Consider the following 72,089-nt stretch of genomic DNA (forward strand, 5'->3'; position numbering starts at 1 on the left):
AATGATTATAAGTTCGTGATTTAATAATTAGTTTTAAGTTCATTTAATGTTAATCGTGGTAGCTTAAGCTCAGTTCAAGTTTGTTTAGTTTGTTTGAGTTGGTTAATTGAACAGAATTGGTTCAGTCAGCCTGATTAGTTAGTTTCTGATTGCTAGTTAATCAATTTTAGATAGTTTCAGACTAGGCTAGGGTATTGGGTATAACTGTTAGGGATAAGGGTAGGTTCAGTGATTCTAAAAGGCTTTCAGGGGTAATCTGGGTATGGAAAATGGCAGTTCTGATAGGAATAGTAATATCAAGGTATAGGGAAGGGCAGTATGGGTATTGTATGAGTATAGGAATACCTTAGGGCCTTCTAGAATAGGGTTCAAGTGTAAGTTTTAATAATTATACTGCAGTTACTTGTTTAGTAAGATAAAAATAGGGGGACCAAATTGAAAATAGAGAGGGACTAATTAGAAAATCAGAACCTAGTCCATTCTCTTTGGGGGTTGCCTATAAAAGGGCATAAGATGCCTTGGAAAAGGGGGGTCGGAAGCTCAATCTTCTGCCTTGAGCCCTAAGTTTTAATTTGAGCTTTCATTTTTATTCAGTTGGCATTTCAATTCTGAGGGTATTCAGAGAATAAAAACATCAAATATGAAGATCTGAAACAATTTCAGAGTCTCATTACTCGTTTTGGACTTCTACTGTGAGGGACAGGGGTGTGTTAAACTAATCTGTGGGAATGGGTTTATATTTCTTATTTTCGAAGTAATCTGTCTGTGTTTCTGTGGTGTAACATTGCTGGGTTTGTTGCTGTTGCTGTTCAAAGTACCTGACTCCTCACCTTTTCTCTATTTTACATTCCAATTTCCAGGTACATTTCCCTGAATCTCACTGATGTATGTTCGTTGAAGTTGAAATGAAATGTTCCAAGGCCTGTTATTCAACTGAAAGTAGCCTGTATCTTTAATGATAGTAATAGTGTGGTCTCCTGTTATGTAAATGGCAGAATGTGTATAGTTAAACTTGTTCAGTAGGGTAGATTACATGTTGAATGATGCGTAGTTTAGAACTGTTGAATTGGACATTTGAACAAGCTTTGAGCCTGGGCCTGGGCTGATCAGAAAATTCGTGTGAGTTCCATTAGTCATCAGAAGAAATTAGACCTGTGTACATGACATGAAAATTCATGAGCAAATTTGATGACATTTAGCTTAGTCATTGGTATCTTGTCATTATAGTGTAATAGAAGGTTTGCTTTTGTTTTACGATTCTGAAATCGTTTGGAAGATCATAATTATGGTAAGTAGATTGGTATAGAAATCAGTTGGAAATCATGAAGCAAACTCATTCATCATTGACTTAGTTCATTAAGAACAGCAGGTCATGATAGGTAATGTGTAGGATAGATCATTTAGGGATTCTGAGAATTCACGTTTTTTCCAGTATAAGGATTCATGGATATTTTATTAATTGTTACAATAGAAATAAATCTATCTTCGTTGGGCCGTTCGGATCACACTAAGGCCATGGGCAGGCCCAATTCTCCTTTAAATTTGGTCCTTATTTTATTTCATTGCAATCCATTTCCAAATTAACTAGTCTTTTAGAGGCATACAAATAAGTAGAAAATCGTAGCTATTTCGGAATTGCTACTAGCCTTGCCGGAATAAATCACATGCGCGGACTGTCAACAATGGGCTACTAACAATGATTAGAAATTGGAATGGCCATTTTGCAGATTCCATGGTCCTCTCTAAAACCATATTACATTAGAATCTTTGAGCTCGATTTAATTGAATAACCTTTTTAAACTCGGGTGCGCATTGATGCGACCCAAATCCAAATCTCGATGAAGCCGAAATGTGTCGATAACCGCGGGTGCATTGATTGCGACGTGGTTCGAAACACGTTTTCGCGACATCGTAATTCTTAAAAATAAATAATGATAGAAAAGAGTTTCACAAATTGAGACGAGCCTCAGTGCGCAAAAATAAATAAATGTGGGGCCCTTAGTAAATAATTATCAAAATAATTAGAATTTGGGATGGCCATTTAGCAAACTTCATGGCTTTTCCCAAAAAACAACACTACATTAGTATCTTTAGGTACGATTTAATTAAACAACCCTCTTAAAATTCGGGTGCGCATTGATGTGACCCAAATCCAAATATCGACGAAGTCAAAATGTATTGATAACTACGGGCGCATTGATTGCGACGTGGTTCGAAACGCGTTTTCATGACGTCGCAATTCTTTAAAAATAATTATAATAAAAGCAGTGTAAAATTTAATAAAAGGCACATGAGCTAGCATGTACTAAAATCAGATAAAATCAAATACAACAGTTAAGCGACCGTGCTAGAACCACGGAACCCGGGAATGCCTAACACCTTCTCCCGGGTTAACAGAATTCCTTACCTGGATTTCTGGTTCGCGGACTGTTAATAGAGTCATAAATTTCCTCGATTCGGGATTCAACCGGTTACTTGGGACACCATTAATCTCTCAAGTGGCGACTCTGAATAATTAATAATCAAATCCCGTTCCGATTGTCCTTTATTTGGAAAAACTCCTTTACGCCCTTTGCGGGGTGTAGGTGTAAAAAAGGAGGTGTGACAATCGGTTTGTGGCCTTGACCTTGAGGGTGATTGCTCCTTCACTTGCCATGATAACTTTGATTTCAACTTGGAAGATCTTGCTTGTTATTGACTAATCACTTTTCTGTCAACCCTTATCACGAAAAATCCCTCTGATTCACTCGAGCCCAATACCCTCTATATGTTTCATGTTTCTTATAAATTGACATTTACTGAACCTTTACATTTCACATGAATCTGAAAGCAGGTCAATCGTCGCCAACTCAGTGCGCATACTGGTCTTTTCTAACTTATACCACTTTGATGTGCTAGCCAGACTCCGCTTTGTATAGTTGGAAAGTTGATAGCAAATTTTGAAGTCATTTTTCACTTATTCTGACCAAACAAACTCAAAATGAGGACTTAAACAAAGCGAGAGGAACATAGTAAAGGGACAATAGAAATAGAGATATCTAATAAGAAAATTACAAATTAGAAACTTATCAGATGTGGATACCAACTCTAATAATCATGACACGCATTTTGGATTGAGCGACCTGATCTATCAAACAAGTCTAATCTTAAACTCATGTTATACCTTCAAGCTGTGAAAATAGCTTCAACATTCCAACTTTCCTATTAGATTCACGATCCTTATTTGACTTATGGTGCCACAAAGGTTTTCACCATTAAGCCTCTCTCTTTTTGTTCTTTATCTCAACTCACCGTCACCTTATGGTGCCCGTGAGGGTTTTCACCAATAAAACTCTCTCATTTTGTTCTTTTCTTCTTATTTCCTCTGATTCTGTATATGACATTAGTCATGGTAAAACTATCATATGCTCTTGGCATGTCTGACTCATCACTCTCAAAGACTATCTGGAAGGTCTTTTTTGGACTGTAATGTGGCTTTTAGACAAGGTAAAAAGAAAGGATATCATAAAGGCTCAAAATAACTAAGACAACAAGATTAATTTATTTACAACTTTTGGAATCCATTTTATAAACTTTTCCCTAATTTCTAAAATAAGGGAATTTGATTTCTTTTTTAGATGGAATTTCTAAGGAAATTGCCCAACTCTTGACTTCGTGGGATTATGAAAGATTTTATTTGGTGCGACCGAACCATAAGACTGCCTACGCATCTTGTGGTGACAAGAATCAGGTCAAACGTAGTTCAAAAGAATACTTTCTTTTTTGTTGCTATTTTTTCCCCTTTTTTAAATCTTTTTTTGAATTTTAGAAATTTTCTGTCGGAATGAACTTTCTAAAACAAACCTACGGGGACATGGACTTCTTTTCCTTTTTTTTACAACTCTAACTTGATTCCAAAAGAGGGGAGGTCAAAGAAATTAGCATAGGTTCAAAAGGGTACCGAAGGGTATAAAGTGTTTGAGTAGCTGAAAGAGGGCCTCCCAATCTCTGAAAATATCAAGTACAACACATGCAATTTGAGGAGGAATAATGAAGATCATGCACAATATTTCTTTTGCAGTATTGATATCGCAAATATTCCCTCCATCTTTTTTAGTGCCTTGTCAAGTACAGAACTCTCGTTGGGTGATTTCTTCTTCGCAATGGACACCCTCCGTCAGTTTGGGACAAACTCCCTTGGCTTTATATTGTAACTTGAGATGCACTTGAACTCAAATTTGCTCACTTCAAATTGTCTGCAACACACTCTCTTGTAATAAATTCTTGTCATCCTATTAACTTCCCAAACTATCTGCCCCAGTTTCACACAATTCGGGTTTTATATGATCTCAAAATGTTCAAATCTTTACTTATTTTCCTCAAATATTCATCTTCAAAACTTATTTCCTTGCTTCATGATTAGACTAACTTTCAAAACCAGGATGAGAATTATGCATGCATGTCATGTCACTAGAGTCAGCATGCAAAGAACTATAAAAGGAAAAGAGAACTAAGCAAAATGGACTAGAAATAACAAAAAATACAGATTACATTAAATTGGTGGTGAAAGGGCTTGAACAACAAAACAAGCAAAATAAACTTGGGTTACAACCCTGGACCAACCTAGATAACACTAGATGAGTTACTCAGACTAAACAAACTAGGCAAAATAAAAGGAAAAAGGATTTGAGCCACAAGACAATATCCAGATTACAACCCTGAAATAACCCGGACAACAAAAATGACGACAAAATAAACCACCAAAATTCATTCATGGCTAGCCAAGAAAGGAGTGTCTTTCCAATTATCAAGCTCGAGATCTTTGCCACTGAGTTGCACATCAAATTTACTGGGACCTTTGCCAATTTCAATAACATTGTCTTCACTAAATGGCTTATTGACTCTTTTGACCAACCCTTCCTCAGCACTAACTGCTGAATTAAAAACTAACCACCTAAGAGATCTTGTCGCAAATGACTCACCAAAGGACTTGAAAGAATCTGCACATTCATTCTCATTTCAAATCATCCCAACAATTTGTTTGTTGTTATGTACCTGTAGAGGATTCTGTATGACACTTGGGGTATTACTGCCTTGGACCACAATTATCCCTTCTTGAATTATTCTTTCTATTTCCCTTTTCAAAGCACGACAATCTTCAATGTTATGCCCTTGTACATTAGGGTGGTATATACATCGTACAGTAGGATCAAAACCTTTTGCATATGGGTCCAGAGTATAGCTGAGGAGCGGCTCAATCAGGCCAGAATGTTTTAACCTTTCAAACAAGTTGTGTAGGATTCTCCGTTTGGCATGAAACTATTTCTTTGCCTTTGTTCCCCTACATGCCCATGTTTTCTAGGGTTATTGGGTGCTCTAAAATGTTATAAAGGCGAAAGAGTATTATGAAGTGCTGGCGCTCGCCATAAGGAGTGACCCAGTGGTTGGACAGTTGATCGGACATTGTTCGGAGGATAATAATAGGGTGGATTATGTGGAGCTCAGGGATAAGTTTGGGGTTGGGGTTGAGTCTAAGTACATTGGTGGGGAGGACCTGTTGCGCCATGTCCTGATCCTGAGACAATCATGGCAACATCATCCTGTTCCTTCTAACCCAGCAAGCTTCATATGTCGTTCTAAATTGCTTGTGTTGTGGATTTAAGGCAGAATAGCTCATGATCTTGCTTAACTTCAGCACATCTTATACCATTTCTCCCATTTTTATCACATCATTAAAAGGCTTACCCATAGCCGAGATCAAATGCACAACGTAAGTAGGCTTTTGAGCTTAAAGAAAGTACTCGGCCATTTCGTCTTCTTCCATCGGGGGATTGACTCTAGCAGCTTGCTCTCTCCATCTGAGCCTGTATTCCCTAAAGCTTTCATTGGGCTTTTTTCTATCTTGATCAGGGATAGGTGATTCAGGACAATGTATATATTGTACTGAAAATGTCTGGAATAGGCCTGAGCCATATCGTCTCACATGTACCACCTGCTAGCATCTTGGCGGGTGTACCGCTCCAAAGCCGCCCCACTCAGACTCTGACTGAAATACGCCATCAATAATTCGTCCTTTCCACCGACACCTCTCATCTTACTGCAAAAACCTGTCAAATGGGCCACGGGATCTCCATGTCGATCGTATAGGTCAAACTTGGGAATTTTGAACCCGGTGGGTAGTTGGACGTTAGGGAACAAGCACAAATCCTTGTAAGCCTCACTTACTTGGCTTCTTATCCCTTGCATGTTCCTCAAAGATTACTCTAAACGCTTCACTTTTCTGAATATCTCATCTTGCTCCATGTTCTTGGATGGTTTCTCGGTTTCAAAACAGGAGGTTCAAAGTGAGGGGTGTAGGAATAAAGATCCGTGACTTTGAAAGTTGGTTCTGGAGCATAAAATAGGTATATGGAGCTTGGAACGCGGGTTCACTAGAAGATCGGTAAGTTACCTTATGGATGGTGTGAGCACGTGATTTTTGCCTCACAGGAACTACTCCAAAAGAAATCAAAAAATAAAATAGTTTTTCTTTGTACGCAATTTGGAGAATTTTTGTGGCACTTTGTTAATTATTCGTGTTGTCTGTGCATGTTCATCTTTGTTTTAATTAAAGAAAAATACAAAAATAGGTTGCATTGACATTTAGGATTTAATTCTGTAATTCGGAGTAGTTAAGTGTGCTCTACAAAAATGAAAAAATTCACAAAAAATAATGTACTTCGCGTTTTAATATTTAATGTCAAAATCGTGTGATTTTCTTTTATTCAATTTTTAAGTGATATTTTTAAGAGTTAATTAGCAATTTAAGTTAATTTTGGTTTTACAATTTAAATTAGGATTTTTAGGTTTTTAATTTTGAAGATTAGTTTAAAAAGAAAAAAAAACAAAAATGAAAGATAGAAGAGAAATCGGACTGGGCCATATTAATTTTGACCAAATCCAGCCCAAATTTTATGTCTAACCCGGTCCAATTGATCAACCCACTCAGATGTCCCAAACGACGTCGTTTATGTCACTTTCAATCAGTGTCGTTGGATTGAATTAATCCAACGACCGAGATTATCTATCCCTTACCCATTCCCCAACCAGACTTGTTTACCGGAGATGGATCCGGTCTCAGGAGTGCCTAAACGGCGCCATTCCACTTAAATGATCAATCCAGGCCGTTGATCTCATCAGATCAAATAGCCAGGATTTGTTTCCCCCTCTGGTATATAAATCTAATCCCTTACCCGTCCCCCCCCCCAAGCCAAACCCCTCCCCTTCGTCTCCAAGAACCAGAGACCAAAAGACCCTCCACCAAACCCTAGCCGCCCTCGTACCCCTTCGCTTGAAAGCCGGTGGTAACGATGCCGGTGACCACGAAACGCACACCCCTGAACCTTCTACCACCCTCAATACAAATCCCTACCCCTTTAACCTCGAATCATCCCGGTTTGTTTCGAATCTTCAATCGAAGATTCGAGCAAAACCCAAAACCTAACCAACCAGTCCCAAGTTCACACCCCAGCTCCACCTGACCTCCCTCGTTCCCAAACCACCGCTACTTTGGCTCGAATCTTGCTAGAACTGGTCGAATTTTAAATCTATTGAAGAACCCTAGAGAGCCAAAACCTGGAACCTGTCCGAGTAAAGGGAAAATTTGAGGTTCTTAATCGACCTTAGTCGAGTGTTTTCAGTCGAGAACACTCGATTGAGGTCCGTTTGAACCTCAAATGTTCGAATCGAAGTTTAAAATGGGAACTGTTTGGAGTTTAGCCTGTAATTTTGAGGTATTTTTCTTCTTTTTCTTTTCAATTTTTGTTGTTGTTTATCGGCTTAAGCTTTAGTGTATTTCATCATCTTTTCAACTTATTTCTCTCTTCTCTTTCGGACCTTTTTTCTGGTCCAGTTTTTCTTTTCTTTTTTTCTCATGTGGTTGATTGGTATATGTTGAATCGATTGAGTGTGTTTTTATTTTAGTTTGGTTGTAAAAGTCAGTGTCCGTAATGTTCTTGTACAAAAACTGTGTCTAGTCTTGTAATTGGCTACTAGTATTACTAGTTCAAATGGTCTCATTTTTTGTGATGTTTGGCTCCTTGTTTTTGTTGTTCATCATTTTACATATAAATTCAGTTTATTTTCGTCCAGTATGTTACAATATTTCATTCATTTTGTTTAGTTTAGAGTTGTGAATGTAGTTAGTCATTCCCACGTAATGTGTCAATCATGGTTGGACGTTTAACCTGGTTATGTTCAAATATGTTTTGTCCTGATTCGTTGGCCTTCATTTGGATACCATTTGATCTAATCTGAGTTCTAAGTTTGAACTGCTAAGTGAATTTGAATTAAATTGGTTATAGATGCTGTAGTTTGGTGATCAATTAGGAATCAGCTTAGTTATTTGATTAGAGAATGAGTTATAGCCGAAAGGTTTTGGGTGCAGATTGAAAGGGGATTGGACTAGGACAATAAATCATAGTAATTTCAGGGGTAATTTGGGGTTTAAAAATTAGGCAAATGGTCTTGCTAGTGGGCTGTTAGTAAAGTACTTAATTAACCATTAATCTAATAGTTAGATGGAAACAAAACGTAATGGTATGTGGAGGCCTAAAAGAAATCGATTAAAATATAGCATGGCTCATACACCTTTGAATTAAACAATGAAATTAGACACTTAGTAGTGGTTGTCAGGGAATATGATGGAAGAAACACATTTCTTAATGATTTAAGTGTTAAAACAGGTTGGAAAAGGGGTCTGTCTTAGGGTAAAAAAAACAGGGCAGACCTTAGAATGAGGGGGGATTTTTTTTTGGAGAGTATTATAAGGGGGATTCGGACAGACTGAGAGGGGAGAGATATAGAAGTTCAAAAGAAATAAGAGGAGAGTTTTTCAGACTTGGGGTAAAAACAGAAGTCTTAAAAACATGAAGGAGGGGGGGAGTGAGAGAGTTTTGAGAGTTCTTTGAAGATGCAGTCTCAGACAACATTTTAAAAGCTAAGGCATTCAGTTTTTTTTAGAGTTCTGGAGAGTTTAAGAACAGAAAACCAAAAAAAAATATATTGTTTCATTGTATTCATAGGTGTAAGTCGAATTCTGGACAGTGATTCTCATTGCTGAAGTGGTTCAGTAGTCTACTGATTAAGTTTTGGTTTAACTCTAACTCTATTGAGTCTGTTCGTTTTGATATTTGCTGTTGCTATTGGTTTTTGCAACTTGTTCTGGGCTGTGGTCGAGTTGATTATGGGTAAAAATTGGTCTTGAACTGTGATGGTTGCTGTTTGAATTCCTCGTTGCTACTGTTTGCTCTTCTGTTGTTAACTCCTCCTTCTACTTGATTATATTTCCAGGTACCTTGTTGTCTCTAATGCTTTGAAGTTTCATTCGATGTATCTGAACGATTATGAAATCAAATGATGAGGCACTGCTATCATATGAATTTGCTTCTGTGTTTCACTATTAGTATAGCTTGTAGTTATAAATTTCAAATACGCATTAGTAATTTCTGAAACTTGTCTTGTAATTAAACTAGAAAGACTATGGATTATTGATTATATGACCATGAATCTGTACTGGACTGTATGAGCTGCTCGGATTTGCTATAGTTAATTTAGTTAAATGTGACATTAATGTGAAGGTGAATCTGGATCATAATAGCCAATTACTATAGCTTCCATATTTAGGGTGTTGGGATCATAAACGGGTATAAAATTAGACATGACTTATTGTACGAATAACATGGTATAATATCTAATCACCTCAATAAGTTAAGCTTTTTCATGATTGTCCGTGTTAATTCCTATCATGAACAACTGCTTTAAATATGATACATACGTGAACTGGAGTTGGTAATTTTGGTTAGCATAAGGGCTGGGGTAAAGAATAAGAATAATTGTTCGTTTCGTTGAGCTAGTTCATTAAACTTGATGGTTTTAAAACTTTCAGTGAACACTTGTGCACATTGAACTGAAGCGTTGTTTAATTTAACGGCTGGGGCTCGACAGCCCCTTTGCATAAAGTGTAAGCTTCAGGGCCAAAATAAATGGCCCAGGCCTGGGTCTGACATGCATATCCGTCTGGGGCATGGACCCATGTCTACGATTGGTCCAGTTTGTGCTGGGCCTGGATTATGATTCCTTCGCGTAGACTGTTTGGAGTTTGCAGATCTAGATGTAGTATTTCTTAAAAGATAATAATTAGTTAGGTTTTATTTTTATTATTAGAGACAAGTAAAAAATAGGAAAATCACCATAGCTTTTAGGTTTGCCTTTTGAATAATAAAAATGAGATGAGCCTCGCTAAACAAACAAATAAACTACGGCACCCTCATTAAATGTATATAAAATACATAGATTTCGGGACGGGCCGTTTAACGAATTTCACGGTTTTTCCCCAAAGTAATAATGTGCTAGTCTCTGTAGGCGCTTATTTTAATAGTGTTACCTTCCTAAACTCGGGTGCGCATTTATGTGACCCAAATCCAAATCTTAACGATGTTAAAATATGTCAAAAACCACGGGTGCATTTATATGACGAGGTTCAAGACTTGCTTTAATGACGTTGCAATTTTCATTAAAAAATAGATAAAAGCGGTTGAAGTTAAAATTTGTACATAGGTTCAACATGTATTAAAATCAGATAGATAAGCCGAATATGACAGTTGAGCGACCGTGCTAGAACCACGGAACTCGGGAATGCCTGACACCTTCTCCCGGGTTAACAGAGTTCCTTATCCAGATTTCTGGTTCGCGGACTGTAATACAGAGTCAATCTTTTCCTCGATTCGGGATTCAACCGGTGACTTGGGACACCATAAATCTCTCAAGTGGCGACTCTGAACTAAATAAAAAAATCCCGTTTCGATTGTCCTTTAATTGGAAAAACTCCCTTTACGCCCCTTTACGGGGTGTAGGTGAAAAAGGAGGTGTGACAGCTCGGGCGACTCTACTGGGGATCAGAACCCAGAATCTCTGGTTCAAGGTTCAGAATTCGAGCTTAGATAAATTGTTGTATTTGGCTTTATCTGATTTTGTTACATGTTTGGGCCTAACGTGGTAAGTGATGATTTTACCGCTTTGATATTATCTGAAATGTATATAAACTGTTACGAAACACTTCTCTTCTCATCTTCGGGGATGTTCTCGCTGGTCGAGACTCCCTATTCTGTTAGTGTCATACCTTGAAATAAGAAAGAGGCTCGGACAAGTTACTAAGCCGGATGGCCTTTTGGTTCCCGGTACGTAGCCCCCTCCTCGACTCGAGTTGTCCGCTCGGGTACACAGTCTAGAACAAATACCCCAGGTTATGAACCTAGAATAACTCAACTTCATGTCGGATCCCTAGTAGGAACGTTTGTTTGCATTACGTGCATTTGACCGAGTTTTATTTTAAATAGAAAAGTGTCCATGTTATCCTTGAGTTAATTGAATCGTGATTTTTGCTTAACCACCCTAATAAATGTGCAGAATGAGCACAAGTCAGAATTTACACGTAACAATAGTGAACAAGATCCCTTTGGAGTTGCACATGTGGTGTGATGACTTGGGCGAATCAGGGCGCAACACGGTCAAGCTATACCTGGGAGGCCTCACTGGGTTGCTGAAGATTAATCCTAGGGGGATATCATAAAGGCTTCGGTTACATTTTAGGACTCGGCCCACAATGTATTTCACTTCTCAGATTTTGAACTCACCCCAACCTTAGAAGAGGTAGCAGGTTATACGGACATTACTGAGGGGCTAAGGCACAAATATCTGATTGCTCCAAGAGCCGTCAATGCGCACCAGTTGATGGATCTACTGAGAATAAGCAAGGGAGTCCCGTACTCTGAATTGGATAGTGGTTTTTCTACTCTGCAGTTCATGGGCATATATGAGGGTTTGACGATCCAAAAAGCGGGGTTTGCAGTAAAGGAATCGGACAAAATGGGATGAACATAGGCGGTTCGCCTTCATGGTAGCATTCTTGGGCATTGTGGTGTTTCCCCGGAAAGAGAGAAATATTGATTTAAAGGTGGCGGGAGTCGTCAAAACTCTCATTACCAGCAACAAAAGCACGCTTTCCCCTATGATAGTATCTGAGATGTACCGAGCTCTCACAGCTTGTAAAGCCGAGGCAAATTTCTTTGAGGGGTGCAGTTTGTTATTGCAGATATAGTTGATCGAGCACTTGTGTCATCATCCTCAGTACATGAGTTATAGATCTACAGACAAAAGTTGCAGTGAAGAATATAACAAGAGGGTTTTAGGGCTCAGATTGCCGGAAGGGTTTGAGGACCGGGTATCCTATCTCCGTGCCATCACCGTGGTACAAATAGATTGGACATTGGGTTGGCATCTTGTTGTGTATATGCCCGCCACTGGTCCTCACTTCCTCTTAATGGGACTCCAAGGTATTCAACCTTATGCGCCTTACCGGGTGAAGAGACAATTGGGAAGATGTTAGGTGGTAGACCTAGATGAAGATCTCAGTGTTTATGCAGTCGAGGTTGGCAACAACGGCCAATTTCATGAAAAGACCGTTTGTTATATATGGAGCAAATGCCAGTATTTGCCGGCAAATACTCGAGTGCGTGACCTATCCAGAGGCAAAGTCTCACTTGCTTATCTCGCCTGGTATAGAAAGAAGAGCATTGCAAGAGACGAACCAGAACGACCAACCAAAAGACCTCACCTCCAAGATTTTGCTGAGTCATCGCAAGAACAATAAGGTTGGCTTGCAAAAGAAGAAAATTACAGGGCAGAAATAGGCAAGCTGAAACAACAAATTAGGGACCTGGAGTTTGAAAACAGTGTGCAAGCTGCTGCCGACAAAGGGGAAAAGAACAAATTGGAACAAGAAATAGGGGCACTGAAGTCCCAAATCCGACAAATAAAAAAAGATGCTGACAACCAACAAAAGAGTCGGTCAGACGAAAGGTTGATAAATGGGCTAAAAAATCAAATCACTGAATGTCAAAAAGGTTTAGAAAGATCGGAAGCTATCAAGAACTCGAGCCAGATGGGCAAGGGGTACAGAAGCGCGAGCAAATAATATGCGGAAAATAAAGAGGGACTACGAAGGGAACATCGCTATATTGAGAGAAACAATATCCACTCTCAAAGAGCAGATCTTTAGACAAGCCCGAGATGCCAGAATAGATAGGAAGCGCTGCTATGATTTGATGGCCCGAATGGAGAAACAGATGAATGAGTTTCAGGATCAACTCTTTTACAACGCTCCGGTGCTGGGGATGCGGAATCAACAAATAGAGCGATTGCTTATGGAAAGGGACAGAATCAAGGGAAGAATCGACGATATCAGGCACTACATCACCGTAAAGGGCCTAGCTTGTGAGGATATGTCCCGTACCACCTTCTTTGCTTCAATAATAATTTATGTCCACCAGATCATGGAAGATTTGAAAGATCTGCAGAGGGGCCTTGCACCAAAAGCACGCGGCGAGGCTGAACGACGCCCCGCGGGCGCCAAAATTCAAAACTCTGAGACATTCACAGTTTGAAGTCTGTATGTTCCTTGTCTTCAGAGTTTGTTGTCCGTTGGAGTTTGTATTTCCCTTTTTGCATAAAGTCTATAGTCTGTATCAAGTCTTTCAGTTTCCTTTCAAAAATGTTTTGCCTTGTAATAGAACGTTTTGCTAATGAAGATTGAAAAATCCAAAAATGGTGTCTTTATTTTTCGCACTTGTGGTTAGAACTACGCACGGTCTGATTCATGCGAGGACATGATACGTAGGCAATCCACATAAGATTCGGCCACTATCAAAAAGAAAAAATATATACATATAGGAAAGAGAAAAAATGAGAAAACAAAGAAAATAAAGGAAGGAGGCGTTCAAAAGGAGCACAATTATAAGAAGCCGGAATGACGTACATAACTGAAGCAAATGCATAATAGAAAGGGTTAATTGCCTAGTTGCATTGCATCCTCAATGTGTGTTTTCCTATCTGTTGAAAACCCTAACGCTAACAGGTTGCTCCTATTTTGTTCTCTTTATATTTCCAGAAAGGTGGTTGGTTATGGTTCTAAAGTAAAGCTTCCCTGCAACACAAAGGCAAAAGACAATGGAAGAGAACAACAGAACTAAGTGGGTTGGTACCGATGCCCGAAAACAGCTAGTTGAACAGGGCTACGGGTTGGTAGAAGAGGTAAAAATGTTGAGACAGCATGTGGCAAACATGTATCGGGCATGGATGACTGGGAAAGCACCACCCCCGCCACCTCCATATCTTCCTGAACTCTATCCTTACCCAAACACCTAACACAATAACGGATGATCCTCCATACTCTCCATATCTACCCACTTATGACAGCTTTCCCAGCCACCCGAGTAGCTCCATCACTAGTCGTCCAACTATGTTTTTCCAATGCTACTCCCCTCCCCAACGCTACTTCTCTCCACGGGACTCCCAAAGACATGCTTCACTTTCCAAGTACCCAGCTCCCCAAAATGCCTATCCACCCCCACGAGCACACCAGAAACCCCCTGGATGAGGTTTTAGGCCAAATAAGGCATTTAGGAATGAGAGGTTGCTGAAACGAGAAAAGGCTCTCACCCCTATCGGAGAATCTTATGCAAGTCTGTTTGAAAGGCTAAAGCATGCTGGCGTGATTGAGCCGCTCCCCGGATATACTCTAGATCCACGTGCAAGAAGCTTTGATCCTACTACACGATGCGCATACCACTCCAATGTCCCAGGGCATAGCATTGAGACTTGTCATTCATTGACAAGGGAAATAGAAAGAATGATTCACGAAGGAGTGATTGCGATCGACAACAGTAATAAAGAGCATGTGAACACTCTTGGGATATTGACTAACGTTGAAGATGTTGAAGTGGATAGTGGTCTTAATGCGAAGCTCAGTGGCTAAGATGTCGTGCTTGGTAATTGAGAATGCGCTCCATTCCTTGGTCAGCCGGAGTAGGGCTTTTGGTGGTTTATTTTGTTGTCATTTATGTTATCCGGGTTATTTTAGGGTTGTGATACGGATATTGTCTTGTGTCAAACCCTCTTATTCTTCCATTTTGTCATAGCGGTTTGCTTAGTTTTGTCCAAGTTTGTTTCAGGTTTGTTCCAAGATTGTACTCTAGTTGCTTTACTTATCTTGTTGTGCGAACCGTTTCACCGATTGTCTAATGCAAATTCTGGTCTTTTGTTACCTCCAGTCATCTTATATGTTTAGTTCTTTTTTATCCTTTTGTGTTTTCTTTTGTTCAAACGTCGATTCTAGTGACATAACATGCGCGCACAGTTTAGGCCTAATCTTAAAAGTTAATTATAAAGCCATTGGGAGATGATCGGGACACTTAAGGGAAATAGGAACAACTTGAGGTCATTTGAAGCCTGATCCATGTAAAACTGGGTCAAGTAAAACATAAAGAAAACCATAAAAGCAAGTTAGCCATATTGGCAAGGGGTCGTTCATGGTAACGAAAGTGAGAGTGTTGCCCAACGGTGCTTTAAAAATGACAAATGAAAAGGCGAATGTATGGATATGGTTATCAAGTCTGGAACAATCAGAAGATGTGGTGAATGTTTAATTGTGTTGTTTGTGCTTGGCATGTTTTGAAGATTGGAATGACAAAGGCATTTTATTCTTCTATCTAAACACTTTATCCTTCGTTAACCCTTTGAGACTTATTGGTTTTCTTTCATACCCCTCGTTCGAAATCGGTAGCAAAGATTAGAAAACACAAGCATGGAAGATAAAGAAAAAGAAAAAGGAAAAGAAAACAACAGAAACAACAAAACAACAAAAGAGAAAGGAGAAAGGAGAAAAAAGAAACAAAAAGAAAAGAAAAGAAAATAATAAATAAGTGAAAAGGAAAACAAAAAAAGGAATTGGGAACTACGTCTGACCTGATTCCTCAAAGAGGATACATAGGCGCTTCACGGCTCGGTCATAGTGTAACAAAAAATCAAAAATCCCCAAGCAAGAAACTGGGGCAGAAGTTGTGTTTGATGTAAAGAAATCTAGTTCCGAAGGTTGTAAATTTTGAACCCAAATTGATTCGTTTTGAGCCGCTAATACCCTTTTTTTCTAGCCTTATCCAAAATCCCACGTTACGGTCCAAAGAAGGACCTTTTGACCAGTCTTCGAAAGATGCCAAGTCATGCAAATGGAAGTCGAGAATAACACTCTGATCCCCGGTAGAAAAGTAATAAAATGAGAGAGTCTTATCGGTGAAAACCTTCACGGGCACCTTGAGGTGGCTATAAGTTGAGAGAAAAAACAAATGAGAGAGGCTTGATAGTGAAAACCCTTCGGGCACTACAAGTCGAATAAAGATTGAGAATAAGATAGGAAAGCACCAGATGAAGATTGTGAAAGGCGATTAACGACGGAGGATAGGCCACGTGTGCATGTCATGGCCAATAGAGTTGGTATCCACATATGATAGGTTTTACTTTGTAGTTTTCTTGTTAGGAGTCATCTCTTTCTTTTGTCTTTTACTCCGTTCCTTTTACCTTTGTCATTTCCTCTTTTTGAGTCTCTTTGGTCAGAACAAGTGAGAAATGATTTCAAAATTTGCCATCGGCTTTCCAATTATGCAAGACGAGATCTGACTAGTACATCAAAGTGGTATAAGTCAGGAAAGAATAAGCGCAATGAGCTGGTAATAGTCAACATGCTTTGAGGTTCGCGCAAAATACCCAAGATTGGTCCATATCAATTCAGGGACAGTGCAACAAAAGGAGGGCCAGGGGGATTGAACCAAGGGTATATTCGATGATGAGGTTGACAAAAGGGTGGACCAGTATCAAGAAGGATATCCCTAGTAGAAATCGAAGGTTATAAGACCAAGGCCAGCGGAAAAATCAAGAAAGAACAACGCGGAAAGCGTTGGACATAATTTGGAAATTCATAGGAGACTTAAAGGTTGGGGAAATGCCAGTTCACGAACAGTACCACAAAAGAAGATATTGGGTCTGCACGGGAAAAAGGTATTTCAGTAACACAGACGATGGAGAAAGTGGTTAATCAATAAACATGCAAGATCTTCAAGTGAAGTCAGCTGTCATGAAAAATACATGGGGTCAGATAAGGAGACTGGGAATATGGTTGAGAGGTTTGTTAATAAGGAATCGTCAAGAAGGTCGGAAGGAATCAGCCAAGTTTCAAGATGGTCAGACAACGCATAGCATGAAAAAAAAAGGGAAAACCATCCCCAGCAGGAGTATCACAACCAACCACCACGTTTTAAACTGACCAAATTCTTTCTTTGATTTAAAATAGGGACAGGAAATGCTATTGATGACGGAAAGGTATGATATAAGGAAAGTTATCGAATTGGGGCAGAAAAATTTTCGTTCATTTTTGAAAATTTTCCTGAAGTCAAGTACCCACTTGAGGAAGAAGGAAGATAACATAAGTCTTAAGGGAAGTAGTCTTTGAAGGAGGAAGATAACATGTTTTGAAAAAAAAATATTATCCCAGCAGTTTGCGGAGGAATGAAACACCAGTTTTGAGGGATGTAGTTTTGAAGAAGGAAGACAATACAAGTTTTGAGGGAAGCAGTTCTGAAGAAAGATAATTCAAGTTAGAAGGAAAATGGTTCAGGAGGCAAGGGGGAACAATAACAATACGAATGCAGTTCGAAGTTGTTGTTGAAGCCAGGAGCCCGCCTGAAGAGAGGAATGACGTTTTATTTTCTAAGTTGTTGTTGAAGTCAGGAGCCTGCCTGAAGAGAGGAATGACGTTTTATTTTCGAAGTTATTGTTGAAGTCAGGAGCCCGCCTGAAGATAGGAATGGCATTTTATTTTTCAAGTTGTTGTTGAAGTCAGGATCCCGCCTGAAGAGAGGAATGACGTTTTATTTTTTAAGTTGTTGTTGAAGTCAGGAGCCCACCTGAAGAGAGGAATGACATTTTATTTTCGAAGTTGTTGTTGAAGTCAGGAACCCGCCTGAAGAGAGGAATGGCGTTTTATTTTCTAAGTTGTTGTTGAAGTCAGGAGCCCTCCTGAAGAGAGGAATGACGTTTTATTTTCTAAGTTGTTGTTGAAGTCAGGAGCCCGCCTGAAGAGAGGAATGGCGTTTTATTTTCGAAGTTGTTGTTGAAGTCAGGAGCCCGCCTGAAGAGAGGAATGGCGTTTTATTTTCGAAGTTGTTGTTGAAGTCAGGAGCCCGCCTGAAGAGAGGAATGGCGTTTTATTTTCGAAGTTGTTGTTGAAGTCAGGAGCCCGCCTGAAGAGGGGAATGACGTTTTATTTTCGAAGTTGTTGTTGAAGTCAGGAGCCTGCCTGAAGAGAGGAATGGCGTTTTATTTTTAAGTTGTTGTTGAAGTCAGGAGCCCGCCTGAAGAGAGGAGTGGCATTTTATTTTCAAGTCTTGAAGTTGGGAGCCCGCCCACATAACAGAGGAATACATTTCAGTCTTTACATTTCAAGTTTTGAAGTTGGGAGCCCGCACATATAACAGAGGAATACATTTCAGTCTTTACATTTCAAGTTTTGAAGTCGGGGGCACGCCCGTATATTAGAGGAATACATTGGAGTTTGAAGTCAGTAAAGAGGAGGGTTACAACAAAGATCCCCAGTATAAATTAAAGTTCAGAAGTCGGAAGGAAGGCAACACTAGTCGGAAGAAGGTAGTTCAAGCTTCGAAGGAAAAATAATTCGAAGCTCACAAGAAGGAAATAAGCAGTTCAAATTCGGCAATCAAGAGAGAATACAAATCAAGAAACATCAGAGGAAACACAAGGCAACAAGACAGCAAGGCAACAAGGCAACAACAGTCACATGACCAAGTTTGAGAATAAATCTTTGTAATTCATAGACCATAGCTTAGTATAACTTCTTTATTTTTTATCAAGGTGTAATAAGGAGTTCAGTAAGCAGTATCAGTAGCAGCAACAGTAACAGTGAAACCACAGTTCATGGTAGTCCCAGCTACCGAAACTTCCCGAACTACATTGACCTGATTCCCTTTTAGCCAGGGATATGTAGGAAAACCTTCGAAGCAGAGGTTCGGTCAAATCTTTCAAGAAAATGCTTCACACGGAGTGTTCAAACAGGCAAAAATCGCTCGTATCCGCTCACTTTATCTTTGCACGAAAACTCTTCATGTTTTCAGACAAAGTGGGGCAGCTGTGAGCACGTGATTTTTGCCTCACAGGAACTACTCCAAAAGAAATCAAAAAATAAAATAGTTTTTCTTTGTACGCAATTTGGAGAATTTTCGTGGCACTTTGTTAATTATTCGGTTGTCTGTGCATGTTCATCTTTGTTTTAATTAAAGAAAAATACAAAAATAGGTTGCATTGACATTTAGGATTTAATTCTGTAATTCGGAGTAGTTAAGTATGCTCTACAAAAATGAAAAAATTCACAAAAAGTAATGTACTTCGCATTTTAATATTTAATGTCAAAATCGTGTAATTTTCTTTTATTCAATCTTGTGTGATATTTTTAAGAGTTAATTAGCAATTTAAGTTAATTTTGGTTTTACAATTTAAAATAGGATTTTTAGGTTTTTAATTTTGAAGATTAGTTTAAAAAGAAAAGAAAACAAAAATGAAAGATAGAAGAGAAATCGGACTGGGCCATATTAATTTTGACCAAATCCAGCCTAAATTTTGTGTCTAACCTGGTCCAACTGATCAGCCCACTCAGACGTCCCAAACGACGTCGTTTATGTCACTTTCAATCAGTGTCATTGGATTGAATCAATCCAATGACCGAGATCATCTATTCCTTACCCATTCCCCAACCCGACCCGTTTACCGGAGATGGATCCGGTCTTAGGAGTGCCTAAACGGCGCCGTTCCACTTAAATGATCAATCAAGGCCGTTGATCTCATCAGATCAAACGCCAAGATTCGTTTCCCCCTCTGGTATATAAATCTAATCCCTTACCCGTTCCCCCCCCCCAAGCCAAACCCCTCCCCTTCGTCTCCAAGAACCAGAGACCAAACGACCCTCCAGCAAACCCTAGCCTCCCTCGTACCCCTTCGCCTGAAAGTCGGCGGCAACGATGCCGGTGACCACGAAACTCACACCCCTAAACCTTCTAACCACCCTCAACACAAATCCCTACCCCTTTAACCTCGAATCATCCCGGTTTGTTTCGAATCTTCAATCAAAGATTTGAGAAAAACCCTAAACCTACCCAACCAGTCCCAAGTTCACCCCCAGCTCCACTTGACCTCCCTCGTTCCCAAACCACCCCTACTTTGGCTCAAATCTTGCTAGAACTGGTCGAATTTTAAATCTATTGAAGAACCCTAGAGAGCCAAAACCTGGAACCTGTCCGAGTAAAGGGGAAATTGAAGGTTCTTAATCGACCTTAGTCGAGTGTTTTCAGTCGAGAACACTCGATTGAGGTCCGTTTGGATCTCAAAAGTTCGAATCGAAGTTTAAAATGGGAACTGTTTGGAGTTTAGCCTGTAATTTTGAGGTATTTTTCTTGTTTTTCTTTTCTATTTTTGTTGTTGTTTATCGGCTTAAGTTTCGGTGTAATTCATCATCTTTTCGACTTATTTCTCTCTTCTCTTTCTGACCTTTTTTCTGGTCCAGTTTTTCTTTTTTTTCTCATGTGGTTGATTGGCATATGTTGAATCAATTGAGTGTGTTTGTCTTTTAGTTTGGTTGTAAAAGTCAGTGTCTGTAATGTTCTTGTACAAAAACTGTGTCTAGTCTTGTAATTGGTTACTAGTATTACTAGTTCAAATGGTCTCATTTTCTGTGATGTTTGGCTCCTTGTTTTTGTTGTTCATCATTTTACATATAAATTCAGTTTATTTTCGTCCAGTATGTTACAGTATTTCATTAATTTTGTTTAGTTTAGAGTTGTGAATATAGTTAGCCATTCCCACGTAATGTGTCAATCATGGTTGGAAGTTTAACTTGGTTATGTTCAAATATGTTTTGTCCTGATTCGTTGGCCTTCATTTGGATACCATTTGATCTAATCTGAGTTCTAAGTTTGAACTGCTAAGTGAATTTGAATTAAATTGGTTATAGCTGCTGTAGTTTGGTGATCAATTAGGAATCAGCTTAGTTATTTGATTAGGGAATGAGTTATAGCCGATAGGTTTTTGGGTGCAGATTGAAAGGGAATTGGACTAGGACAGTAAATCACAATAATTTCAGGGGTAATTTGGGGTTTAAAAGTTGGGCAAATGGTCTTGCTAGTGGGCTATCAGTAAAGTACTTAATTAATCATTAATCTAATAGTTAGTGGGAAACAAAACATAATGGTATGTGGAGGCCTAAAAGGAATCGATTAAAATATAGCATGACCCATACACCTTTGAATTAAACAATGAAATTAGACACTTAGTAGTGGATGTCAGGGAATATGATGGAAGAAACACATTTCTTAATGATTTAAGTGTTAAAACAGGCTGGAAAAGGGGTCTGTCTTAGGGTATAAAAAACATGGCAGACCTTAGAATGAGGGGGGATTTATTTTGGAGAGTATTATAAGGGGGATTCGGACAGACTAAGAGGGGAGAGATATAGAAGTTCAAAAGAAATAAGAGGAGAGTTTTTCAGACCTGGAGTAAAAAATAGAAGTCTTAAAAACCTGAAGGAGGAGGGGAGTGAGAGAGTTTTGAGAGTTCTTTGAAGAGGCAGTCTCAGACAGCATTTTAAAAGCTAAGGCATTCAGTTTTTTTTAGAGTTCTGGAGAGTTTAAGAACAGAAAACCAAAAAAAAATATATTGTTTCATTGCATTCATAGGTGTAAGTCAAATTCTGGATAGTGATTCTCATTGCTGAAGTGGTTCAGTAGTCTACTGATTAAGTTTTGGTTTAATTCTAACTCTATTGAGTCTATTCGTTTTGATATTTGCTGTTGCTATTGGTTTTTGCAACTTGTTCTGGGTTGTGGTCGAGTTGATTTTGGGTAAAAATTGGTCTTGAACTGTGATGGTTGCTGTTTGAATTCCTGGTTGCTGTTGTTTGCTCTTCTGTTGCTAACTCCTCCTTCTACTCGATTATATTTCCAGGTTCCTTGTTGTCTCTAATGCTTTGAAGTTTCATTCGATGTATCTGAACGATTATGAAATCAAATGATGAGGCACTGCTATCATATGAATTTGCTTATGTATTTCACTATTAGTATAGCTTGTAGTTATAAATTTCAAATACGCATTAGTAATTTCTTAAACTTGTCTTGTAATTAAACTAGAAAGACTGTGGATTATTGATTATATGACCATGAATTTATACTGGACTATATAAGCTGCTCGTAATAGCCAATTGCTATAGCTTCCATATTTAGGGTGTTGGGATCATAAACGGGTATAAAATTAGACATGACTTATTGTACGAATAACATGGTATAATATCTAATCACCTCAATAAGTTAAGCTTTTTCATGATTGTCCGTGTTAATTCCTAGCATGAACAACGACTTTAAATCTGATAGATACGTGAACTGGAGTTGGTAATTTTGGTTAGCATAAGGGCTGGGGTAAAGAATCAGATTAATTGTTCGTTTCGTTGAGCTAGTTCATTAAACTTTATGGTTTTAAAACTTTCAGTGAACACTTGTGCACATTGAACTGAAGCGTTGTTTAATTTAATGGCTGGGGATCGATAGCCCCTTTGCATAAAGTGTAAGCTTCAGGGCCGAAATAAATGGTCTAGGCCTGGGTCTGACATGCATATCCGTTTGGGGCCTGGACCCATGTCTGTGATTGGTCCAGTTTGTGCTTGGCCTGGATTATGATTCCTTCGCGTAGACTGTTTGGAGTTTGCAGATCTAGATGTAGTATTTCTTAAAAGATAATAATTAGTTAGGTTTTATTTTTATTATTAGAGACAAGTAAAAAATAGGAAAATCACCATAGCTTTTAGGTTTGCCTTTTGAATAATAAAAATGAGATGAGCCTCGCTAAACAAACAAATAAACTACGGGGCCCTCATTAAATGTATATAAAAATACATAGATTTCGGGATGGGCCGTTTAACGAATTTCACGGATTTTCCCCAAAGTAATAACGCGCTAGTCTCTGTAGGCGCGTATTTTAATAGTGTTACCTTTCTAAACTCGGGTGCGCATTTATGTGACTCAAATCCAAATCTTAACGATGTTAAAATATGTCAAAAACCACGGGTGCATTTATGTGACGTGGTTCAAGACTTGCTTTAATGACGTTGCAATTTTCCTTAAAAAATAGATAAAAGCGGTTGAAGTTAAAATTTGCACATAGGTTCAACATGTATTAAAATCAGATAGATAAGCCGAATATGACAGTTGAGCGACCGTGCTAGAACCACGGAACTCGGGAATGCCTGACACCTTCTCCCAGGTTAACAGAGTTCTTTATCCGGATTTCTGGTTCGCGGACTGTAATACATAGTCAATCTTTTCCTCGATTCAGGATTCAATCGGTGACTTGGGACACCATAAATCTCCCAAGTGGAGACTCTGAACTAAATAAATAAATCCCGTTACGATTGTCCTTTAATTGGAAAAACTCCCTTTACGCCCCTTTACGGGGTGTAGGTGAAAATGGAGGTGTGATAGAGGGGCTACAAAAACAGGAGCAGATGTTGGAGCAGAGTATGAGGTTATTTTGGCTGGTGGAGCACGGAAAGTTTGGGATGAGGTGTCAGGGTAGTTGTGGTAAGGGGTAAAACCTAGTGCATGTTGAGGGAAAAAGTCAATGGTAGTGGGAACCTGGGTTTGTGATAGTGGTGGGATAGTTGCAGGGTTTCAGTGTAGTTAGAAGGGAATGAAGGTGGAGGATGCCCCCTGATCCAAGCCTGATATATTTCTGCCATCTGCTGTTTCAACCTTTGGACCTCCTCATTCAATTTAGATTCCGACTCCACAATCTCCTTCGGTGGGTCAACAACACTTGTGTCTAAGTCTTTGCTAGCCATGACTACCTTGCTCTTTCACCTTGTATTGTATGGATGAATCGCTAGAATGCCACAAATCAGCCACCTTCCTTTTGATAATAATAAGGATAACAAAGAGGAGCAAGACAAAGCCAACATGTTAGCGTTAGGGCATTTATCATATAATAACATCACATTACGTGCAATGCACCTATCATCAATTAACTGTGAGGAACGCAAGGTCATATGGCATCATCCCACTAGTCTCCTTGCCCTTTTCCTCTTTGTTTTCCTTTCTAGAACTCCTTGGTTTTTCATTTTCTTTCTTCTCTTTTTCTTTATAATTTTCACTCTTTTCTTTCCTTTCATTTCATACATCCCACAACTTCATCCTTTTTTTTCTTTTACTTTTTTTTTTTAATTTCATAAACGATTTAATCGAACCCTATGTAGGTTGCCAACATATCATGTTCCACATGAAGCATATCAAGCGTAGTTCTGAAAAAGCAATGGACAAAATAAACTAAAAACTAAAATCTTTTTTGGATTTTTCAGTTATAACTTTTTTTCTGAATACAGAATCAGAAATACGACAACGAAAGACTCGACAAACTCAACTTGACTATGATAGATTCTGACACCACCTAAAAGACTTAGTACTACTGTACAGGACTAGAAAGTAAAAGACAACATAAAAAATAGATTCAAAATATAAAAAAGTCTCCTTAAGCAGCTCTTGAATGTAGAGGTCCTGACTAGATGGTCCTGGGGCGTCCGTCATGCTCAAGTTCTGACAAATGGATCCATACCTGAATGAGAAAAATAAGACCAAACATAGTTAGTGACTCAAGACACTATGTAAGACCAAAACACTTCCTATTAGACACATGCAAGACACAATTGAGGCAATTTTTGCAAAACGGCCTACGTGGCCAAGAGGTTGATAAAAGTGAAAACTTAGCAAGATTGACCTCTAAGACATGGAAAATGCCTCACTAAGGTTTATATGGCTTCAAACTCCCAATAATAATGACCCTCACAATTACTTTGCAGAAATGGCCCAATTTGCAAAATAGGGTCGGTATGGCCAAACGCGGTTAGAGATGCAAATTCGACAAGGACGAACCCTAAAGTAATATGACACCTAGTTGCAAACTCAAGATTCTAATACATGGTTCACTGTTACGAAAATGGTCACATTTTACAAGAACAACCGATGTGGCCCAAGAGTGGCTAGAAATATAAATTCAATAAGGACGAACCCTAAAGTTAGGAGAAAACTGATTGTAAACTCAAGACTCTCCAGACACAATTCAACAAGCCACTTAGCGAAAAGAGCCATATTTTGCAAAATGACCTATGTGGCCAAAAGTGGCTAGACATGCAAGATTTGGCTACAATCCTCGAAGCCAAGAACTTAAGACTCACTAGGAAGACCAGATCCTATGTGGTTGCCTACGCATCCTTCCCCGAAAGACGAGAACCAGGTATGCATAGTTCAGAAAGATTGGATACGAGCGAGAATTAAAAAAAACTGATTTGGAGGAAACATATTTTTTGTCTTTTTTTGAAAAATGATGGGAAAGTCATTTTTTGGTCTTTTTCTTGAAAAACAATTGTGAAAGAAAAATATAATTGGGCCCTACTTGCTTCATTTTTAAACTTCACCCTCTTTTCTTTCTCATTTATCCTCAACCATCATTGGTCCGTCAAATGATCCCTTATACCCTTGAAGAATGTAATATGTAGCACATAGGGTGCATCAGGATGGTCTTTTATTTTTGGGACACCTTTCCTAGATGGACCTAACCCCTGTGTTGAGTGCCCAAAGTCAAATGCACGTGATGCAAACAAACATTCCTACTAAGGATCCGGCATGATGCTATGTTATTCTAGGTTTTGTTCTAGACATGGCTTATCAAAGCGGACAACTCGAGCAGAGGTGGGGGCAATGTACTAGGAGCATGAAAGTCTAGCCGGCGTAGTTGTTGATCCAGCTTCGTTCTATTTGGTACGATTTCTAACAAAAAAGTAGGTCATGCGTACGTGTGCACCATATTTTTAAAAGACTCAGAAGGGAGGCGTAAGAAGACATTTAAATACAATTCAAATAATATCAAAGCGGTAAATGAGTGAAAATTACCACATTAGACCCACAAACACAGTAATATCACAAACAATAAAGCCAATTACATATTACATTACAAGCTCGAATTTTGAACCCTGAACCAGAGATTCTGGGTTCCATCCCCAGCAGAGTCGCCAGAGCTGTCACACCTCCTTTTTCGAAGGAATAGAGAGTTTTTCCAATTAAAATAAAATTAATTGAAATGAAATTATTTATTTATTTCAGAGTCGCCAGTTGGAATAATAATATGGTGTCCCAAGTCACCGGTTTGTTTTAAATCCCAAATCGAGAAAATTTGACACTGTTTTAAAATCTGTGAAAACAAGAAGACTGGGTAAGAAATTCTGTTAATCCTGGAGAAAGTGTTAGGCATTTCGAGGTTTCGTAGTTTTAGCACGGTCTCTTTTAATCATACCTGACTTAATTAATTTTTTAATCACTCATTTTAAAACCTATGTACATTTACCTTTTTACGGCTTTTAATTACTGAATTATGGAATTATGGGATTATCAAGAAAAAGTGTCACGCGTACATGTACTCGTCTCGTTTGGCGTGTCAAGAATCATGTCACGCATACGTGTACACAATTAGTCACGCTTCGTTAATATTAAGAATTGTTTGGCCAAAGTCGCGCGTTCGCGTACCTTGATTTATTTTGGGAATCATAATTATGTTACGCGAATGTATACATAATTACGATAGTTCAATTAATTAATAACGCGCCTAAAGCATACTATCGTGTTCATAATTAGTGAATATGGGCTAGCTTATGAATAAATATATATATCCTCTGTTAACAAACAAGCAAATTAGCGAGATTTAACTACTTTTAAAAGATAAAATCAAATCGAAATAAAATAGAGCTCAAATTGCATTAGCAAACTTATTAACTCAAAATCAATTACTCTAAACCATATAATAGCTCATCCCTTTTCCTTTATGGAAATCATCAAAATTTCAAAGATATAGAATAACATAGAAATAAGACGAAGGACTACGAACAAATAAATTCACTCCCTACCTCCAGTTTGCTGCCAAACATCAAATTTAGATATCCTAATCTTCATATGCAAGCAAAACATCAAATTCATATATCCTAATCTTCATATGCCTAAATCTTTAACGCCTCACATACACTATGTCGTGTTGAATAACTATCATAACTTAATGATGTTTCTTTACTGTTGGTTTCTGATCTTTTGCTTTCTATTGCTCACATGCCTGCAGCCTCGAATTTCAACTTAATGAATACTTCAAACTCATAGAAACAAAAATACACATCCAACCCATGAAAATTCTCAAGCAATTTCATGATTTAGACATGATGTAATCAAGTATTAACAAGAATATTCATCTAACTTTCATAAGCCAAACAGAATTGCAGCAAATACCATAAACTAAGAAGCATATTAGAGAATAAGAACTTTCATTTAGCCAAAAACTCCAAATGAATTTACAAGAAATCAGACGACAATCCTAAAACAAAATGGAGAACTCGACATGAAGCGAAGAACCTCGCCGGGAAGCTCACTAATCTCAGATCGGAAACCTCGCCGATAAAGGAACCTTGACTGAGAACTCAAACTCGAATGGTAGCAATTTTGAGTTGTTGTTTTGATCGTTTTTGGCTGATTTTGGGGCTGGATTGGACTGGTTTTCGCAGTGCTTTTGGAGTGTTTTTAGTGTTGGAATGTGATGGGTCTTGGCAGGCTATGTTTGCTGCATTTTTTTTTTGGGTTGAGAAAGGGATGTTTCTGGATTTCTATGGACTAATTTTGGAGCATTAAGTGGCGTCTATGGTGGTTGTGATGGCAAACAGAGGAGACGACAGAGGAGGCTGACCTCGTTTTTGATAGGAGGGAGTTTTGTGGATGCTTTCCGATGATGGGGGCGCGGTCGCTGACCTTGATCGAGAGAGATGAGAGAGTCGTTGCTCCTTTTCTCCCTCTTTTTCTTATTACTGCCGATGGCTTCTGGAGAAGGGGTAAGGTTCTCGTTCTCTCTTCTGTTTGTTGCGGCAAGTCTTCTCTTTTGTGAGAATAAGAGAGGCGTCTTTTATTTTAGGGTTTGTTATATTTTGAAGGTAAATGACCTGATGAGTTATGGGAGTTTTGGGCTAAGAGGAATAAGCTATCCGAATTTGGGCTCAAATTTTGAACTCTTTAATTCTAAAGATCGATAAACTAACCAACTAAAACTTCTTCCCTTTAAATAAATTAAACTTAATTCAATTAATTAAAGTAAAACTATAGCATAATATGAAACTATTTTGTTTTTGTATTTTCAAGTAAGGGCAGAGAAAAGAAATAAATCGAAATCATAGTAAAAATCAAAATATTACAATAAAATACTAATGGCCTTAAGTAAAAGAAATAAGAAAATATGTAATGAACTATTTTTTTTGTACTTTCATTTTTTGTGTCTAAAAATTAAAATTGAAAATAAAAATATACTAAAATTCTATAAAATCAAATAGGTACTAAAAATACTACAAATACTAAAAATAACTCTTAAAAATCGTGCGGGTCAAAAATTACATACTTACACTAAATAATGTAATTATCCAGCAAAGGGGTGCCAATTGAAACCCCTTGGAGCTATGTGGCTCTGCCACTGCCTTTTCCTTTGGGAGGTGGAACTTTTGTGCAAGTGAGAAAAATGGTCTCTTATGTTTTGGGGCAAGTTCAAATAGCCTTTAAATATATTCTTGAGCAATTTTGGTCCTTAAGGCAAGTTTTTTTAAGATATAATTTTTGTTATTTTTGGTTTATTTCTAGTGTATGATGCAGTTTTGGATGTTGCATACAGTCTTTGTGATTTTACGAAACTTATCTAGTGTTTCTCGCTAATTAAAAATATTTAGTTTAGGAAAACTTTAAGGACCAAAATCGCTCGGAATATATTCAAAGAACGTAATTGATAGGTTATTTGGGTATATTTTTATGATCTAACAAACTTACTATTAAGAACCAGACAAGGAACTTGATACATATCCTCAAGAACTTAAATATCAACAAGTCTCAAGTTGGAGACACAGCTCAACTCTTCAGAGTTAAAGGAATAGCAGAGGGAACAGATAGCTACCAGTTCCCGAGGTGACTATACAAGTCAACTCTTCCAGCTGTAAAGTTATTGTCTGCATACACAACAGTGCGAAAATAGTGCAGCAGTCAGCTTTATGGGGAATGCCATTTATCTAACTTATTTGCATCATTCAAGTGATGTCATAAATGAATTATTAACATCAAGCAAAGGTAAAACAAAACACGTGCACATTCAAGAATTGATCAAGCATTCTCTCAAGTCATCTATCAATCTTGCAAGTGACTCTCAAGGACATCAAGAACAAAGAACAACAAAACAACGGACCAGTTCCATGTATCGAGTTATTACATGTCCTTAGTTGTGTTGTACCTTTGTTAAAGCACTCTACTTGTTAATTCCTACTTAGCTTAGTTATAAGCATTGTGTAGGAAATCTTTGTAAATCATAAACCCTTGTATTTATGTCTTGGCTAGAGTTAGTCGAGTTGTAAAGTCTTTGTAATAGAATTATTACAAAGTAGCTTGTAATAGTGTTTTTACAAGTTAGTGAGGGATTAAGAGGTTAATTCCTAGGTTACACTAGTTTGTAATCTAAAGTTTGCTCAATAGTGAAGTTGAAATCCTACAAGGGTAGGCTGTAATTTTTGGTCCCGTGAACTAGGAGTTTTTCATGTAAAACTCCATTGTATCATTTACTTACTACAGTATGTGTATTTTCTGTGGGAACTAATAGAGAACCTGGTTCTCTATATAGTTCGGTGGACCCTTAATTTCTATCAATTGGTATTAGAGGGGGTTCTTTCTATCAAGTGAACACCTAGAAATGATCATCATGGCTGCTCCTCCAAACTTAGAAGAAGGTCAGTCTACCTACAGAACGCCAAGATTTAACGGCCAGTACTATGGATGGTAGAAGACAAGGATTCACGACTTTATCATGGCTGAAGACTCAAAGCTCTAGGATATCATCTGCGATGGACCTTTCATTCCTACGAAGACCATTAGAGACCCCGTAGTGATAGTTCCTAAAACTAGAAAGGAATATAATGATATTGACCGCAAGGCTAATGAAAAGAAATTTCAAGCTAAGAAAATCCTCGTCTGTGGTATTGGACCTTGATGAGTACAATAGGATTTCAACATGCCAATCAGCTAAAGAGAACTGGGAAGCTCTCCAAACAACTCATGAAGGGACAACGTAGGTAAAGCAGTCCAAGATTAACATACTGACCATAGAGTATGAGCTTTTCAAAATGAAGGACGATGATTCCATTCAGGATATGCACACTTGCTTCACGTCTATCATCAATGAGCTTCACTCACCGGAGAGATCATCCCCAGGAACAAACTTGTTAGGAAGATACTTTGTTGATTACCTAATTCCTAGGAAAGCAAAGTAAATGACATTATAGAGGCAAATGATCTTCAGGAGCTGACCATTGATGAACTTGTCGGCAATCTCAAGACCTATGAAATGAATAAGAAGAAGAAGAAGAAGAAAAAGAAGAAAAAGAAGGAGAAGAAGGAGAAGAAGGAGGAGGAGAAGGAGGATAATGAGAGAAGAGAGCCCAAAAGGGAGAAGAACCTGGTCCTCAAGACAAATAGTAATGACTCAGGTGGTGAGGATGCTGATATGGCCTACCTGACAAGAAGGTTTCAGAAAATGGTTCACAGAAATTTAGGCATTCCAAAAAGGGGCAGGTCCAGCAAGCCAAAAGGGTATGACCTATGTCATAAGTGTGGCAAGCTAGGACACTTCATCAAGGATTGCCCTCTCCTCAAGAAATATCAGTACAAACACAACACTAACAAAGCAACTAAGAGGAACCAGGTTCTGACAAACGATTCAAGAGAAAAGATGACGCTAACAATATTGTGAAACTAGCCCTTGCTGCATGGGGGACACTTCCAGTGAATCTGAAGAAGATGATGATCAAGGTGATAACTCCATGAAGGTAGTGGGAAGTGAATCAGCTGAGTATGACTTAATCTTTGCCCTTATGGCAAAATTTGACAATGATGAAGATGACGATGATGATGATAAGGTAAACTTCTTAGATGTTCAAAGAAATCTAAAGTCTTATTCTCCAAAAAAACTTATGTCTTTGGCAAATATTTTAATTGATGTGCATCATAGTCTTATAAATGATAAATATGCATTCACTGTGGAACTGGGAGAAGTAGAACAGTCGAAAGATGATCTAGTAGTTGTGGTGGTAGACTTAAAGGAAACCATTGAGAGTCTAAAGAAAGAAAAAGATGTCTTAACTGAAAAAATTGCCAACATAGAACATGACAGAGATGATCTAGTGGTTGTTGTGTTCGATCTAAAAGAGACCATTGAGTGTGTAACAAAGGAGAAAGAAGTTTTAGCTAAGAGGGTTGCTAACATTGAGCATGAGAGATATGACCTATTAGTGGTGGTTGTAGACCTAACGGAAGCAATTGAGGAACTAAAAAGGGAAAGTAGGCTTAGAAACACTCAAAACGGAAAGGAAGTTGTAAGTGAAGCACACATTAGGCTTGAAGATGAGTTAAAATCAGTGAAATCTAGTCTGTGCGCAGAGCTTGAGAAAAACAGACAACTTTAGGAAGACCTAGGAAAAGTGAAGAGTGACCTAGAAAAATCACTTAAGTAGACCCGGTCCTCTGATGCAATCACTTCCATGTATACAAACAGTAGGGGAAATAGGTAGGGAATCGGGTTTCAAAGGAAAAAGACTCCCTACAACCCTCAGAGCAAGTATGTTACTGTACTTGATAAATGGCTCTGCACTCACTGTAGTAACACTGGCACTTTAAGGAAACCTGTAAGGCCAGATTTCAATCTCAACAAAAAAATAAAGTTTTTGCTGAAAAAGTAACTACTGCTAGGAAACCTGATCCTTCATACAAAAAACGTGTGATGCCTGCTTGGACCAAAAGAGCTCTCATTTACCCCTTTCCTCATTACAAGGGACCTAAACTTGTTTAGGTTCCTAAGTCTAACTCTTGATTTTCTTGTGCAGGTAATAGTGAAAGGGAGCAACCAACAATAGTACATGGATAGCGACTGCTCAAATCACATGATTGGAAGTACAAATGATTTTATTTCGCTGAAGGCCCTGCAAGGAGGGAGTGTATCCTTTGGAAGTGGAAAGAAAGGATACATTCTGGGAGTTGGAAGGATCGGGAAGTCTCTTTCTCACTCTATTTAAAATGTGTACTACGTGAACGGGTTGAAATACAGCTTGCTGAATATTTCCCAAATCTGTGACAAAGGAAACAAAGTGGAATTTTTATCCAAGATATGCACATCCACAAATATCCACATCGCTGAATTTGAGTCCTTGCAAAATGGAGATCTCAGTTGTTTGAGTGTTGTTGATGATAATGCTGAGCTATGGTATAGAAGGTTGGACCATGCAAGTTTCACATTGCTAAACAAATTGCTCAAGAAAGACCTGATTCGTGGTCTGCCCAATTCAAGCTTCAAGGATCACAGGGTATGTCATGCATGTGTAAAACGAAAGCAAGTCAGATCCTCTTTCAAGCCCAAAAAGGAAGTTAATACCTCAAGGCCACTTGATCTCCTCCATATGGATCTATGTGGACCTATAAGGGTGCCAAGTAGAAGAGGAAAGAAGTACATATTTGTTATAGTGGATGACTATTCCAGATTCACTTGGACTCTGTTTCTCAGAACCAAGGATGAATCCTTTCAAGTGTTTATAGCATTTGTGAAGAAGATCCAGGTGAAGATGAGCCATAATATAGTATGTATCAGATCTGACCATAGGACAGAATTTGATACTACCAAATTTGATGAATTTTGTGCTAAAAGTGGCATCACTCACAATTTCTCAGCTCCAAGAACATCTCAACAAAATGGTATTGCGGAGAGGAACAACGGGACTCTTGAAGATATAGTAAGAACAATGTTGATTGACAGTGGCATTGCAAAAGGTTTCTGGGTAGAAGCCGTCAACACTACATGCTACTTGTTGAACAAGTGCATGATCAGGTCTCTTCTGAACAAAATGCCATATGAACTGCTGAACTGTAGGAAGCCCAAGCTAACATATTTAAGAACATTCGACTGTAAATGTTGTGTCCTTAACAATGGAAAGGAAGCATTTGGAAAATTCGATGCCAAAAACAATAACGGAATCTTTCTAGGCTATTCATCACAAATCAAAGCCTACAAAGTATACAACAAAATAACTTAATGTGTTGAAGAAAGCATATATGTGATCTTTAATGAATCTCGTGACCCATGTGGAAAGGATTTGAATGATAAGAATGATCAAGACGAAAAACAGTTAATTGTCCCTGGTGAAGTCATTGCCATGGCAAATGGAAATGCTGATATGATGAGCCACGTTGAGGAATCAAATGAGGATGGTGCAACCATATCTCCAATTGATGGAGAGGAACCTGGTCCCTCAATCATAATAATTGAAGCTGAGAATAGAGTGGTCGATGTTGTCCAAGTCATCCCATATGCTAAGATAAGGAGAAGCCAAGGTTCACAGTCTGAATTACCTGGATCATCTAACAATGAGACTCAAGCATCTTACTGGAAGCACAAAAGTTCACACCCTCTTGAAAACATAATCACTCCTCTTGATTCAGGAATTCAAACTAGATCAAAGACAAGAAACTCACTTGCCTTCTTAGCCTTTATCTCTCACATAGAGCCCAAAAATATCAAGAAAGCATTGAAAGATGCATATTGGATTACAGCTATGCAAGAAAAGCTCCATCAATTTTAGAGGAACAGTGCGTGGCACCTGGTTCAATGACCCGCTAATCGAACTGTTATAGGAATTCAGGTGGGTATTCAGAAATAAACTTGATGAGTTTGGAAAAGCAACAAGGAATAATGCAAGGCTAGTAGTTCATGCCTACAATCAAGAAGAAGGGATTGACTATGATGAAACGTTTGCTCCAGTTGCTAGAATGGAGGCCATCAGAATTCTCATTGGCTTTGCATCTCATATAGAATTCAAATTATTCTGAATGGATGTAAAAAGTACATTTCTGAATGGCTTTCTAAAAGAAGAGGTCTTCGTCAAGCAACCACTTGGATTTGAGAATCATGAGCATCCTAAGCACGTCTTTAAACTTGATAAGGCTCTGTGTGGGCTAAAGCAAGTCCCTCGTGCTTGGTATGAAAGGTTGTCAAAATTTCCTCTAGTAAATGGTTTTACAAGAGGAAAAATATAAAACACCTTTTTTATGAAGAAACGAGGAAGGAACCTGCTCATTGTACAAATCTATGTTGATGACATTATTTTCGGGGCAACAAACGATTCTCTGTGTGAGAAATTTGCAAAACTCATGGGGAGTGAGTTTGAAATGAGCATGATGGGGGAACTAAACTTTTTCTTGGGTTTAGAAGTGAAGAAAACTCCCAAGGGGACAATGATAAGTCAACAAAAGTACATCAAGGAGCTGCTCAAGAGATTTGACATGGAAGGATAAAAAATCATTGATACTCTCATTGCAACAACCACTTGTCTAGACATGGATGAACCTGGTTCCTCTGTGAATGAGACCATGTATAGAGGTATCGTAGGGTCACTCCTATATCTCACAGCTAGCAGACCAGATATTGTTTTTAGTGTGGGTCTTTGTGTCAGGTTTCAATCTAATCCAAAGGAATCCCATCTAAAAGTAGCCAAGAGAATCCTGAGATATCTCAAAGGGGCACGGTACTTGGTTCTCTATTATCCCTCATGAGATAATTTTGATTTAATTAGGTATGCAGACGCTGACTATGCTGGGTATCTGATGGATAAGAAAAGCACTTCTGGCATGGCACACTTTCTGGGTTCATGTCTAATTTCATAGGGTACAAGAAAACAAAACTCAATGGCCCTCTCAACTGCAGAAGTTGAATATGTGGTTGTTGCATCTTGCTGTGCTCAACTGTTATGGAGTAAACAGTAGCTAGAAGATTTTGGTGTGTTCTCTGAGCGTGTACCCTTACTATGTGACAATACCAGTGCTCTTAACATGGCCAAGTATCCAGCTCAACATAATAGAACAAAGTTCATTGACGTGCGACATCACTTCCTCAAAGATAATGTTGAAAAAGGGCTTACTTGTATGAAATTCTGCAGCACAGAAGATCAAATTGCAGACATATTCACCAAAGCACCGAGCAGATAGCATTTTGAACGAAATTGCATCTCTCTATGGTTGATGAAATCAAGCTGAGGACCTGGTCCCTCGAGGATTGGCTACGAAAGAGATGTATAGGTAAAATAGATAAAAAGTGTTTTTTACCACAGTCTAACTCATCTCTATACTATTACAGGTAGACATGCATGACAATTACATAGCAAAGAAGCAGCAAATGCATTGCACGTTGGTTAAAGGATGAGGCTTACATTTGCAAAAATTGTCGGAGAACCTGGTTCCTCGACACAGGTTAGTAGTTCCTCTGTACTCTCATGCATAACTTTTAAACGGCTGAAAAAGTCCCATGTCATCAATTGTCAATTTCTTTTCTCTCCCGCTGTTTGAACCCAAATGTCTCTCCTCTTATGAACCGACACAACTACCCAAATTGCCACCCACTCCTAACAGGTTCCTTACCCCTATTAAATAACCCCTTTCAGTCACTTTTGCAGTGATCTACATCAAAGAATCCAAAATTCCTCTTTTCCCTTCTTCAAACCAAACACCTTCTTCTTCAACTCACTAAACTCCATCATGACTAAAAATCAGGATGCCCAAAATGCTCCAGTCATCGTCCCCATTGTGCCTTCACCCATTAAAACACTAGTATTAGAGCCAACAGTCCCCACTCTGACTAGTTTAAACCCTAAATCAGAGTCACAACCACCCACTTCTCCGACCTAGTCAGGTACTGGTTCTCATTGGAGTCGCAAAACTTTGACTTCCAAAAGGTTTGTGGTTGTGACCTCTCCTTTTGCCTCGGATGAAGCAATGGTCGAACAGGATACTGTAGAGAGAGAAGAAAATCTAGAAGTCACTAGTCTGCCTGTGCAAGAAGATCTACTCTTGAGTGGGAACAAGATGTTGGCCATATCCTTACTGAATTGTCAATGACGGCCCCTGGCCTTGATTCTACAGGTAATACTCTTTTTACTTCTGAGTTTACCATAGGGGTACAAGAACAATAAGCCATAGAAAACATGTTGTCTATAGTTGTTGAGGGAATTATCATTGGGTGTAGTGAAGGCATGTCTGAGTTTTACGGGAAAGAAAATAGTACAGTAGTTGAGAGGGGAATTGGTGCCTATTGAAACATCAGCACCGGACAGTACTACTGGGGCACCTGCTGAGGGACCTGATCCCTTCACCCAAGATGAGTCAACCCCAAGTTCCTATCAATTACTCCAGGTCAATATTAATCCTTCTCCCTCTCCTCACTTTTATGTTGAGCCCTTATCCATAGGTGTCCCTGAGATGAGACAGTGTATGAGGAGGAAAAGGAGGATAGTGAATAAAAAGATTATGATAATGTTGCTCTACTGAGCTTTATTAGTGCTAGGAGTAGAAAGGCACCTCCCCAGAGGTTAATGTCTAAAAGACCCATCACGAGATTGCAAAAGAAGGAAGACTTTGAGTATGTATTAAGGAAAAGTAAAATGTAAAAGAGGAAGAGGAGACTGGTGAAAGATGGAAAGATTGTCAATGAAAAAGTGGTGCCTCCTGCACAAGTTGTGAATGTTGATGATGAGGTCGAAGAGGAACCTGGTTCCTTGGTTCATAAGTCCTTAAAGAATCTTCCTAATCCTAAGACCAAAAGGGAGGCTTCTATTGTTAGAAAGGAGTTGAGAAGGGTTGAGGATAAAAATATCTGTTGAGAAAGAGAGTAAGATGGGTGTAAGCAATGTTGAGGACAAAAAATCTAGTGAAAATCTAGTTGAAGAATCTGGTGAGCATATGGTTGGGAAGTCCGTTGACAAAGTGTTATCTGCTGAGAAAGGAAAGAGTGCACGAAAATCAGTAAAAATGAAGACTGGTGCTAGTGAGGAACCTGGTTCCTCAAAAAAGGTCAAGGTTGATGCAACCCAGGGTCTTGTGAAAGAAAAACTGAAAAATCAAAAGGTGTTGTGGGGTCGTACATTTTCCCCTAATACTCTGTGTCACACCTCATTTTTACCCATACCCCATAAAGGGCATAAATATAAGGGAGATTTTCCAATTAAAGGACAATCGAAACGAGATCGTTTATTTATTAAAAATCAGAGTCGCCACTTGGGATAATTTATGGTGTCCCAAGTCACCGGTTTAAAATCCCGAATCGAGGAAAGTTGACTCTATTTACGGCCTGCGAACACAGAAATCCGGGTAAGGAATTCTGTTAACCCGGGAGAAGTTGTTAGGCATTCCCGAGTTCCGTGGTTCTAGCATGGTCGCTTTGATCTTACTTGGTTTATTATTATTACTAATTTTAGATCCTATGTGCATTTACCCCTTTACCGCTTTTAAATTAAAAATTATCTTGAGACGGGTCACGCGTATGTGTACCCATTTGTTTGGCGCGTCAAAAATCATGTCACGCAAATGTGTCCATAATTAATAACGCTTTATTTTATTAAGAAAGTTTAGCCGAAGTTACGCGAACGTATACTCCAATTTATTTTTAAAGAAATCGTAACCGTGTCATGCGAACGTGTCCACAATCGCGATAGTATTTTAAACGGCCCTAAAGGTTTCTCTACGAACATTTGTTATTTTACGTCTATATTATGAAATTAACACAAGAGCCATTTGTTATTAAGCGTCTAATTATAGCTTGCCTCAAATTAATTACCACAAATAATTGAACTAACACGATTTAAGGCCTAGGTGTTCAACTATTAGGGAAGGGAGGAGGGGCGTTAGATGTTCGGAAGCTGGGCTGCCCTAGTTAACATCAACAACAATAAAACTTTTAGACTTAAAAGGAGGCCCAGGACAAACGAGAACAGGGAGGCCACTCCTCATTTCCAAAGGGGCCTCCAAGACCAGACCCAAAAGTCAGTTGGGCCTACTGGCCCTGGCCAGCACATGACTGACTGGTATGCGTATAAACCAAGGTATAACTGAACAAAAATGACTCACTTGAATTTTAAAAGACAGTGCAATAGAAGATTATGATACAACACTCTCATTCTGAAAGAGAAAAATAAAGTAAGCTAAACATGAAACCAATTTAAACTAGATCTAAAGAAAAATAACGAAGCAAACTGAGACCCCTGCTATAGGAAAGCAGATATTTCCTAATATCGAGGCTTATCGCACAAATCAGACTCAAAATCTGTGGCATTGAACCATCAATTCAACTTGCATACAAGATTCAAATCCATACTATAGTAGCCTTAAAAACCTTACTTAGTACACATTTAAAGTCTAAAAATCGAATTGACTGCATTTGAACAAGTCCAAATCCTGACCTTAAAACGAAGAAGTAATGCAAATGACTGCATTTAAAGAATCAGACTAAGATGGATATCAAACTAAAATACCAGGTCATATGATATTCAGAAGCTCAGTCTCTGATCACATATTCAGAGTTTGAAAGGCAATAAGCGAAATTTTCTAAAAAAGAAAAGTAGACAGGTAGACTAAAATGTGAACACAGCTAACTGTGAATACAATTCAGAGTTCCAGATTTTATTTTTCTGATTTCCCACATCAAGCTTTACATTCGAATAAAGTGTGAAGATGTGTACCTGGGAATGAACAAAGACAAAAATGAAAAAATCAACAGGATCAGCAACAAGAATCAGCACTGAAACAGCCAGCAAAAACAGTCCCAACCTTAGAAATGATTTGCAACAGCTCAATACAACAAACTCAAACACTCAGCAGCCCAACAAAACTTTAGACCCAACTTTGGCGACCAAGTTCAGTCCCTTTCCCACTCGGATGAGTAAAAGTAGTTTCAAAAGTTGAAAAGGAATCCACACTCATTGAAATTCAATGAAACGGTAAAATTCCTGCCATTTTTTGTATTTTTCTGAGCTTTTCTTCTTTTCAGCTCTTGGGTCTTGCCTTGAAAGGCAAGAAAAGCTACCTTTATAGGCAAGCTCTTAGGGCAGACTTAGTTTTGCACTTTGCCCCCTTTTTCATTTTTATTATAGCTCAGATACCCCTTAAAGAAAATAGAAAATCAGAACCAAACTCTTCCACAACTTTCTAGAAGCTTCCCAATTCTGTTATAGCAAGATTCCCTTAGGTGACTTACCCAATTTACCCCTATTACCCCTATATTTTACCCTGAAACCCGGCCAAACATGAACATGGGCTTTGAATCCCCAAACGGGATCAATGCTTAGCCAGACATGGGCTTTGAATCAGGCGAAACAGAACGCCTTTAATCATGAGATCTTAGACTGCCCTCAGAGCCCAAAGACGAAACCCAAACAAAGACTAAAAACCAAACAAATGAATTAACAATCACAGATAGGCGGGGAACTTAATTAAACTAACTAACTAAGCCTAGTGACCAAAACAAAGACAAAATGAGAAATTTAAGTATGGCACTAATGAAAGTTAACCAGACCATAAACTTCAACAAAAGAAAGCTGAAAAGCCAACGGAATAACTACGAACACAAAATCAATCTTAAGGGAAACTGGGTCCAGAACTTGTTCAAATTTCAATCAAGGTAAAAACATAAAGAAAGGGAGAAGAAAAGAAGAGGATCAGAAGGTGAACTCGGATAGAAAAGAAAAAGGGAAAGAAACTTATCCTAGCAAACTCGAAATGGCATCGAGCACCTTGATTTAAATGAAACTGATGCTAATCACTTGTTCTTTGCCAAGAACAAATGAGCAACATCAATTCGTGTTGAATTAGGCTTTAAACTCGAGCAGATCAGAGGCTTAAGGTCATGCATGCCCAGCTTTGACGGAATTTTTAGGGTTCGAACTCAGATTTGTCATTCGGAAAGTTCTGGGGTGATTCGAGGGAATCTAAGTGGGAATTTAGGGTAAGGGAGAGACGGGGGTTCAGGGGTGTGATTTTGGGGTCGAACCGAGGCGGCGGCGCCACCGGAGAACACAGGGGCGACGCTAGGGTTTTCTTTCAAATCAAGATTCTAGACATTTTGGGCTTGTTCGATGGAAAGTGCTTGTAGATTTGGACTGAGGGAGTTGAGGAGGGTATTTGGTGTTAATCTGAGGTCGGTTCGTAGTGGCGCCACCTCCGGCGGTGGGGGAATTTAGGGCGGCGGCGTTAGGGTTTGGCAGGGGCGGGTTTGTGAGGGAGATGAGTCAAGGGTGGGGGCAGGTTTGGACATTGAAATACTAAGGGACCTGAGCTTCAGGACCGTCCGATGAAGAAACCTCGACGGTCCTGATCTGTTGCCTATGAAACGACGTCGTTTCGTTTGGGGGGAAGCCGGACTGGGTTAGGGTGGTTTGGGTCGGGTGTTGGGTCATTCCGTCTGGGCTGGGGCAATTAAATTGGTTTGAGCCCATATTTGAATTTCCTTCCTTTCTTTTTCTTTTTCAATTTCACAATTCTTTTCTTTTTCCAAAATAAAAATAAATCCTAAATTAATTAATAATAATTTTTAAACTAAATTAACCTACCCAATTAGATTAATCACTCATCATGGTATTTACAATAATTAATTAAATTTTAAATTTAAAGAAAACTATACAATTCAAAATTAAAAATGAATTATTTTTTGTGATTTTCATTTTTTATAAACAAACTAATTTGCTAATTAATCTAAAAATATAAAATTAAATCCTAAATAAAAATGCAACATATTTTGTATTTTTCATGAATTAAATAAAACAAACGTGCACAGACAAATGCAAATAATTAACAGAAAATACCACAAAATCCAACAAAATTGCAAACACTGAAAGAAATTATTTTATTTTGAATTTGTTAGAGTAATACATATAGGGCAAAAATCACGTGCTCACATATGGTTGGCATGCGTCAATTGGTGGAAATCTGCAAATTTCAACAGTGGACACACCTATTCATAGGTGATAGTCCCAAAGTGTATGAGGAAGAAGTACGAAGTTTCTATGCCGACTTCTTTAAAGTGGAAGACGATCATATTTGTATGAAGGTGAATGGATGGTGAATGGTGTTGATTTTGTGATGGACTCTGCTGTGCTGGGAACTATTTTAGGTGTTCCTGCTGAGGGTTTGTCTTCTGTTCAAGGAACCTGATCTTCGAACTTTAGAAATGCTATCTTGAAGGATGCGGCAGTTCAGCACGGGGAACGGGTACAAAAGAAGACCCTCCTTCCAGTGTACCAATTATTGTTTGAAATGGTGAACAAGGTCTTGTTCCCTCGTGCTGAGAGAAGGTCCATTACATCTCGAACAAATCGGATTGTCATGGAAGCACTGGATAACTACACCACTATCAACCTGCCTTCCATCATGTTAGAACACATGCAGAAGGTAGCAGATTTCAAGGATGGTAATCATGGGTTGCCTTACGGGTTCCTTCTTACCAAGGTGTTTGAGTTCTTCAAAGTCCTTTTGGGACAAGCTAAAGTGGGTACCTGTAAGCAAACCTTCTCCAAGACTACCCTCGAGGAATGTGAATGCATTGAAAAGGTTGGAGGATTGGCAGCACTTCTACTATCTCCCAGTTGATCAACGTTCAAAATAGTGCCACTGCTAAGATAAGGAAGCTAAAGTCAAGGAATGTCATTTTTGAGGGTAAGCTAAGTCAGCTTCAGGACGCACCTGGTTCAGAGGTTTCCTGTCTGACCAAGAAAAATGCCGACCTCAGGAAACAGGTTGATGATCTAAAGGAGAGACTGCTCAAAGAGCAGGTGCCAGCTAATGATCGAATGGACATCCTTCTTCACACTCTTGCCTCTTCGTCTATGACTTCCCCTTCTAGTGCTCCCTAAACAATGTCCTTCCCAAGTGTCAAGTTCTTAGTGTCTTTTGTTTTTGTTCTGATGATGTTTATGGCTGGTACCTTTGTTTTTGCTATTTTTATTTTGTGGATGTGTTTGGAATCAATGGAACTGTTCCCTGGTTAATGATCCAAATTAATGAAAGTATCATCTTTTTTTTTTTGTTTATGCTTTGCTCTTTTGCTTTGTTTTAGTCATGATTGTGTGCACACATGTTGCATGAGTTAACTAAAGCTAGGCTTTTTTTTGTTTAAGACCAGCTACCGATCTTTTTATGATGCAAAAAGGGAAAAATAATTAAGGAGGAACAGATTCAAGGGAGAATACAGGAAATGCGAATGTCATTCTAATTCTTTGGGGGAACTTGAATTATAAGTTTGTCATCATAAAAAAGGGGGAAATTGTTAGGTTATATGTGTATCCCTCTTATGTTTTGATGATCTAACAAACTTTCTATTAAGAACCAGATAAGGAACCTAATACACATCCTCAAGAATTTAAAGATCAACAAGCCTCCAGTTGGAGACACAGTTCAACTCTTCAGAGTCAAAGGAACAACAGAGGGAACAGATAGCTACCAGTTCCCTAAGTGACTGTACAAGTCAACTCTCCCAGCAGTAAAGTTACTGCCTGCACATGCAATAATACAAAACAGTACAACAGTCAACTTTATGAGGAATGTCCTTTACCTAATTTGCTTGCATTATTCAAAAGATGTCACAAATGAATTATTAACATCAAGCAAATGTAAAACAAAACACTTGCACATTCAAGAATTGATCAAGCATTCTCTCAAGTCATCTATCAATCTTGCAAGTGACTCTCAAGGACATCAAGAACAAAGAACAATATAACAACGGACCAGTTCCCTATATCGAGTTATTATATGTCCTTAGTTGTGTTGTATCTTTGTTAAAGCACTCTACTTGTAATTCCTACTTAGCTTAGTAAGAAGCATTGTGTAGGAAATCTTTGTAAATCATAAACCCTTGTGTTTGTGTCTTGGCTAGAGTTAGTCGAGTTATAAAATCTTTGTAATAGAATTATTACAAAGTGACTTGTAATAGTATTGTTACAAGTTAGTGCGGGATTAAGAGGTTAATTCCTAGGTTACAATAGATTGTAATCTAAACTTTGCTCAGTAGTGAAGTTGAAATCCTACAAGGGTAGGCCATGGTTTTTGATCCCGTGAGCTGGGAGTTTTCCATGTAAAATTCAATTATGTCATTTACTTACTGCAGTGTGCGTGTGTTCTGTTGGAACTAATAGAGAACCTGCTTCTCTATATAGTTTGGTGGACCCTTAATTTCTATCGGTAACTATTTTGAACCTACCAAAACATAAGCGACATTTTTTGTCATTTTCTCCCGGTAAATACTTCAAATCACGTACAAGATATGTATTTTGTAGCCACGCCTAACTTGGGATGTCAAGCGGTGCGAGGTGATGCGGGTTCTATCTTAACCCGCAAAATTTCAACCCGCTCGCCCCGCCCCGCATAGCTCTTATAACCCGCGTCCACCTGCCCGCACCACCTGCCCTGCCCCGCCCCGCAATTCTTTTTCTTTCAATTTGTCTTATTTTTGTTTCAATTATAAGCATATTTAATCTAAACAATAACCATTTAAATTCAGAATCAAGCATTCAAAGTGATTATTTAGCACCATAATTTAATTCAAAGAGTCTTATTACAGATTTTCTATCCTCAAATGCCAAATACATAGTCTTTTTACCGGTTATATTTTGAAAATGTATAATTTAATAAAATAAAATAAAATAAAAAGGGAATATACAATATAATAGTAACAGATGAAGGATGTCGTAAGGCAAAAAAGCCATTCTTTCCAGTTCAGTGAGAATCAGAATCTTAAGCTTAAAGTTCCACACTAGGATGCGATACGCATCCCAAATTACAAAAGCTATTTACTAAAAGGTCAACTTATCAGGAAAAATTAAAACATTTTGTTCATTTAAGTAAAAATCCTATTAATTCATCGTTCATCCATCACAAATGAAGGAAAAGTGAGAATAATTTCAATGACAATAACAACAGGAACTTGAAAAGCAGTAACTTTGTAAAAATTTTAAACCCACACCCGCACCCGCAAAAAAAAAAAATTCTTTTATTTTAACCCGCCCCGCCCCGCACCCGTATAAGTATAAACTGTAAGTTATTATCTTACGTTTATGTGTCCCAATAGGTTTAAGGCTCATAATTAATATTTAATTAATTATCAAATTTCATTTGTTCGATTGGTTACTTAATGGACGTATCAAATTTAGTAAGAACCTCTATAAATTGATCCTGATTACCGTATTTTATTTCTTTCTTCGGTAACGTAAAATTAGGACAAGGGGCGTAAAACAATTAAAACGCAATAGACAACCTTTCTCATAGGTCATTTCCCATTTCCCAACGTTTAAGCTAATCGACAAAATAAACAATTGGTGGCATGCCTTATATTTTATTCTCATCATTTTCCTTTGTTATTGTGAAGAAAAATATTTTATTAAATCTGTGAAAGCTCTCTACAAATCTCCATGCTTCTTTCACATAAAATAAGTTAGTAATATTTTTATTTATAATAGTGTGAAACTTATGTCAACTGGAAATATAAAAGTCTATTCCTATATTAATTTTGACTACAAATTCTATTTAGACATGAATTAAATAAATAAAATCCTATACTACAACTTTGAATTAGTTTTCTAACGTTCTCCCGTAATTCAAAGTTGTATACGTCTGACTTGTTTGTATTGTTGTCTTGGAGCACTTTTCTCCAAGTTCTACTTTTGTTGAAGTACATGTCTCCAACTCGCGTTGATGCATTTTGTCACCAACACCTAATTTTGTTAAAGCACCTGTCTCCAACTCCCGCTGATGCACTTTGTCACCAACAGCCGATTTTGTTGAAGCACATGTCTCCAACTCTAGTTGATGCACTTTGTCATCAACACCCAATTTTGTTGAAGCACCTATCTTCAATGCCCGCTTATACACTTTTGTCACTAGCGAACGATTTTGTTGAAGCGCCTGTCTTCAACTCCCGTTGATGCACTTTGTCACCTACACACAATTTTATTGAAACACTTGTCTTGAACTACCGTTGATGCACTTTGTCACCAATATCCAATTACTGATGCACATGTCACCAGCTCCCAATTGTTGATTCACTTGTAATCAACTTTCAATTTTTTAGCTTCTCTCCAGCTTTTAGAGAAGAGGTTCCTCCTCTTGTATAAAATTGATTGCACCTTGTTAAACTTGTAATATCATTATTTTATTTTTAATCAACTTCTCTCCAACTTATAGAGAAGATCTTTGTTCCTTTTGTGCCATATTTGCTAGCGTCTCCTTGAACTTGAATTTTTTTCAATCCTTGTCAACATGATTTTTCTCATGCATATAGCACTGGCCTGACGTTTTTCAACATACTCAATGGCCAGATGAGCGGCACATATTGACTAGTGCCATCTGCCGGCAGCGAAAGCTACTTGATTCTCTCCCAAATCATAGAAGCTCTGATACCAATATGAAGGAAAAATATTTTATTAAATCTCTAAAATCTCTCTACAAATCTCCACGCTTCTTCCACATAAAATAAGCTAGTAATACCTTTATTTATAATAGTGCGAACCTTATGTCAATGAGAAACATGAAAGTTTATTCCCTATATTAATTATGACTACAAATCCTATTTAGACATGAATTAATTAAATAAAATCCTAAATAATTAAGATTTCCTACTACAACTTTGAATTAGTTTTCCAACATATTGCCACGGCAACAATATATGTATTTTCCTCAACAACACTTTTTCTTCTCAACTATGTTATTTTAAGAATTCTAGCTTCCGTTTTATTTTCTCCATCTTATTGTTTATATTTAACTTAATTTTCTCTAAGGAGGAATCTTGCTATAGGTCAAAGACACGGGGTTACTTTCGCGACATCCAATTAAATTCTTTTTTTTTCAAAAATTGAAGTAAAGAAGAAAAGAAAAGGGCAAATATTAAGTCCCACTAATAGTAAAAGGGTTAAAGTGCAAGGAAAATAGTGAAGATGAGTTGAGTGAATGATGATTCCAATTTCCATGATTGGAGAAGCCTAGCTAGTGAGATGATAGTGATTTCTCCAATATTAAGCAGTTATTGCCTATTTTGTAGCTAGTAGACTTTATCATTTGAGTGGTCAATTTTTGGTTTCTTTTATTAGAAATCAATTACTCCATTTATATAGTTCCAAAAATAGCAATTTCAGGGCCTTGTTACTGTGTTAGTGCTTATAGTTGAATCTACCATGTGTACTAGCTACTAGTATTTGATTGACGTGTGTGGTGCTTGTTGTATTGTCCTTAGCAATGTGATATTTCTTTTCTTTTCTTCCTTTATTACTAATTTCAAGGCAACAAATTAATTACTATATGATTTATTCATTTTATGAACAGCAAAATAAAAATAGTTTATTTTTTAATCCGATCGTATGAATTTTTCAGTGGACAATTGTGGGGACTCTTACCTTTCTGTAATATGCTAGAGACCTTAATTTCTTCAATTAAAATCATCCAGACGAAACAATGAGCTCTCTAGCAACAATCCAAATGGGAATAAACACAAGAAGTTACCAAGAATGAGATTTGGACAATGACAATGCTTGCGATATTTCCAACGCGATCTAAGAAATTATTCTTCAATATGTAAAAGCACTTTTTGCACCCAAAAAAAAAAAATTAAACAATTTTTTCTACCAGGAAGCGAGAATCTGGTTTTTGTACTGAAAATACTTTTGTATTAAAAATTTCCGTCCGTTTTTTTCTTCCATATTCACAGGGAAAATTTGATACATGATGAGGCCAAAATCATAATATTAAAAAGTTTAGAAAAAATAAAAAGAAGGCAAATGTTTATAATTTAGAAGGTAAAATAGGTATTTGGCAATTCAAAATTTGGAAAATCTAGTTGAGTGATCTTCTGAGTGCAATAGGCATAGTTTAGCGATTTTGTTGTTACAAACGAAAGTAAAGTGACTTTAGGAGATAATTTGGAATAGTTGAGTGACCTTAGTCCTACATACGAATAATTTGAATACCAAAACATCCTTTCCTCCCTCGTTCAATTTATGTTATATACCTTTAAAATCTAATATTTTACCTATATGCATAGTTAGAGGCGGATATAGTATATTACCAACGGGTTCAACTGAACCCATAACTTTCGACGTGGAGTAAAAATTTGTAAGTAAAAATTCATTAAAATTGCAAAAATAGTAGATTTGAACCCATAACTTTGAAAATATAATGGGTTCAATGCTAAAAACTTTAAAATTGAACCCAGAAAATTTAAATCCTGGATCCATCTCTGTACATAGTGTAATTTTCCGACGAAAAGTGATCAGTTGACTAACCTTTACAACATGTAGCTTCCCCATGGCCTTTCATTACACCCAAAAAGAAGAAAATCAATAATGTCAAAATAGATAGAGAACTGAAGAGAAAGAACAAGAACTATGACATCTGACCATTAATGTCTCACATAGTTTTACTTTTCGAGATTAAAAAAAGAAACTTTTCACTTACATTAGTAATCAAGTGATTCTTTTGCCAAGTAACCGAAAAGTGAACCCCTACAAGTAAAATGTTTTAGTAAATCAATCGCTTTTTTGTGGAAATTACTTCATTTTCTACGTTAATCCAAATTTTGAAAACCATTTTTTATGTCGTTCAATGTCCCCTGCAGAAACTGAGTGTTGTATTTTACTTGGAGCTTATTACAGGAAGTCATCCATTGTAACTGGAATTTTCAAAATCTCATACTCGAACATGTTCTTAATCTGATCATGTCTCTTCCCTGCTATCTTACGCCTCATGCCATTTATAAGAAGCATCTCTGCATATATTGGTGGGGAGCGTTTTCCACCGAATGGAGCCTTATGCGGCGCAAATCCGGATATAGTTGAGCTCCAATGTGGATAACGGACACAGGAAACTAAAAAAAAGTGTGGGCATAGATAAAACTTCAATTATTTGAAGTGGACGAAAGTGTTTGTTTATCAATTTGGTCTTTTATATTAATTTCAAATTTCAAGTTAGAAAAAGTGGGCAGGTAATTTTTTTTTTTTTTTTTTTACACATATCACCCAAACAACACTCGTTACATGTATACAGAGAAGAAGATAATAAGGAAAAGAGAACGAAGCAGAGCTGATTGAGACAAATCACCTAAAGCAAACAAATAGGTAATAAAATTGGAAATGACTAACAATTCCCTATATGCCGTTCAATATTAAATGGCTGCATATAGTTGGTGTTTGGCTGCCAAGATTTTTGAAAAAATACAAGTTTTTGAAAATTAAGATTATTTATCATATATATCTAACTCAATAAAGCAAAAAACTTCTCGTAAAAGTATTCAATTCGTCTAAATCTATTTTATCAAACTTAAATTTATTCAAACTTTATTTATTTTAGTATAAATATAGAGTATAATATTTTAGGAATTTATTATATATTCCCTCCGGTCCATAATAAGTGACTTTTTGACTTCTTTATTCTGGTCCAAAATAATTGTCCTTCTGTATAATCAAGAAGAAATTAACTTTATTTTTTTCAAAATTTGTCTTATTTAGATATTTCAATGTGCCAAGTTAACACCATGCAAATTTTAATTAAAGGTAATTTAGTCAAAATATTGTTTTTTCTAGAGGTTAGTATTTTCTTAAGGAATATGTCAAAGACCAAAAAAGTCACGTATTATGAATCACAGAGAGTATAATGTTCGTTTTCAATCTTTTATACAAAAATCCATCCAATTTTGTTATTCTTATTTAAGTTACGGTGATTATTCACTTTTTGGCCAAATAATATAGCAATGTTAAATTATAAAAACAATTAGATTATAATTAAAAATGAAAATGCTAAACGAATTAAGGGGCCATCTTGTAATACTTTGGAGAAAGCATAAGAAAAAAAGAAATTACATAAAAATCTCTAAACGTAATGGAACTAAAAATTATAACGGGTTCGAGGATCTACGGAAAAAAGAAATTCTCTTTTCTAATTTGAAAGTGAATAACAAAAGATTATTTTTGTATTTCACGTAATTCTAATAAGGTAAGAATATATAAGTAGAATATTACTCGATTTAAATTTCTAAATATTAGAAAATTCTACCTAATTCAAATAAGGAAAGAATTAATAACTAAAATTTTAGTTGATGTAAACTAAAATTTTAGTCGTACTTTTAATATATATACGCTTTACGCGTGTACCCTATTTATGTATTCTTTCGAGCTTGTATTTTAATCATTTTAACTCTTAATATCATAGTATAAGTGATTTTGCAAAATTTACTGATTTCTTTCACTGCAATGCTATTCTTTGAGAAATAAATTTATATATTTTGAGTTGTCTAACTTAAAAATAATTTTACTATATGATGAATTTAGCAAAATAATAAATTAAACTTTTTGCTGATTGGTTAATTTAAATTTTTAATTATTTATTCTTAATATTTAAAATTTATTTATTTTTATTGATTCAAATTCTTAATATTAGCTCATCCCAAATTTTAAGTGTTTGCATAATTATAATTTTATCTAGTAAGGATTCTATTTTCAAAGGAAAAAAATCTTAGTGTGCGGGACTATTAGTATTATATCAATCATCTTTCTCTCTTTTTCTCTTTTATATTGTTAGATATAGATATTTCTCTATTATTTATTCTAAGTATTGATTGTAATTTTTATATATTATATAAAAAAATAGCTGATTAAAAAAAAATATTTTTTTAGTAGAAGATATTTAAAATATAATATAAAATGTATTATAGTTTCATATAATACAAACTTAATTATGGACTCAAAATTTAATCATCTTAGCAAATTCACAACTAACAAAAATTATAGGCAAAATACCTTACCACCCCTCTAAACTTGACACGAATTATTAGTTACAACCTTAAACTATTTATGGTCTTACTTACCCCCCTTAACTAGGCCTTTTGAGAGTCATTACCCCCTTGGACGCTGATGTGGCAAATTGTGTTGGTGCACTCGCTTGCCACGTGGACTTTTCTGTATATATGACATTTTTTTGAAAAATAAAATATATTTTTACCCTTTTAAGTATGTTACTCTTTTAGATAATTTTTTTCGAATACAATTTATAATAAAACTTAGATAGAACTACATTATTTAGGCTAAATTTTTTTATTTGGCTAAAAATAATAAAGTTTTAGTTAATCTTTTTTTGAATTTGACCTGAAAATAAAAATTTATAAATTGAAATAAATAGTCAAGGCATCTAAAAAGTGATAAAAATACATAATTTGAAATTGATTATTTTGGCTATAATTTTTATATAGCTCTAAATTATGGTGCTCTAAAAATATATTTTTTTACAGATTTTACCTGAAAAAATAAAAATACACAGTTGAAATAAATAGTCATTGTATCAAAAGCTGAAATAAAAAGAGTGTACAATTGCAAAAAATAACTTACTATATGTAAACATTGTTAGAGCAATACAAAAAGGGCAGCCCAGTGCACTAAGCTCCCGCTATGCGCGGGATCCGGGGAAGAGCTGGACAATAAGGGCATATTGTGTGCAGTTACCTTGCATTTTTGCAATAAGTATTTTTTAGAGCAATAAGTATGTTAGAAATAATAAGTTATTTCTTGCAATTGTTCACTCTTTTTATTTCTTCTTTTGACGCAATAACTATTTATTTCAACTGTGTATTTTTTATTTTTTTAGGTAAAATATGTAAAAAGTATATTTTTAGAGCACCATAATTTAGAGTTATATAAAAAATTATAGCCAAAATAATTAATTTCAAACTATGTAATTTTATAACTCTTTAGATGTCTTGACTATTTATTTCAATTGTATAAATCTTTATTTTTAGGTCAAATTAAAAAAAAAGGATTAACTAAAACTTTATTATTTTTAGCCAAAATAAAAAAATCTAGCCAAAATAATGTAATTCTATCCAAGTTTTATTATAAATTGTATTCGAAAAAAATTATGTAAAAAAGTAACATACTCAAAAAGGTAAAAAAATATTTTATTTTTCAAAAAAATGCAACATATACAGAAAAATCCACATGGCAGGCGAGTGCACCCACACAATTTGCCACATCAGCGTCTAGAGGGTAATGGCTCTCAAAAGGCCTAATTGAGGTGGGTAATGAAGACCACAAATAGTTTAAAGCTGTAACAAATAATTCGAGACAGATAATAAAATTATCGAATTACTCACAGTAACATAGCTAAGCAATTATTTGGAATCATGATAGCACATGTTTAAGTCACAAATTTAGTTGTGAGAGACGAAACTGACTCCTAAAACTAAGAGAAATTGATTGTTAGTTATTTTTTTTCTTTTACAAATTTGTAATATTATATAGTTTAAATAAGGATGAATATAATATATTAAATTTAGTAGATTTTGAAGTCCTAAATATTAGGAAAATAATTAAATATTTATTATTAAATATTAGAAAAATAATTAAATGACTCTTTTATCTAGTGTGAAATCAAATTTTAAAGAGTAAAAAAGGCGAACAACATTTCGCTAAGAGCATTCGTACTTTTAATATAGTATAGATAGATTAGCCAAACACAAACTGCTTCTCACCGAAAGCACTTTTTTGAAAAGTACTTTTTAGAAAACACTTTCTCAAAATAAGCTAATTTTAGAAACTTGGCCAAACATGCTATAAGTGTTCATCTTCTTCATCACGCTATGGACTCTTTTGTCAAACTCCAAAACATGAAGTGATTCAGGCCCAAAATGGAATTCAATAGATAATTGGAAGCCCAAATCGTGTCCACCAACTATATTTAATGTAATTTAAAACCAAATAATTAAGTTACCTTTTATAGGTTAATTTCCAACACCAACATCATGTTTGAATAATTGCCAACACAAGAACTTATAATGGTGAATTTTCAACACCAACGTCATTTTTGGAAGGAGGAGACCTGCAAGTTGTATGCAGTGAAATTTCCTCAAAGTCCACTTCCATCTTTAATTATTGTTTGCTAACACGCTCTGGGACGGCAGAATCCATTTCTCTAATCTCCTCGCCGGCCGTCGTTTCATTTTTTTAATTGACAAATGCTTAACCCACTTGTATACGGTTATTTTGCTATTTAATCAAAACCGGGAGATCACGTAAAAGGGTCATCCTCGCAATGGATCGGGCTATAGCACGAAGACGAGGTGTCGAGTTCAAGAATCGAGATGTCCGTCGAGATCGAGACCAACAACAATTGAGACTAAGTATGACCGACTTCGAGTGAAGTGCAATAACGGAAAGACGAGATATTCGTAACTGGTCGAAGATCACGGCGGAAATCCTGAAACAGATCAAATCAACGGCGGTTATTTGTACCAATCATGGGATTTACTTCCGTAATTAGAATTGTACCATAATTAGGATTCCTCTAGTATATAAAGGGGAGTCCTCATCATTTGTAAAGCACCTACATTCACGAATATCTAAGCAATATAGTATTTCTCAACTTGCTTGTTCATCAGCTTATTGTGCCTTTAATTATTCTTGCATAGCTAGCTCGAGGGTGTCCGAGCTCGAGGGCTCCATCCAAACGTTGATTTGCTTTATATCATTGTCAATTTGCATCATTTATCTTTATGTTTATCAATTGGTATTAGGTGAAATCACATATCTTTAAAACCACATTATAAGTTTAATAGTTATCCAAAGTTTAGGGCAAACAGTTTGGCGCCCACCGTGGTATTAAGGATAATAGTGAATGCTTAATATTTTAACCTTCATGACACACACTTCTTCTACGCTTGTTCTCGTGAGTATTTTTGATTTCAGGAATCAACATGTCGAACTCTTAGGCAGTACCCACCCACACTGAAACCAGCCTCTGTCTTCATGGCGAAAACGAACACGTAACCGCCCCGAGAAATGGAGTACTTCCAATCAATCCCGACGCACCACAGGCCGTAGATCCGGTTGATGTCAGTTCTCGTGTTGCCATTCGTGGAGATTTAGGCGTCGACCTTGAAAATAGCATCCGTAGAGACGCCCGAGCAGCCATCAGAACGCACAAAATGGTGAAGAAGGCAGAATTAGCCTTCGAATGATATTTGACATGCTATAAAATCACCAGGCCGCGATAGGGCAACTCCAAAATCAGAATCGAGCCCTGAGCAGAATCGAACTCGATACATCACAAGAAGTTGTTCATAAGGTCGAACCCGTACAAGAGAAATTGAACGATAATGGATCAAGAACTTATCTCGCCATCATGAAGATACTCAAGGAGCTCACTAAACGGATTGAATCGGGAGAAAAGAAGAACGAGGCTAATGATAAAAATATAGAGATGTACATCTCCTGGGTTGATCAAATACCAGGGGAAACCCCGATTCTGAAAGGTTTGGATTCGAAAAAGTTCGTACAGAAGCCTTTCCCACCAAGTGCGGCTCCAAAGCCCATTCCGAAGAAATTCTGCATGCCAGAAATTCCCAAGTACAATGGAACCACTGATCCTAACGAGCATGTCACTTCTTATGCATACACAATAAAAGGAAATGACTTAGAAGACGATGAAATTGTGTCACGCCCCAAACTTGAAGAGGCGTGGCCGGCACCCGGTATCGTACTCGATCCGAGCGTACCAATCTATAACTGTGAACTCTGGAGGGGTAACCCTCAACTTTGGCCGATGAGGCCATATTCTGAATCGTCTGAAAATAATCTCTCTTATTTGTGGGGTAAACATATCCAAAAGCTAATATATATAATTGTGTCAGCCGATTAATCCGCCATGAACATCTACTAATATAAAAATAAACAGGACTTTTCTACAAGCCTCTAGAGATAACTCAAATATACTATGGTCAGGACAGGGCCTCGACTTACCTATTAAACCTGTATATATAAAATGGACTCCAAGGTCTAGACCTGGTAACTTCAAGGAAGTGGAGCTTACCAACCAAGCTGATGTTTGACTCTGTCTGCTGGGGGGGTCTGTCCAACTGTCAATGAGGACCTACAGGCATGAAATGTAGCGTCCTCGGTAAAAGGATTGTCAGTATGAAATAATGTACCGAGTATGTAAGGCAACCGAATAACTAAAAGCTGAAACTGAACTGATAATATAATAACTGAAAGTAACTGGGAGTCAAAGATAATCTGAAGATATGCTTCCCTACTAATACTGACTCAACTCTCTCAATATAGTAAGTAAAATAGTTGTTCGGCCTTATAAGGCTCGGTATCTGTAACTGCTTTGCCGTAGTAGGCTCGCTCATAGGCACTCGGCCATACTATACTCTATATCTCAGTCATTCTGGGTTCACTCATAGGCGCTCGGCCACAGTAGGCTCGGTATATAACTCACCATCTGATCAGAGGTTGCCCAATATGGGTCTGGCCATCGATTATAGCTCGATGGTGGTGAAAATATTATAATGCTATACACACACACACACACACACATATATATATATATATAGACTCTTTGCTCTCTTGTCTGACAGAAGACAAAACTAAATTGAATATGAAGTCCCAATAAGGGAGAATATTGTAACTTATGAGACTAGGAAAATGTACATAAATTCAGGGATATGAACTTCTCTTTATGTCTCGTTATCAAATACATGTAGTTACTGGATCATGCCAAAATGAAAGAAAGGTTTAGCCTTAACATACCTTAACTTCGTTGAGTCCTTAATACCTTCCAAGCAATTCTTCAAACAACTCAACTCAATCTACCACATCATAGGGATATCAAAATCAGTGCTGAATAAAGGCTAAGTCTGAAACTTAAACTAGTAGCTCGTTTATGTAAATTTGGGCAGCATCTCCCCTGTAACAAGGCCCTCCTCCAATACCATATACCAACAACAATAAGAACACAACAATTACAATATGTATGCATTACGTTCCAACCTTATCTCTATCACAATATACCACAAAATAGCCCATACACCTAATCATTTCATACATAAAACGATAACCAAAGTAGTGTCGAACAACGAAAAAAATATACCGACGAATGACCGGACAACTACCCTGCCATTATGTGGTATTTTCCACACCCTTTCTCCTCCAAAGCTCCACAAAAATAGCAGCAAAAGAGAAAACCCAACAACAACATGAAACAACTCACAAAACAGTCCACTACAAGTTGAACAACTCGAACTCATGGCTTTCGATCACCATCCCGTGAGTTCTTACAATTATTGAATGAATTTCTCTACTTTTACAGCAGAAAAAATGGATGAAAATGGCAGTATACTTACCATATTTGGTGAATATCTCAGCTCCTATCTTGATTCTCCAACCCTTAGGGTGTTCTCCAACTAGAACTTGAAAAGAAGAGAAAATTATTTAGGGTTTTGTGTTAAATTTTTGGGAGAATTTTGTTGGGGTGTACATATGATTTTTTGCTCTATTATGAGTGTGATATTTTGGCCAACCTTGGAGCTTTTAATTTAGTCCTCTCCTTTTGGCAAGTAGGTGATGCACCTACTTGTCACCTACCAGTCTGCGCAGTCTCGCAAAAATATGAATATATCTCAATTCTAATGTCGTATCGATAAACGATTTAATGAGTTAGAAAGTAGACTCATAGAGATTCAATTTGATGTGTGTAACACCCCATAACTATATGTATATTGGGAGAAAATCGCAGTTACATTCGACCCAAAATTTCAGTAAAACCTATGAATGTAACTTGTGATGACTTTCATCGACTTTTGTTCCACAACTCACTTGACTTCAAACATAATACACGGTTATCATACAACTAACATAACTCATAATATAACCTTCTAATCAAGTTAAACACCTTAGTCTCACACCAAAAGTACATGTTATCACATTCCCAACTTGTCGACTTTCGACGAAATATTGTTCTTCAATTCCTTCGCTTCTAAACCTTCCAACCCTCTTTGTACTTGTTGTTCATGATATTCAATATATGTAACATCCGAGGTAAGATGGTAACTTACTTTATATACTTCCAAAGATAATCTCACTTTTTCTCTTACATCAATTGACTTAAGACGTACTCCTATGTACGAAACCATACATGTAACAAACTGAATTTGTTCTGTTGAAAAAATTTGGAGAAACTTTATCGAAGGGGGCAATGATATGGTACCACAATTTTCCACCCAATTCCATCGATTCTTTTGCCATGCTTGCCGATTCGTTCGTAACGGCACACATCGGAGCAATAAAGGTCACGACTAGGAAGTCGGACCTCTTCAAAGTGAGACAAAAGGACAATACAATGCTAAGGGAATTCGTATCTCGATTTTAGATGGATCTCATGGACCTACCCCTGGTTACCGATGATTGGGCTGTCCAAGCCTTTACTCAGGGTTTGAACGAGCGAAGTTCAGTAGCATCATGTCAACTAAAATAGAATTTGATTGAATATCCAGTGGTGACCTGGGCCGACATGCATAATCGATACCAATCAAAAATTAGAGTCGAGAATGATTAGTTGGGATACCCAACCGGTTCCGTTTACCCAAGTAGATCCGAAGGCAGGATTCAAAGAGACATCAACAGAGAGCCCTGATCGAATAGAGATTGGTACCAATCATATAGCACAGATCGTAGGAATAACGGACCGGGACGTAATCCTGTTCGAAATGATCGAAGGAATGATCAAGGTCAAAATTCTCAAGGGCTCATAAGTAATAGTGGCTTCGATAAAAATGTCGAGCCTAAGGAAGCACCACGATTATCGAAACACAACTTCAGTGTCTATACTTAAGGTATTATGTCAGCCATTGGACGAATCAATGATACTAGGTGGCCCAGACCCCTGCAGACTGATCTAGCTCAAAGAAATCCAGATCAAATGTGCAAGTATCATAGAACCCATGGTCACAGAACCGAAGAATGCAGACAATTAAGGGATGAGGTAGCTCTTATGTTCAAGGAAGGCCATATTCGAGAGTTCTTGAGTGACCAAGCAAAAAATCAATTCAGATATAGGGATGCAAATAGGAAAAACAAATAGGAGGAACCACAACACGTGATTCTTGTGATCGTAGGTGGGGTTGATATTCCTCAGGGCCCGACATGTAAACGCACCAAAGTTACAAACATAAGGGAGAAACATACCAGGGACTACTTACCAGAAGATACCTTATCTTTCAACGATAAGGATACAGAAGGGATCGAACTGCCTCACAACGACACGCTGGTAATATCTATCCATATGAATAAAATTCAAGTTAAACATATGTCAGTTGATCCAGGTAGCTCGGCTAATATTATTTAATCGAGGGTCATGGAGTAGCTCGGCCTTTAGGATCAAATCGTGCCTGCAGCTCGAGTGCTCAAGGGTTTCAATATGGCGAGTAAAACCACCAAAGGGGAAATGTTGCCAGTAAACGTGACCAGAACTATCCAAGAAACAAAGTTCCACTTGATTGAAGGTGATATGAGGTACAATGCGCTGCTCGGAAGACCTTGGATCCATAATATGAGGACAGTGCCTTCAACGCTTCATCAAGTCTTGAAATTCCCAACACCGGAAGGAGTTAAAATGGTGTACGGCAAACAACCAGAAGCCAAATAGATGTTTGTAATCAATAAAGTAATACCAGTATCGACACTCACATCAACAAAGGGACCAGAATCAAAAGAAAAGTAGGAAGTCAATTAACAACCACAGTCGCCGGCCTTGACCAGATCGGAAAAACAATAAATTATCGAGGATGATGATTGTGTGATACCTCAAACTTTCGTAATACCTAATGATTCCGACGCCACAAAGTCAACGATCGAAAAGATGGAACAAGTCATACTGATCGAGCATCTGCCTGATCGAAAGGTATACTTGGGCACGGGGTTAACTCCCGAGCTAAGGGAAAAACTCATTAAATTCCTTATTAAAAATATGGATTATTTTTCTTGGTCCCACCTTGACATGACAGGGATCCCACCGAAGATCACCACCCATCTATTGAGTTTGGACCCGAAGTTCAGACCGGTAAAGCAAAAGAGAAGGCCACATCCCGAGGTAAAACATGTATTCATCAAGGACGAGGTAACCAAACTTCTCAAAATAGGATCCATCCGGAAAGTAAAATATCTCGAATGGTTAGCAAACGTAGTTGTAGTCCCAAGAAGGGGAATAAACTTAGAATGTATGTAGACTACAAAGACTTAAACAAAGCATGCCCTAAGGACTCTTTTCCCCTGTTGAATATCGATCGCATGATCGATGCCACGGCCGGCCACGAGATTCTGTGCTTTCTCGATGCCTACTCCAGGTACAACCAAATATAAATGAACTCGGAGGATAAGGAAAATACTTTATTTATCACTAAGTACGGTACTTATTACTATAATGTAATATCGTTTGGGCTAAAAAATCCTAGTGATATTTATCAACGCCTAGTAAACCGAATGTTCGAAGAATAAATAGGTAAATCAATGGAGGTTTATTTTGATGACATGCTAGTTAAGCCTGTGTGCGCAGATGATTATTTGACATATTTGCAGGAAAACTTCGACATATTGAGAAGATACAACATGAAGGTCAACCCCGAGAAATGTACATTCGGGGTCGGTTCAGGCAAGTTCCTCGTCTATATGGTGTCAAATCGGGGAATCGATATCAACCTCGATAAAATGAAGGCAATCAAAGACATCACAGTCATAGACAACGTTAAGGTCGTACAAAGGCTAACAAGACGGATAGTCGCTTTAGGTCAATTCATCTCGAGGTCTTCGGATCGAAGTCTTAGGTTCTTCTCACTGCTCAAAAGAAGAACAATTTCATTTGGACCCCAAAATGGCAACATGCATTGGAAGAATTAAAGCAGTATCTTCCGAGCCCACCGTTGTTTCATATTCCGAAAGCGGACGAGCAACTTTACTTATATTTGGCAGTCTCGAAGGTCGCGGTAAGTGGTGTCCTAGTTTGAGAAGATCAAGGTACGCAATTTCCTATTTACTACGTTAGCCAAACTTTAGGTAAAGCAGAGACCCGGTACCCACACTTAGAAAAATTAGCGCTTGCTCTAATAAGCGCCTCTAGAAAATTAAAATTGTATTTTCAATGTCACCCAATTTGTGTTGTAACCACTTATCCCCTTCGTAATATTTTACACAAGCCCAAACTCTCAGACCGACTGGCCAAATGGGCCATCGAAATTAGTGGGTACGATATCGAGTATCAACCCCGAACGTCCATCAAGTCTCAAATCTTAGTGGATTTCATGGCCGACTTTACACTAGCCCTCGTACCCGAGGTTGAAAAGGAACTATCACTATAATCGAGTACATCTTCAGGGGTGTGGACCCTTTTTACAGACGGTGTTTCAAATATGAAGAGGTTCGGGCTAGGCATCATTTTGAAGCCACCCATAGGCAATACGATTAGACAATCTATCAAAACCCCTAAGTTGACTAACAATAAGGCTGAGTATGTGTCACGACCCGGATTTCCCACCATCGGGTGTCGTGATGTTGCCTACTATCGGAGCTAGGCAAGCCAAATATTTAAAACACCTTTCCTGCTTTCTTTCAACAATATAATAAGCGAGACAAAATCTAAGCGGAAGACTTTAAATTTAAAACAACTGAAAACCAAAAGTGCGGAAGTTTGAACCAAAATGCTACCCAGAGTTTGGTGTCACTAGCTCACGGACTACTACAGAATGCTACAAACAATGTCTGAAAGGAAAATACATTATGCTTGTCTGATACAAGATAAACAAACGAAAAACATGGAAAGGGACTTCGGCCTGCGAACGCCAGCTAGGCTACCTCGAGAGTCCCTGGGCTGAAGATAGCTCCCAAAAGTCCTACTGCTGCGGTCCAAAAGCTGCTCCCTGATCTGTGCACAAAAATGCACAGAGTGCAGCATCAACACAACCGACCTCATGTATTGGTAAGTGCCACACGATCCCATAATATCATATATAAGTGGACGGCGTGCCACACGATCCCATAATATCATATATAAGTGGACGGCGTGCCACACGATCCCATAATATCATATATAAGTGGACGGCGTGCCACACGATCCCATAATATCATATATAAGTGGACGGCGTGCCACACGATCCCATAATATCATATATAAGTGGACGGCGTGCCACACGATCCCATAATATCATATATAAGTGGACGGCGTGCCACACGATCCCATAATATCATATATAAGTGGACGGCGTGCCACACGATCCCATAATATCATATATAAGTGGACGGCGTGCCACACGATCCCATAATATCATATATAAGTGGACGGCGTGCCACACGATCCCATAATATCATATATAAGTGGACGGCGTGCCACACGATCCCATAATATCATATATAAGTGGACGGCGTGCCACACGATCCCATAATATCATATATAAGTGGACGGCGTGCCACACGATCCCATAATATCATATATAAGTGCACAATATGTCACCGGCAACGGAGGCCAATAACCAAGTGGGCGACGTGCCACACGATCCCATAATATAGTATAAAATATCTGACTTCATATAGTAAACCCCTTCTGGGGAGGATAACAACTCAATACCTTTAACCCGACAAGGGTACAACTAACAACCTAAAATATCCCGACAAGGGAGAGTATATATCAGTCTACACATCCCGGCAAGGGAGTACTCACAACACATTCTCTTTTTAAATCACTTCTTCCTCAACTAACACATTCATGTTCGAGCTAACGCTCCAAAAGTACACCAATCACAATTTCTACCTCAATCGTTCACATTATATGAAACTCATCAAGCAAACAAGGAGATTGTGTCACATTACTCGAATTAAAAGCAATTAAGAATCACGGTCATGCTAGACTCTGGTGCATAGATAACCGTCACCATGCGTATACACCGTACTCCATATTAGCAAGTAGCAAATAACATCCTAATCCTATTCCCTCAAGCCAAAGTTAGAACAAACACTTACCTCGATGCCTTGAACACCACTCAAGTCTCAATTATAGCTTTACCTCTTGATTCCACCACTAATCCGCTTGAATCTAGTCATAAGTTACTTAATCACATTAATAATTACTAAATGAATCACTCCCAATGCATGAAAATAGATTTTTACAAGGTTTTTCCCCAAAAGGTCAAAAATACCCCCGGACCCACATGGTCGAAACTCGAGGTTCGGACCAAAACCCGATTACCCATTTCCCCATGAATCCAAATATATGATTTGTTTTGAAATCGGACCCCAAATTGAGGTCCAACTTCTCCATTTGTAGAAAACCTAGGTTCTACCCAAAACACTCAATTTCACCCATGAAAATCTTTGATTTGAAGTTGAAATTTTGTTAAAAGATGTTAAGGAATAAAGAAATTAAGTTAAAAATCACTTACTAATCGTTTTAGAGAAGAAATGTTGTTTGAAAAATCGCCTCTTAGGTTTTGGGTTATTGAAAAGTGGAAAAATGACTGAAAATCCCGAATTTATACATTTTTGCTGGAGGCTGGCGCGGACCGCACAGAAATGCATCGCGGCCGCGCCGAGGGAAGGGAGAAGTGGGCTCTCTCTGAACCCACCCAGTGCGGACCGCACTGATTTGGTGCGCGGCCATGCTGGTCGGCCTGGCCACCCCCCTCTGAACCCCACCACACGGACCACACAGAAAAGTGCCGCGGCCGCGTGGCTGCCAACGCGGACCACGCGGAAATGGCCGAGGCCGCGCCGGACCTGCAACACCTGAACCTGCATTATTTTTTTAAGTTTAAGACCTCCCGGGCCCCACTCGAAACTCACCCGAGCCCTCGGGGCTCCAAACCAAACATGCACACAACCTTAAAACAACATCTTACGGACTTATTCGTGTGATAAAATCGCCAAGATAACATCATATACATAGAATCAAGCCTCAAAACACATGATTTTCTCTCAACTTTCGTAAAACTCAAATTCCCCATTTTAAGTCCGAAACACGTCATATGACGTCTGTTTTTAGCCAAACTTTACAGATAGTGCTTAAAACATATTTAAGACTCGTACCGAAGGTCGGAACCAAAATACGAGACCGATACCACAATTTTCCGATCAATTTCCTTCTTTATTTTCCTTAATTAATTTCAGAAAACAATTTCACACAAATTTTCATTTCTCGGGCTTGGGACCTCGGAATTTAATTCCGGGCACACGCCCAAGTCCCATATTTTTCTACGGACCCTCCAGGACCGTCGAATCACAGGTCCGTGTCCGTTTACCCAAAATGTTGATCGAAGTCAATATTATGCATATTAATATCAAAATCCATCAATTGTTTCACATAATTCACATATTCTAACATAAAAACTTTCCGGCTACACGCCCGAACTGCGCACGCAAAATGAGGTAACTAAAAGCGAGGTTTTTAAGGCCTCGGAAGCATGGAACAAGGAAGAACTACGGTGATGACCCTTTGGGTCGTCACAATATGAGGCCATGATTGCAGGTCTCGAGATGGCTAAAAGTTTGGGAGCAGAGGTCATCAAGGCCAAGTGCAATTTGCAACTCGTGGTTAACCAAGTCAATAAAACCTTCGAGGTTCGAGAAGATCGAACGCAGAGGTACTTGGAAAAATTGCAGGTAACCTTACACCGGTTCAAAGAATAGAGCCCACAGTATGTACCTAGAGAGCAAAACGGTGAGGCCAATGCCCTTGCAAATTTAGGGTCATCAGTCGAAGATGATGAAATTAGCTTTGAGACCATCGTACAGCTTTCAAAGTCAGTAGTCGAAGAAGGCCACGCCGAAATAAACTCCACAAGCCTAACTTGGGATTGGAGGAACAAATATATTGATTACTTGAAGAATGGCAAACTTCCGTTGGAACCTAAGGAATCGAGGACTCTGCGAATGAAAGCTGTATGATTCACATTGTCCGAAGATGGAACATTGTACAGAAGGATGTTTGATGGGCCGTTGGCAATATGCTTGGGTCCAGGAGACACAGACTATGTCCTACGAAAAATTCATGAGGGTACTTACGGGAACCATTCCGGTGCCGAATCACTGGTTCGCAAAAGTCATCAGAGCAGGATACTATTGGGACAATATGGAAAAAAACACTAAGGAGTTCATTCGAAAATGCGACAAATGCCAAAGATATGCACCGATGATCCACCAGCCCGGGGAGCAAATTCATTCAGTCCTATCCCCATGGCCATTCAAGAAATGGGGAATGGATATCGTCGGCCCTCTACCATTGGCCCCAAGTAAAGCTTATTTATGACTGACTATTTCTCTAAGTGGGTTGAAGCACAGGCCTTCGAGAAAGTCAGAGAAAAAGAAGTCATAGACTTCATTTGGATCACATCATATGCCGATTCAGGATACCCGTCGAGATCATGTATGACAACGGGAAACAATTCGTCAGCAACAAAATAACAAAGTTCCTCAAAGATCACAAGATAAAAAGGATCCTGTCGATGCCATATCATCCTAGTAGGAACAGACAGGCTGAATCAACAAACAAGACCATCATTCAGAACCTAAAGAAAAAGTTGAACGACGCTAAGGGGAAGTAGAGAGAAATTTTTCTCGAAGTCCTTTGGGCATATCGAACAACGTCAAAATCTAGTACGGGGGCAACACCATTCTCCTTAGTATATAGCACCGAAGCCTTGATCCCGGTCGAGGTCGGGGAACCCAGCATCAGGTTTTGATACACGATGGAAGAATCGAATCACGAGGCTATGAACACAAGCCTCGAATTTCTAGATAAAAAAGGGAAGTCATCCTCGTCAGAAAGGTAGCACAAAAGCAGCGCATCAAAAGATACTACAACCGAAGAACTAATATTCGCCATTTTCGAATCGGGGACTTAGTTCTGAGAAAAGTCTCCCTCAACACTCGAGATCCAAACGATGGAAAACTTGACCCAAATTGGGAAGGACCATATCGGGTCCTCGTAGTCATCGGTAAGGGATCTTATAAACTTGGCACGATGAACGACGAACAATTACCGAATGATTAGAACATATCGCTCCTCAAACGACACTACTACTAAGGTATGACTCTTTCCTTTTTTCATTTATATTTGATACTAACTTATTGTAGGTGTTCAATTGAAGACTTCGAAAAATTCTTCAATAAAAAAACCTCAGGTTTTAAAGCACGTGTTGCACTCTTTTTGCCTCAGATCGATTTTTGTCCCAAATGGGTTTTTGCCACCTGGGGACAATTCAATAGTATCCGAGGCTTCCTTACAATCAACCTCGAATACTGGAAGGCATCACCCTCAGATGTTATGTTTTCAAGGAAAATATTTCGTGTCGACACGGTCTCGATATAAAGGGCCAAACGGTCAAATGAACTGTGCACGTGTAGGTTACTCGAGACCTAATGGAAAAATATGTACACATGAACAATCTATTGAAAGAAGTACCTTTTCCCTACCAAATGTTCCATGCCTTAGTGAAATTTCTACTTTACAATTACATACTTATGATCGATTGCGGAAATCGGCTCAAGAGCCAATCGTAACTAAAGTTCGAGCAATTAACCCATACTCGGGGATTGCCGTCTGAAAATTGACATGCTCGAATTACTAAACTTCGAAATCATAAGACCTTAAAAAGGCAATCCTCGATTTTATAGGTCACGACCACCTCATTCGAGGACTGACACTTTGAACAAGTTCGAAGTATAAGCGAGAAACAAGCCCAAAGGGAAAATCTCAAGTTAAAGGCTATGGCCAAACTAATATAGTTCGGAGACGTTCAAATTCCGTAATAAAAAAGGCCTTCAAATATTTCCATAAAATCGGTTGAAAAAAGGCCGCCCTCGACAAATTTACATAGGGTTTCAATAACATCAACCCTCGAAAACCTTAAGAGGTATCAAATTGTTCGAACTCTCGAACAAACTTATGCTACGTTTTTCGATAACAATGAGTGCTAATGGGTACAGATTTATTTCATGCTAAGGCATAACAAATTCTTATATGATTAAACGTTTTACGCCGAAAAAGAGGGAAAAGCCAGCCAAAGGGGGGGGGGAATCCACTCTTTTAAGGCCATTTCGGCCCAATTCAAGAGCCTACAGGCCATTATATTATTGAGTTCGAGGATCCACCCTCACTCAACCAAAATCTAAGGGTTTTTTCTACTCCGAGTTCGAGCAAGTACTCACTCGATCATAGAGACTATACCAATCCGATTTTGACAAATTTTTTGCGAGGCAACAAAGTGAGTCAAAATTCTTACAAGATCTAAAGTATATAAGAATTATCATAAGGAAAAGGAAAACAGAGTTTTCGCAATTCACAAAACAGAAATCAGAGACAAATCGAAAAGAAAAAGGATCTTTCATATATGCAAAAATATTTACAAGGACCACTCAGGGTCTTACACAAAAAATCCAAAAAAGAAGAAAAAATTCTAAGTGTCTAATCTTCCCCGGAAGCCTCATCTTCATCCCCTCCTGTCACGACCCAATTCCCGAACCCGATCGTGATGGCGTCTCTCTTGAAGACAAGGCCAGCCAGTCTAACTCAATTCATCTTTTAAAGCAGTTAATTAACACAAATATAGATATTAATACGGAAGTCCAGCCCGACACAGCCCTAACCGGGGTGTCACAAGTTACGAGCATCTATAAGAATGAAATTTCCACTTTACAGTCTAGAAATACACTGAACAAGAATAATGAATAACATAGAAAGACAGTGGTACTGCGAACGCTGGCAGTCACCTCGCTAAAACCTCTACAACTCTGCCTCCATGCAGCCAATACCCGCTACCGGGTGAACAAATACCTGCAACTGCACGCAAGGTGCAGGAGTAAAGTGAGTACTCCAACTCAGTGAGTAATAAAGGTAAATAATAACTGAGCAGCAAGAAAACACGTAAAGCAACCAACATGCTATATAGAAGCAGTGTAAAACTCCTTGAGAAAAATCAGTGAAACTGTGAATTCTTTAGAAAATACATTGGCTCAGTTTTAAACCTCTTTTGAAAATGATCTTTTCAACAGTTGTGAAATAATTTCAAAACAATTAGTGCCGCTATGCACAGAAATCCGCCCTCGGGCACAAATACCACAATTAAACAAGTAAAAGACAAGTGAGTATGCAAAATGAACATATAAACCTCGCCCTCGGGCAATCATATAGAATAGTACCAGCCCCTCAGGCACAAATTAGTTCCTGGTCAGCCATTATTACCTGACCTCACAGTGTTATTCCTGGTCAGTCATTGTTACCTGACCAAATTGCATCATACAGTGTCATTGTTACCACTGTCCTGGTCAGTCATTGTTACCTGACCAAATTGTATCATATAGTGTCATTGTTACCACTACTCAAATCACATGGGTACCCGCGCTCATTGTGGGTGTGCAGACTCTGGAGGGGCTCCTACAACCCAAGCGCAATAATAACATAAGGCCTGAAAGCCTTCTCACTTCACTCATAAGGCCTGAAAGCCTCCTCACATCACTCATAAGGCCTGAAAGCCTCCTCACATCACTCAAGCCACCGCGTGGCATAAATAGTAACTCAGGCCCTCGGCCTCATATCACTCAGCATATCCTCACATATGGCCCTTGGCCTCACTCAGTCCGAAAATCATCACAAGCCCCTTGGGCATTTGTAAAACAGCAGTTCTCAGCCCAAAATATCATTTAGAAATATCATTTGAGTTTCAAATCTGTATAAAAGTGGCTGAGTTTGTAAAACAATAATCATCAACAGGATTGAGTTTAAATATAAGTCAAAACAGTGAGGAAATAGTGATAAAAATTCACGAAGGATTCAAATAATTGGCACGAAGCCCAAATATGGCAAACATCCCAAATCGTGATGATAACAAATCAATTTCAATCAAATATGCAGTAAAATCATCAATACGGGATGAACCAAGTCACAATCCTCAGTAGTAAAGGACCCCGTGCTCTTCATCCAGCGCGTGTCTCACCTCAATATAGCATTATGATGTGCAATTCGGGGTTTCAAACCCTCAGGACATCATTTACACTCATTACTCACCTCAAACCGGCTACTTCTTTAGCTCGCGACGCCTTTGCCCCTCGAATTGGCCTCCACGTGCGTCGAATCTATCCACAATCAGAACGAATATGTCATAATATGATAAGGGAACAAAGCCCAATCAAAACAATCGAAAAATACCAAAAATTCTCGAAATTAGCAAAAATTAGAGCCCCAGGCCCACGTCTCGAAATTAAATTTTTTTTACATCAACGGGTTCCTTATCTCTCCACGAGTCTAACCATACCAAAATTATCAAATTCCCATAACATTTCGATCCTCAAATTCTCAATTCTATCCGAGAGGGTTTCTAACTTTTCCCGCTAAATTCACGGATTAAATGCCAAAACTTGTAATAGATTCGAGTAATCTAACCAAAATTGAGTTAAGAATACTTACCCCGTTGTTCTCTCCAAAAATCTCCCGAAAAATCGCCTTATCCGAGCTCCAAATCGTTAAAAATGGAAAATCTCCTGAACTTAACATTCTGTCCGGTACTGTTCACGTGGTTACTGTTCACGGCACTATTCATGGGTACTTTTCAGGGATCACTGTTCACCCAGCGTGGTTACTGTTCACGCGCGGTTACTATTCACGGTATTGTTCACTCGGTACTGTTTCTGCAATTTTTCCTAAGTCCGAAATCACTCCGAAACACTCCCGAGCCCTCGAGGCTCCTAACCAAACATATGCACTAACTCAACAACATCCTATGAACTTAACCGTGCGATCAAATCGCCAAAATAACGTCATATACCATGAATTAAGCTTTAAAATCCAAGAATTCTTTTAAATTTCATAAAACATCAAATTTTCCATTTTGAGTCCGAAACACATCAAATGACGTCTGTTTTCAACCAAACTTTACAGAAAGTGCTTAAACCATATATAAGACCTGTACCGGGCACCGAAACTAAAATACGGGCCCGATACATCACTTTCTAATCAAATTTCATTTCCATTTTCGTTAAATATTTTCAGAAAACAACTTTTCTCAAAAATTCATTTCTCGGGCCTGGGACCTCGGAATTCAATGATTCTTGTTTCTATGAGTCAAAAATAATGATACAAATATAGCCCTTCAGTCAAAACTCAATTCGGAGCTCATTTGCTCAGTTCAATACCCATTTCACTCGTTAAACAATTAACTCATGTTTCGTGTGAAAAACCCAATCGCGACTTGATGAAATTAGACCAAAATTTCCAGATCAGTCCTATAATTCATTATCAAAATTCTAGAAGCCTCGAAATAAAATTTCGATCTCTAGAACTAAAAATGGACCTTTGGATCATTACATGCTTATGCTCAAAACGGCAAAATCTTCCAAAAACTCTTCCAAAGCTTATGCGAGCCTCATGTGACCCGACCAAACATGCCAACACACCCCATAACATCATTCAAACTTTTTCCAATCAACAAAACACCTCAAACAACATCAAAACCATCAATTCACATCGAATTCAAGCCTAAGTTTTCCAAAAACTTCCGAAACACGCATTTGATCAAAAATCCGACCAAATCACCTCCGAATGACATGAAATTTTGCACACACATCCCAAATCACATAATGAACCTACAACAACTCTCAGAATTCCATTCCGACCCTTGGATCAAGATCTCACCTATCAACCGGAAATCGCTAAAATACTACTTTCGCCAATTCAAGCCAAATTCCACACCGGACCTCCAAAACCAATTCCGATCGCGCTCCTAAGTCATAAATTACCTAATGGAGCTAGACAAATCATAAAAATTCTGATCCGGGATCATTTACACATAAGTCAACTTTTGGTCAAGCCTTTCAAATTTAAAGCTTTCAACTGAGACTATTCTTCCAAATTCATTCTGATTAACCTGAAACCCAAAACCAATGATTTACATAAGTCATAATACACCACACGGGGCAAGTAATGCCCAAGAACTGGCGAGCGAAGTGCAAAAGATCAAAAAGACCGGTCGGGTCGTTACACCTCCACTCTCGGATCCACTCAAGCTCCCGGAACCATCATCATCAGAGAGTAAAGCTTTGGCTTCGGGCTCTTGTATTTATGCGTTCTCGATATCGGCAGTAAGGTCAAAACCACGAGCATGAATCTCTTCGAGAGTCTCTCTCCGAGACTGGCATTTGGCATGCTCGACAATGCAAAATGATCGGACCAGAGCGACATCAGAAATTTCCTTTGCTCGAGCGTGAGCGGCTTCAGTATCAGCTCGGTAAACGGCCATGACCGCCTCCACGACGGCCTTTACTCTTTCTGCCTTGGATGTGGCCTTTGCAAGCTCAGCGGCCAACAGAGTCTTGAGTTCCTCAATTTTCTTGGCTCGGGCCAAGCTGTCCTCCTTCATGCTTTGGAGTTAACGCTCAGCTGAAGATAGCTGGGCTCAAGTAGTATCTTTCTCCAAGGTGAGGTAGTCTATGTTCTGCTTCCACCCTAAAGTCACTCCCTCTTTCATCTTAGCCTTCTCGCGAAGCTGCTCGATCTTTTTGGCCTTCTGCTGAACCTGCATAATCAAAGTATTAGTCGTCATCTCCGAATCAACACACCAAACTTCTAAGAAAATTCTTCATTACCTGTTCGATCAAGTCAGTCTGCTCTTTGTGAGTTTTGGCCAGTTCAGCTCAGAGGTCCTTGATCTCCTCTTCTTTTTGCCTACTGAAGAGTTTGAGGGAATCTCTCTCCTCCATGAGCCTTTTGAGATCGGCCTCACACCGGTACAACTCGGCTCGGGATTTGGAAAACGCTTCCTAATGAAATGTCATGGCCTATGGAGAAATGAAGGAAATCAGGCAAAAGGAAATAAAGGCAAACATAAAACTAATAACGGGGGCTAAAGTCTACCTGGTTCAGGAGTCGCTGAGCCTCATCGAAAATGATCAATATCCAGATCAGAAACATCATCGACCCCCATGAAACAACCATGAAATAAGTCATCCCCTCCGTGGGCCGTTCCCACGTCGGGGGTCTCCACAGCCTTGCCTCCTGAAATTGCCCCTCAGAAAATGTGTAGAGGGGCGGAGAATCATCAATGTTGATTTGCCCAAGCAAGACACTTGTGGCGCTCTCTCCTTTTTGGAAGGCCTCAGAATCGGACCCTTTAGGAACACCCGTCGATTGTTCGTCATGGCGGACATGCACACTCGCCGATTTTTCGTCATGGCGGGAGACATCTTCAGCCCCCAATGACTCGGGGACTTTGCTTGGACCATCTTCAGAGATTTCCTCGGTCCGAAGATGAGCCTCCTCGACCATCACCGACTCAGCTACCTTTGAAGCTTCGACACTCCCCCTCTTTTGAGCCACCAGCTCATAGTCATCATCTTTTTTCTCCTCTTCTTCATCTCGTAGTTTTTGGGCTACATCGGTAGGAAGAGAGGTAGTGTCATTCTTTGACTTACAAGCCTTGCTCTTTTTAGGTTTTAGAGTATCAAAAGGCGAGACCCTTTTACTCCTCTTATCCTTAGCCGGTTTTGGGGTTTCCTCTTCCTAGGTAGGGGCAGCCTCATGACAGCATTGTCTCCGAGACCTATATGGGGATCAAGTAAAAATTAAAAAGAAACATTTCACAGAAGGGCATCAAACACGGGTAGAGAAGCTTACCGTGATTTTTGGCCTCCCATAAGCCCATTGCCAAATTGCACCACGAGCGCTCAGCGTATGAAGAGGTCAAGGCCAGTTTTCAAACCCAGCCTTTAAGGTCTGGGATTGCACCGGGCACCCACGAAATCGCCTGGTATCTTATCGACCCTTTCTTGATGCTCCCTCATCTGGTCACAAAGCGCCTTGTTTTTGCTTTCCATTTCTTCCATTTTCTTTAGAACGACTATGAGCGCATCATTACCTGCATCAATAGTGGGGTAAGTGTTACCTGTTTGAGGAATTGGCTGCTCGCCAGTAGTTGTTATGATATCTGCTTGCACGGTTTTTCTGTTCTCCCTTTGAGCAATTCTGTCGAGTATATTGTTTAGAGTGCTTGTCAGCCATTCTTCCAGTAACTTTTTTGCTGCTGGTGGTGCTTCTTCAGCTATAGACATGGAGGCTCCCCTTTCAAGTGAAGCTGTTGCGCTTTCGTGAGGGCGAGGTGAAGCGCTTCTCTTGGGCGTAGCGCTTGGTATCACATTCTCGTTGTCTTCCCTGCCATCTTCGTTGATGGTGTTCAAAATGTTGGTAGTGATGTCTGCTATCGCTTTCAGTATTGCATCTCCTTTTCCTGCCATCGTTAGTTATTACAAACGAAGAAAAGTTGGCTGTTGTTTTTTCTTTTTTTGATCTAGAAAGAACTATAGTTTCAACTAAAACCTCCCCCCCAGACGGCGCCAAATTGTTTGAGCAAATAAATGCTAAACCAATTAATGATAAGTTAAAAGGATGAATCTTAGTTGAACTTAATAAATTCTAGACCGAATAAGTTAGAGTTCGTGTGTAACGAATAGAGTTTAGAGCATTAAACAATGAAGGTAATATGCTATGATTGACAATGCATGCAATAGCATAAATGTACAATAAATGTAAGAAGTGACAAAGATTATAATGGGAAAGGAACTATCACCTAATGATTATATGATTGAGATGTTCCTTTTCTCTAACGACGATGTGGAAAGCTAGAGGTTAGAATGTATGTGGGATCTCGAAATTTATGGACAAAGATTGAACAACATATGCTTGAATAAATGAATAAGACAACCCTTTCGTATATCCTTCTTTCAACTTTTACAATATGCTTCACTTCAGAAAAGGCAGATCCATTTTTATTCTTTATCTCTTCTATTTATAAGGGACATTCCCCAAAAACCCTAAAAAGTACAGCATAAAGAATATCCAAATAAATATTCTTTATGCACATTTCTGAACCTAAGTTACCGTTACTGTCCTGTCTCAGCTGCCCGCTTCTGGCGTTGACCTTCAGTTATTATATCGTGGTCGACCCCTTCCTTTGTCTTATTTATTTGTTACCGTTGTTACTAAATTTGGACCTATACAATATATATTTCAAAACCTCATGAAGTTTGTGTGTCGCAGTTAATTACTCAAATTAATCATTAACAAAATTACGGATCGAATTTTTTGAATCGGGTGTTGATTCGGAGGGCGAATTTGTATCTATACCCGCTTTTTGGATCACGTTTTAACTTGTACCCGCTTTGCAAAAAAAATTACAAGTGTACCCACTTTTTCGCGTAACTTCAACATACGGTCCTGAAGAAGCAAAGACAATCACTAAAACTTCAGCATTCTAGTAGACGGCCTGAAGTGACAAAAATTGCTGAACCAAGTGTGCTGAAGTTTTGCTGAACTTAAGCATTCTAGTGCTGAAGTTTTTATTTGTAA

At 38.3% G+C, this 72,089-nt stretch overlaps 2 protein-coding genes across 2 annotated transcripts; both read left to right on the forward strand.

Moving 5' to 3' along the window:
- Window positions 1–16,951: 16,951 nt before the first annotated feature.
- On the forward strand, window positions 16,952–30,807 carry LOC138871960 (uncharacterized). Its single transcript, XM_070149887.1, has 3 exons — window positions 16,952–17,087; window positions 17,198–17,226; window positions 30,316–30,807. Exons 1-3 carry the CDS (start codon window positions 16,952–16,954, stop codon window positions 30,805–30,807), a joined length of 657 nt encoding a protein of 218 aa, XP_070005988.1.
- Window positions 30,808–34,436: 3,629 nt separating this feature from the next.
- Window positions 34,437–35,298, forward strand: LOC138871961 (secreted RxLR effector protein 161-like). Its single transcript, XM_070149888.1, has 3 exons — window positions 34,437–34,624; window positions 34,673–34,730; window positions 35,233–35,298. The coding sequence occupies exons 1-3, from the start codon at window positions 34,437–34,439 to the stop codon at window positions 35,296–35,298; spliced, it is 312 nt and encodes a 103-aa protein (XP_070005989.1).
- The last annotated feature ends 36,791 nt before the right edge of the window (window positions 35,299–72,089 follow it).

Source organism: Nicotiana sylvestris, chromosome 6, assembly GCF_000393655.2.
Source record: "Nicotiana sylvestris chromosome 6, ASM39365v2, whole genome shotgun sequence".
NCBI classification, from domain to species: Eukaryota; Viridiplantae; Streptophyta; class Magnoliopsida; order Solanales; family Solanaceae; genus Nicotiana; species Nicotiana sylvestris.

What these genes read in the sequence shown, in the direction of transcription:
- LOC138871960 (XM_070149887.1), top strand. Translation starts at nt 16,952, where the DNA reads ATGCAAGATCTTCAAGTGAAGTCAGCTGTCATGAAAAATACATGGGGT. An exon ending in ATCAGCCAAGTTTCAAGATG is followed by an intron (nt 17,088 to 17,197) that starts GTCAGACAACGC and finishes GATTTAAAATAG; the next exon opens with GGACAGGAAATGCTATTGAT. An exon ending in ATGCTATTGATGACGGAAAG is followed by an intron (nt 17,227 to 30,315) that starts GTATGATATAAG and finishes CCTAATTCCTAG; the next exon opens with GAAAGCAAAGTAAATGACAT.
- LOC138871961 (XM_070149888.1), top strand. Translation starts at nt 34,437, where the DNA reads ATGGATGAACCTGGTTCCTCTGTGAATGAGACCATGTATAGAGGTATC. An exon ending in AGATATCTCAAAGGGGCACG is followed by an intron (nt 34,625 to 34,672) that starts GTACTTGGTTCT and finishes TGATTTAATTAG; the next exon opens with GTATGCAGACGCTGACTATG. An exon ending in AGAAAAGCACTTCTGGCATG is followed by an intron (nt 34,731 to 35,232) that starts GCACACTTTCTG and finishes ATACTATTACAG; the next exon opens with GTAGACATGCATGACAATTA.